Raw genomic sequence first — 72,089 nt, 5'->3', positions numbered from 1 at the left:
TTCCACCCACGACCATCGGATCAGCTCACGTCCGGCCACCACTTCTGTGAAATGTTTGTGCTGGTGCTGGTGCTGCAACTGCAGCCCATTCATCATTTGCTACCATCGAAACTGGATTTGGGCCCATTGGGTCCATGGGTAAGTCCAGCACACATAGGCAGCCGTTTGTACACATAGGCAGCCGTTTGTACACATAGGCAGCCGTTTGTAACGGAAATACACCGGTGGCCCAAACTGATAAAAAAAGAAAGGTCATGGCCCAATTTGCTCAAAAAAAAAGTTCGTGGCCCAAATTGATAAAACCACCAAAGTTCATGGTACTAAACGGTCATTTTTTCTAGATATTACGAAAGCAAAAAGAAACAAAAGATCAAATTTTTTATATTGAAGGAACGCACCTGAAGACGAAAAGACGAGAAGTTTTTAGTTTTCTCTTTTTTCCCTCTGTTTTTTCTTTCTTCACTTATGTTGATAGATTGAGAAATGAGAAGCCTTCCCACGCGAAAATCCTTCAGTTGCACAAATCTTGAATACTGACAAAACATTTTGCCTTCCCACAAAAAACAATCATAACCTCTCCCACAAACCGCAGCAATTTGGGCCCATGGATCAAGTCCAACAGTTCCCGCACATTTTCCAAAACCATTCAAATAAACAAGATGTATGACATGTGTTCGAAGCTTTATTTTATCTTTTCTTTTCACACAACAGCGGTCCAAAGAATAAATAAAATAAGGGGATGTGTAAGTACCCTAAATTCTACATTCATATCACTACAACATATATGTCCACACACCAGGTCGTACTTCACCAGATCATACCAAGCCATCAGGACGTAACAACGACCCAGACTCAGGTCATCCCAAATATCAATTACAGCCATATATGAAAGCAAATGATCCACCACGATCCTAGAGCTCAGTCAACGCACCAATCAAGGAGACATTTACTTTGTAACATCAAGAGTAATGACGAATCATCAAGATACCACAAAATATGGATCTACACTTGACAATGGCCTAGAGCAAATATGGAAGGTCAGCTCAAACATCTATAAGTAGAGATAGATGAACTACGTAAGGCTTGATTCAAGTTTACCCAAGAAACTTTATACATAGGCAACTCTTGATCCTAAGAAAGAGTGCAACCATTCCCTATCAAATACAACGCAGGTCGTAGACCCAAAATCTATACCTCTACACCCTTCGATAAATTTCAACTCCATCCATGGACAATCTCAACTCAATCATTGATCGAAGAACAAGGTGCAAATGATTTACCCTTTCTCAATCGCAAAATTGAAAACCCTAGTTAATGTGATTATTGATTTCAATCGCAATTGAAAACCCTAGGTTTTCATTCTGTATAACAGGAATGAAATAGGGTTTTGAGAGTCCTCTTATTCTTCATCAGAGAAAAAAAAATTGTACGCTGCTGCCTTCATCTTCTCTCTTCTTTCTTTCGTGGAAATCAATTTAACAAAAGGTTTTAACACCACTATCTTTTTAATTGAGGTTGCTATAATTATCAAGTGGAATATGTGTTGATTGTTGTTATTGAGATTAATAAACTAAATGTCATACTTGGATTAGATGTTGCGTTTGAAAATTTTATATAGCTTTGAGTAGTAGTGAATGTATATACCTGTTTAACACATTGAGACAGTGCTATGTATGTGTTAACTTGTTTGGTTTATGTAGTTTGATTATATGTAGAAATTTTGGAACAAAGATGTTTTACGTGTCATTTAATGCTATGGCTCAATTGCATGTGCTTGTCTGTCTAATTTATATTTTAATGTACTGTTTCCTTTTTTGTGTTTCATATGCCAATTTAAGAATTTGGTTTTAGTTGTTAAACTCGAAGATCGTCAGTTAATTTTTGCTCAGATTACTAGCATGTATGCATGATTTGATTGAAAATTGACTGGAAAATACTTATTGGTTGTATGCTATTATATTCATGAGGTTTTGATCGAACTTGTTTATTAAGGTATTTTTCATTTGATTTGATTCATTAATTGTTGTAGATCCGTGGTAGTTTAGTTTTAACTTGTTAAGAGTATTATTTAAGTTCATTGATTGCTTTTGAATATGAAGAACAGTGAGTATTTGTGAAAATATTTTTTTATGTGTTTTTCGATACTGTTGAAACTGTGTTTGTGAAAATGTAGGGTTTTAATGGAAATAAAAGTAATTTGTTTACTGTAGTAATTTGTTTTCGATTTATTTAGATGGGTTCAAGCAGTGTCCCTTTGGAATTGGAACCTTTTGAGGTAGCTAAAGAAGTTGAAGCCGAATGGAACTTAGAGAAAGAGGGCTACCTTATTGAGTTGTTGAAGGAAAATGTGATTACACCCGGTGTTAAAAGAGTTAATGGTAAGTTCATGAAGAATGAATGGCTCGACTTGGGAAAGAAGTATTATTTGAGATTTGGACTTAAATATTTACCAAAAGCATACAAGAACACCAAAACATGAAAGAAAGGTTTTGAGAATTCAAAGCGCTTGTTGAAAAGACTAGTGGGACAGGTTTAATAAAGTATTGGGTACTTTTATTGCGAGTGATTCATGGTGGGATGATTATATAAAGGTGATAAATGGTTATCATTTATTAGTATTCCTTTCCTTTTAACTATGTTTTTTGAATCTATGGTAATTGTTTTATTACAAAAAATAGACTCACAAAAATGCCAAGCATTTAAAGAGGTTGAGAGCTAGTTCAAGGTTGCCCCGAGTACAAAGACTTGCAAATAATCTTTGGAGACACAATAGCAACTGGATCTAACAAAGCATCTGTGAGCCATAACTTCGACTCAACAGATGAAGAGAATGGTGAGAAAGAAGCAACTACTGAATCCCCTATGCCTCCTCAAGTTCAAATTTTGGAGGGTGGCAATAATCGTGAAAATAATGACTATGGCACTCAAAGCACTCAAACCAAAAGTCAAAGCCATTCGCAGCATGGCCGAGAAAGAAGTGATCCTAAAAGGACCCGAAGCTTACGGGAAGCTGTCAAGATGCTAGCTGAAGCATCACAAGCTAGAGTCGAAAAAGAGGGCAAATTCAGTATAATGGAATGTGTTGACATCATTGAAGCTATGGGTATCGAAATTGGAAGGCAGACTTATGTTAAAGCCATATCCCTATTTCAGGACAAAGGATGGAAAGAAGCTTTTCTACACATGTCATATGCACGTAGAAGAGATGTGTTGTTAAGCATTGAAGAAGGAGATTTGTAGAAGATTTAGAAGTGCTACCGAAAGATTAAGAACATCCGCACTTGGTTTTTAATCTTGAGTTATAGGTTATGTTCTTTTGTTAGGGTTCTGGATTTAACCCCTTTTTTTTATGTTCAATGTGATAGTAAGTGGGGTTATATTATTGAATTCATGTTTTGTTGTTTACATTTCATAGGTTATAAAATTTTAATGGAGATGACTTAAGTATGGAATGGAATTGCTATGATTTTGTATGTAGGAAGTTTTATTATATTTTTGTTCTACTGGTTTTAGGATGTTTTATTGCTACTTGATATTGTGATGACTTGTGTGTGGTATAAATAATGCCTGAGTTGAGAACTGTAAAATTGGTGTGGCACCTGTAGTCTGTTTGAATGCCTTGAGCTTATCTGCAGAATCTCAAACTTCAATCATGTGTAGACGCAACAATCTCAAACTTCATTTATGTGTTTGAGAAGTTTAAATCAGAAGCAGTGAATAACAAAGTGAATCTCATCCTTTTCTTGGCTGATAAAGAACCTTCTACCTCTCTTAGTTGGTGCCCTGGTATTTCCTTTTCCTCTTTCTTCCAATTAACTTTTCTTATCATCATATATTTTCATTTATGTATTTGTTTATTTAAACTACTAGAATTGGGATATATGACAGTCGTTGACTTATTGAGGATTAATCATTTTAGGGTTATTTAGGCTTTAGTCCTACTTTTTATGGGGTATTTAGGCTTTTGTCATAAAATTATCGATTATTAGGTTTTAGTCCTACTTCCATCTCCGAGTTTCTCAAATGACTAGAATACCCTTAGAGCATGTTTATCACGCGATTTGAAATTGCAAAAAAGTAGAACCAAAACCTAATTTACCCAATTACAGGAGGGGTAAATCCTAAAAATGAGATTCGGACATACACTAAATTCTAACATTTTCTTAACTTACATTAAAAAAAAATGTATTTTGGGAAAAGTCATTGCATTGTTTTTTTGTGCATTCTCTCTCTCTATAAGTCTTAATTTTAAATTGTTCGACTACGCAACACAATATTGTGTTCATTGAGTCCTTTGAATTGGAGTGCTACATTCATAAGATAAAAATACAAATACAAATACAAATATAAATATTGACGAGTCGCGTGTTTAATACAAATATATAGTGAAGAATTTACCGCTCGAATTGAGGTTCTTCTCTAAAAAGAGTGCCATGTAGACAGAGAGACCTTCCAGCTCAGAAAAGCCCAAACCCATAAATGGTTTTAGTGAGCCCAAAATCTACTACACAGAGTTGGTTTTACAAGTATAGCCCCGCTATTAAAATGTTTATGATTAAAACTAAATGGACATTATTGTATAGCCTCGCTATCAATGATCGAATGGCAGATGTAATTTATGTAGGAAACTTATTATAAAATTATATTTATTGTTAAGTAAACAACAAAATCAAATTGATACAACAAATATGTCATGAACAAACCTTTAGTTCAACAAACTAACTTAATTTACCAATGATTAAATTTGATCCTAGTGATAATCACTATGTCCTTATTAAGACAAATTTGCTCCCTCTCGGTGCTCAAGGTTGATGAACAATTGTCTCCCAAGACAGAACGGATTTCAATCCCATGAATGTAGTACTCCAATTCAAAGGACTCAATGAATGCAACATTGTGTTACGTATTCGAACAATTTAAAATTAAGACTTAGAGAGAAAGAGAATGCACAAAAAAGTAATACAATGGCTTTTTCCAAAATACATTGTTTTTTTAATGTAAGTTAAGAAAATGTTAGAGTTTAGTGCATGTCCGAATCTCATTTTTAGGATTTACCCCTCCTATAATTGGGTAAATTAGGTTTTGGTCCAACTTTTATGCAATTTCAAGTCGCGTGATAAACATGCTATAAGGGTATTCTGGTCATTTGAGAAAATCGGAGATGGAAGTAGGACTAAAACCTAATAATCAATAATTTTAGGACAAAAGCCTAAATACCCCATAAAAAGTAGGACTAAAGCCTAAATAACCCATCATCATTTATTATGTATATAGAGTGTTTGAAAGAATAATGAATTGGTAAGGTACTTTCCAATCCAAAGGGTTGTCATGTCAGTGGTGAGGATACTTGATGAAATTAGCCATATCATAATCAGTAAACAGAAAAAGGACATGTTTTCCAATTTAGCTGAGCTTGATATGTCATGAGTATATCCCAAAGAGAGTATCTTGGAAAGGCTCTTATAGCTTGTAAGAGGCGATGGTTCCATATTAGTTAAGAATTTAGCCAAGGTGCTAAAAACCCTACACCGTGGAGGGCAAATGTCTAGTCTTAGTGAGATTGATGTACCATTAGTTATTGTACCTTTCAGGACCCATATACATGTAATTATTGTCCTTTTGATTTCCTTGTTCCATGAAAATGGATTTGAAGTACAAGAGTGCCTTTCAAACTACAAATCCGAATGGTAAGGCTTGCTGGAAAAGATTCTAACTCGACGATCGTGGAGGCGAAAAAAAAAATGAAACCATAATTTCCATCTCCATGCTGAGTTAGTGCGTGATACAGCATCTCATGTTCCTGTGTTGCTCTTTGGTGCAACTTCCTGGTATATATGGCATTACTTTGTGGGATGGGCTGGCTTGGCCTGGCTATGCTCAGGTTCTTTGTAGTCCCTCTTGACCATCCTTGAGAATGTGACTATTTGAATAAGCATCTGTGGAGTTTCATCTCCTTACTAGGGTAGGTGCAATCACACTTTGAAGGAGCTTCTATGATGTCCATGTCCAAGTGTCCAACAGACCATATTAGAATCCATATGTAGAATTTTTTGTTCTAAGGGTCTAGCCAGTGCTCTACCTTTTTCAATTCATTCATTTCTAGTTGGTTAATGTTATCATGTGATTGCAGTTGAGTGTTTTCTTTGGTCATGTGTATTATCTTTGTTACTTTCCATCATAAGTTTTTCTGCTATGCTAAAATTGGTGCATCATCAATTTATATGCAGTATCAACAAGAAGATAAAGTAGAGAATGCTTGTACTTACTTGTATTTACTTACCCCAAACAAATAGAGAAATTAACATTATATTTCTTTTTCAAATTCAACAGGATAAATATATGAGTTCAACAAGTTCTACCTCGATCGATACAAGTGACAAAGAATGGGAAGTTGCCGAATTGATTGCAACAAAGGCCATTATTCAGTATACTAACTATATCAATAAGCTAGCAACCATATCACAATGATCATTGTCAGGAAAACAGTATGTGATCAATTGTCTTGAAGGAAATGAAAATAGGTCCATAGATATATTTCGGATGAAAGCAAACGTCTTATATGACCTGTGTGATATTTTAAGAGTCAGGGGGTTACTTAGGGACACATTATATGTTATTGTGGAAGAACAAATGTGTATATTCTTGGACACTATTGGTCATAACCAATCCAATAGAACTGTTGCCGATCGGTTCCAAGTTCTGGAGAGACTGTATCTCGACACTTCAAAACAGTGTCAAAGGCTGTTTATAAGTTTTCAAAAGAAGTTATGCCCCCCCCCTCCCCCCCGGAGCAAAGACGATAAGTACTATCCGTGGTTCAAGGTAACAATTTTCACATGTTAGAGGCTTTGGTAATTTTATTTGTTTTATACTAGGTATTACCCGTGCCTTCGACACGGATGTCCTTATTGGGGCTACCCATTTAAATGATGGATTTCAAATATATAATCTCAGTATACCTTAATAGTTGCATAACTTCAATAGCAAAACAGTTGTAATAATTTAAATGTAACTAAAATCAATTGCAAACTGCAAAAACTTGCACTATCCAAAACCAAGACGACCTTCAGATGTTATATAAATTTAAAGCTTTTAATACAAATGTTAGACTATCAATGGCCCATTTGTTTCATTATTGTACCTTCTCATTCACTAAGGAACATAAAACCTTCCAATTTTGGAAAATGTATAGAAAATAACTTTGGTATTACATTAGTCCTCAAAACTTTTGCAATCTTTCGCCAAAACAAAGTCCACTTGGATGATGCTTGTGTGCCATAATTAACACCACCTCTGTAACGCCCGTATTTTTTAATACGTATTTTTCTATTTAATTAATTAATTTAAATTATTTATTTTCAAAATTCGTCGGACCGGACTCGGGATACGTGGGCCTGGTTTTTGGGCCCGAGTCGGTGTTGGGCTTGGGTTTCGGACCCAAGTATATAAACACATTTTTCTAGAAAATAGGGTTCCTGGAGAATAAAATATAATGAAAATGGAGGCAGAGATGAAAGCTGGATTTCTGGAGGGTGGAGCGCGACGGTTCGGACTACGGAGGATTCGTCGGGTTTTAATTCAAGTGAGTAGCTATTTTTGCTAGTTCACCGAAGTTATAGTTTTCCTATATCGGTATATAGAGTTCCGTTTTTTTTTCACTGCTCATTCTTTGGTTTTATTCTACGTCGTATTTGTCGTGTTAGTTAAAAACTTAAAACTCTAAAATTTGTTTTAAACTGTCGAATCTCTGTTGATTTGGGTAAACTCGTCGAAGCTTAAATGAGCATCAATGGCGTCCTGTCTATGGCTGTTTTGAACTCGTTTTTATGTTGTTGTGGGTTTGTATGGTTGGAGGTTAGTGGGGGATGGAATACTGTGGTCGAGATGGAGATTTGAGGTGCTGCCCAAGCTTGGTTGGAGGCGCTAATGGCGCCGGCGGTTGGGCTGTTTGCGGGTTGGGTTTTGTTTGGATTTTTCGTTGTTGTGAACTGATTTGTTTGTGTTATGGGTTGGTGGTTGTAGGATTGAGTAGTGCTGCGATGGTGGGCTGTCGAGTGAAGGTTGGGGAAGCCGTTAATGGCGTTACTGTGTTACTGGAAGATGCGATTTTTGCATCTATTTTTCATTATTTTGAACTATTTTTGGTTAGTGTTGTTTGGGGTTTGATGTATGGGTGTGAGGGCTGTTGAGTGAGGGCGGTGGGGAGCTTGAACCAAGCTTTAATGGAGATCGAAAATCTTAGATCTAGGTTGAGAAGAGTTTGGATTTACTAACATTGGGGGTTTTCGTTTTCATTAAAGAGGTGGGGTTTTTTCAAATTGAGTCAAACCGATTGGTTGAAATGGGGGGTTGTGTGGAGGTTTGTGGTGGCCGGGTTTTGGTGGTGGTGGAGGAGAAGTGAGGAAGAAGAAGCACTGTTGACGGCTTGGGCTTGGGCCTGGGTCGGTTTCAGTGTTGGGCCGGTCTAATTTCTCTTGAGGCTTGGGCCTTGGGCCTTAGCAAGGTTAAGTTGGTTTGGGCCAAATTCTATTAGTGGCTTGGCCAAAATTTCGATGGAGGAACTCGAAATTTCAGTTTTAATTTTGTGGGCGAAATCTAATTTAAGTGGTTGGGCCTTTTCTTTTTGTTTTGAAATTTTTGGACCGAACCACTTAACCGTTTTTGGGCCCGTTCTAATTTTGCATGGACCAGTCCATTGGACTTAAACTAGATCTACATGGGCCTTTCCTTTGTTTAGACTTAGGGTAATAAGGTTTGGGCTTGGCGGTTGGGTCGAATCATGACCTTAGCCATGAGCCCATGAGCCATGCACCTTTGCCCTTAGCCATGACCCATGGCTATGACCATGAACCTGTCGAACACGAAAACGACAGTTTGAGTTTGACTTTGACTTGGACAGTTTGACTTTGACCATCGACCGTTGACTTTGATGGTTGACTTTGACCTTTGACCATGGACGGTTGACTTTCACATTTGACTTTGACCAGGACAGTTTGACTTTGACCATGACATGTTGAGTTTGACCTTGACCATGAGGTGTTGACCTTTGACCGTTGACTTTGACTGTTGACCGTTGACTTTGACCGTTGACTGTGAATGTTGACTTTTCCAGTTTTTCATATGTTTGTTTATATGGATATATATAGTAATAAAATACTGTCGGATATTGTATAACTTGGTTGGTAAATTATCTAATTTAGATTTGACGTGAGTAGTGTGTAAAGCATATTGGGCTTTGATTGTGGACTGTGGACTGTTTAATTGTACTACGTTTTATGTGTATATTATATGGACACATATAGTAATAAAATGCTGTGGAAGCTAGTATATATTTGGTGGTCATTATCTAAGAAAGATTTGACCTTGATGTTGTGTATTTTTGACACGTGATGATATTGAGATGTTAGGAGACATTATATTCCTAATACGTTATAATAAAAATGTATGTGATACGTTGAAGCATTATGACATGATATCATATGTTGGGATATTTATATTAATGCAATATCTTGGAGAAATGTATATACACTCCATTATTTTATATGTGAGATGCTAATATAGCATTGGTGAATATTTGCCCACGGGAGTGTGGTGTAGTGCAATAAGATATTGGCACGTGAAAGTATGAAATATGGTTATGAGATATATTGAGATATTTCTAGAGATTGTGGCTTAGTGCAATAAGGTAATTGACCTGACGGTGATATAGTAGAAATGTTTATGAGTCATAGATGTATGACACCTGAATAAATTACGTAACGAAAATCCTAGAACCTGACTACCACAACTCATGTGATTTGCCCTTTCGGCGTTTGATTAAAATTTGAATGGCCTTCGGGGCCCCCTTCCGGCGCGTTCGGTTGTTTGAATGGCCTTCGGCGGCCCCGGCGCGAAATTCGAATAATAATAATTTTGATTATTCCGTTCGCAAAATAGAACGATGATGCGCAATATTTTCTGCCGAATAGTGGCGTTACTTATATAATTGCTTCCGTGTGAGGATTTACCTGGTGTGCGGCATCCCGCTCAGGGTGGTTACGCACGGAGTGGTTCATTATATAAGGGGAGGCATGTGGATGTACATGTTCGGCGTTGGGTTGCGATTGTGGTAGCCAGGGAAACTAGGTAAGACATAGATACGACGTGATTTTAGGGACACACAAAGAAAGTCTAAACTAATATAATTATGGTAATATGTTAGTAAATAATATATCTCTAGATAGATGATTGTATATGTTTGGCTGGTTAGTAGTTTAGTTGAACCTAAGGCGCCTCGATGGAGGAACTACATGCCTTATTTATTATGTGTATAGTTTGTTGTGTGGTTAGTGGGAAGTTAAGGCGCCTCAGTGGAGGAACTACCTGCCTTACTTATTGTAGTTAAGAATGTCATATTAGTTGTTGGAAGTTAAGGCGCCTCAGTGGAGGAACTACTTGCCTTAATTATTATTCTTAAGGATGTTATAATAGTCGTTGAAAGTTAAGGCGCCTCAGTGGAGGAACTAACTGCCTTATGGATTGTGTATATATATGTATATTATATGTTGTATTTTTAGGGCTACTCACACCAGCATTGTTTATAATGCTGACCCGATTTGCATGTTTGCTTATCGGGTGTGTTCATTCAATGAACCTAGTTGATAAGTTTTGACAGGTTTAGTGTTGAAGAAGGTTGGTTGCTGCTTGTGGTTTGCGTGAGCGTCGCATTTCAAGATAGGCCTTGTTTTCCTTTGAGGTGATATAGATTTTCAGTTGAGATAAGGTTATTTGCATTTTCATTTGTAAATTGTTTTATAATGAAGATGACTGTTGTTTAAGTTAAAAATTTTATTGGTTTTTAATTATCCGCATATTTTAAAACTGTTTATGGGTTTTTGGAAGTGGAGAGTGCGTCACACCTCGGAGATCGAAGAGTCGGGGACAAATAATGTTTTTCCGAATTCTGTCGAAATTCGGGGCGTGACAACCTCATCTAGCACTCTCATTCTCATTTGCAAAGAAAAGGATCACATTTTTTTGTATTCAACTGTTAGGCTATTATCGTATTCATCTTTGAGAAATCAATCGACTTTTCTTTTCAGGGACCAACTTCAGCATCAAGCTATTGACATGAAAAGTTCTCAAAAAAAAAGGCAAGACATATCATACGTGGTCAGAGTAATTTTTCATCATGTTATGCACAAGAGGACAAAGTAAGAAACTAAAGAAAAAATCAGATTGAAAGCACAAAGAAAATTATACAATGAAGCGCAAAAATTGCAATCAAGAAAACCTTGCAATATAAGGTTCATTCAATGTAAAGAGAATATAGCAACGGTCTTATATAGCGATACGAATCTCAAAAGAAAACAAAACTTGACTAAAAGCTCCATGCCAGAAAAAATGCATTACACATTGCACCCCTCGTATATAGTATCCACCTTCATCAAATTGAATGTATTTCCCATAATGTTTCTTCAGATACTTCTTTTATAACGAATAATCATTTGAAAGACCAATTGTAACATTCATAAATCAGTTTGGTTAGCCAGTAGTAATCAAACAGGGAAAGGTATTCCATGCTAGCTATAGTTTGAGGTTTAATGATGAAGCAAAATGTGACCAAGCAATTTATAACCAAGATCATAGCAACTATACATCAAGTACACAACAATAGATCAAGTCTTCAGTTATGAGTTTAAAAAACCCATTTGTGAAAATTCAAAGAATTAGCATTGAGTTATGAGTTAAGATTAGGAAGACTCAACTGTCCAAAGTTAGACTTTTCCTCTTAAGTTTCAACCAATAGGCAGCTATTTGTAAGACAAACTACATCTTTCTTTCACAACTGAAGAACAATGAATCTTGTTAGCTACGGAGAAAAGTCTATTTCCTATACCACCCACTATTTTACATTAGGTTGTTGCTTGTAGCATGACCATCACAGAATCAGGTCTATCATTTATCTATACAATAAGACACAACATTTGACATTATCATACATAATAAGAACATTTAAATGAAGTAAGAAAATAATCATCATAAACGAAAAGTAACTACACAGAATACCTGAAACCAACGCAGCAATGCAAATTTAAGCAAGAATGAGAAAGCATCTCTTTTCATCCCCAGTTCATCTACCTCAAATGTTGTTGTTGCAAACTGACCTTAGATACAACTTTATCACTCTGAAAGTACATCAATAAAGAACCAGTTTCAAGCTTATTGGTTAAATTATGTAAAACAAAAGAGCAGGCTTTCAATTCCAATTTGACATAAGTTTCAGTAAGTGCTAAATGCCATTATATTTTCACATTATTTTACTGAAGTATGTTAAGCAAAACAGACATTAGCAAACCAAAAATATATGATGATAGAATACTCACTTAAAAGTAGGAATTTAAGAACACACAACAGCACAAAACCAAAGAAACGGTTCAACTCCTAGTTCCATTATTACTGCAGTTTTATTAATAACTTGGGACTTAAACCTTCCTTTACTTTGGCCATTGTGAATAGTGATTCTTTCTCTTTGACCATAGTAGCTTCTTGCACATACTGCACTGGATGAGATAATTAAGTAGCATTAACACTACCACCGAAATACCACCCAACCTCAGTTCAAGCAATGAAGCAAAAATAATACCAACTCAGACCTTGTTACATACATTCAAACTATTTGCGCTAGTAGTTGTCCTTATTAGTGATCAAGGACTTTCATTCCATTTTCAAACTTACATGTTCGAGCTTAAAATTTCAGCAATGAAGCATATTCTGAACTTGGCCATTACTACTGAGCAGCACTCAAACTCCAACTCACCGTTCAAATAAGCATAGTAGTAACCAACGGAACAACAATTAGCCTAAATGTAACCACATCTGGAGTCTGGACCAGGCATTTGGCCATGTTCCTTCAACACGTCAATTTTCAATAGCGTCTAATTTGCGAACCCAAAATAAAATGGTAACAAAATCAGGAACAATAATCATTTGCAAATCATCAAGGTGAATGCAGGCATGGGAAGAAATGTGTCAATAAAATTAGCATGATTCTTAACTGACCAATGCCTGACTTGCATACATATATTCTTTTCACTTATTGATGTTAAGCCCAAATCAAATCCCTTCACACTGCTGTCAGCTAAGAACAAATCTCACCAATGTAGATATTCAAATAAACCATACGTTAATTGTGATTTCTAAAGCCAAATAGGGCATTGATATCTGCTGATTCATAGTTCCCAGAAAGTAGCCACAAATTTTCACCTATTCAATTCCTTACATAGTTTTATTCCCTACCATTCTCTAAACAATATTACTCTGTTTCCAAAAACATGATCTTGTAGTCCAGGGTCAATGCTCATTACAACAATGCATATAAATGGCGGTATAAAATTCGTTCAAAAAAAGACCTAAGAATCACATTGATTATAATGTTACCATGCTAGGCCAAGGACAACACCTGATTAATGTATGATCAGTTCTACTCTAACATCTTCATATGTTTCTTTGTTTAACCTCTTCTGTCTTGTGATAACTAAGAGAGCATACAGAAGATAAATACTAAATAAATCGAAGTACCGAAGCAATCATTAGACTGAATAATACTAAAAACATACGCTATACATACCATCCATAGTAGCAATGGATGATGGTTTAACTCGGATCATACTTTACTTACTGCAAATCAAATACCGCAAAGTTTAACTATAATCTTGTAACTCCACCTACACTATCTTCCCTAAATGCTAAAAGTGGATACACTAATGCTAAAAGTCAATAGCTTGGACCAATTCTCCTTTCGTTGCTGGACTTAATGGCTCTTTTGTATTCGTAGCACGTCACTATTATGTTGCACCACATCAAATGATATATTGTCGGTCCCTTACATAATAGGTCTAAGCCTTTATGTTATCAGAACAAACCTAGAACTACACTAACTTTTTGGCTATTCCTAGTCTTGTCTAAAATCCATTAGTATTTAGGGTTAGATAGACTTACCCCTCCCCCCCATTACTAGTTGCCAATTAGTGTTACCCCATTTTTCAAAAAATATTAGTGATACCCCCATTTGTAAGATCCAACGGCCGATTTCTTCTGAAAAAAAAAAAATTCATCTCGTAGCCGTTGGATCTTGCAAAATTGGGGTAAGTCTAACTAACCCTAGTATTTACTAATCTACTGTTGTTATCTGAGCAGGTCGTGGCTCCGAATACACTTTATAATCCTCTCCTAGCAACAAAAACCATTATGCCATGAAGGTTAGCCCGATTGGAGTTATTGTGGTTAATAGTCCAACACACATTTTACAACCTCGCTCCACAACGCTTATCATCATCTCACTCATCAATCGATCTACACTTTAAAGATTGATGGAATTGTTTGGTGTCTAAATCTTCTCGATTCTCTCTCGACCATCCAACCGATCGACAGATGAACACAACCATGGACATGCATACTGACATCCAAATGGAGCTTTCATTATGCATAACATACATCTCACTGGAACGGGTATACTTAACTTTATTAACCACCATTAACAGAAACATGGGAAGAACATCCAAGAAGATGATTCAAGAAGTAAAAAACAATCAACTATTATTGCATACAGTAGTGGAACTTAGTTTTAATACAGGATATACCATGTTGAACAAAAAAAAATACAAAACACCCAGACACCAATGCAAATGACAACAAATGGATATTTCATCTCTTTGCAAAGAGAAAGCAAATATCACAAATTCATGTAAATGGGAAAATCCCACATCCTATAAAAAATCTAAAGAGAGAGAGAAAGGGGATGTTGAAAATGGCATTGATATAATGTTCTTGTTGCTTAATCGAGCTAAAACAAGGGGTATTACGGTAATTGGCACACTCTTCTCCATTGAGTTATGCAATAAATAGCTCAAGAAATAAGATATAACAAATTTTTATTAGGATAGTAATACTTGAATTTATATATATCTAATTCACCTTGGGCATATGGTCGTTCCTCAACCTTAGCAAGCAAATCAGCTAACATAGCTAAGGGACTAAAATGCTTATCCCAAATCAACAAATATAAAGCTACAATAGCCTTATTAGGCACACCAATCACAATAAATGCAGTAGCAAAAACTGCCTACATTGCTACAAAACCAAAGAAACTAATAAGCAAGTGAACTATTGAGCTACAATACAAAACCCTAAGTGCTCACTTGGCTTCCACCAAGCGCTTTTATATTTCTTTCAATACCAAGGTAACCTATGTTACCCTTTGGAATATGCTGCTACGCTGCTTTGGAGCAAGTGGGTATCTTAATTTTAATATGCCTGCAAGTAACTTTAAAATGCTAAAAGGAGTGTTATATATCTTTCATCTAAAAAAACATAAAGATTAAAAGTAAATATTGGTTGTAAGAAATAATTTTTTTTAATGTAGAATAATTTTTTTTTAACGGCCTAAAACCTTGTTGTAGAGGCCCAAGCTCACAAAACCTTTAATAATCTTTCCATATGCTACTTTGTGATTTTGACCCTTTATCACAACCATTACATTTCACAAATTATATATATTATCGAAAAAAAAAACTAACATTTCACAAATTAAACTTAATAGTTATGAATTATTTTGTGGGCCTTTATTCCATTTTTAATTGGCATTTATACACATTAACGTGCTTTAAAAGTATACTAAAAAATGTTTCAAAACGATTCAGAGCGTACATCTATTCCGATCGAACACAAATCCCTGTGAAATCCCAACCACCATTTGTGGTTCAACTTTTATGGTCACCTTCCTTGCACTAAATCCCCATCCTTGGATATCCTTACAAAAATGAAACGTACTACAATGTCATGGGAAAAAAAATGGACAAATTAAGAACCAGAACATGAGAAGTAATGTTGGTATTTTACTACCATACCATGAGATGTAATGTTGGTATCTTACTATCAATAGAAGTCTGGATACATGTCCCTTCTCTGAGCTAGTAATGGAGTTAAATTCATTGAAACTTACTAACCTTGACAGATAGAGCTAAATCAATTAAATGCCAGAGAAGCAGACCTGATTCATCCTATGCAAAGCAAAACAATCAACATCAACAAACAAAAGAGAGCACCAAAATTGGAATTAAACATTTAACGAATAATTAAATAATTGCGAACCTTGAGAGAGCAATTTGGTAACCTGACTAACTTAATTGTAAATCGCTACTTGGATTGAACAAATGAAATGGAAATGGAAATGCAAGAAAAACCTTCATAGAATCGGATATTTGATTGAGACATGAGAGGTGATTAGTAGAGGAGACAAAACGGTTTATTGGTATTACAGACATTCTTGATTCTATTCTTAACGATACATTAATTCCTATGTAGAAAATAATGGTTGGAGTTTCTTTTTTCCGATAATATTATAATAATGCTAAGAGGTTTATCGAAGGCTTTATTAGTGATTAAAGAACAATGGTTTATTAATGATTTATGGTGGGCGTTATTTGGATGATTAAGAATAAAGTCAGCCATAAAAAAAAAGTGACTATAGTTGTTTGGGTGGGCAAACGTTTTAACTTTTAAGCGTAAAGTGAGAATACATAAGCAGGAAGAAGTGGCGTCAACAAAGAATAACAACCAATGGAATATTGGAGTTCGACAGTAAATTATGATCAGCGAATCAAAGCTAAATTATAATAATTTAGGCATGACACATAAAGAAAACAATTTGACATCAATATCCACTGTCAAACTCAACTGAAAACAAAACTACAAAATAAATGCATACACAAAGCAGAGATGAAACAAATAGGTGGTTCAGGACCTTCTCATCACAACTCGGTTGTGAGCTTAAATTACTTGTTGGTTTTCGATTCAAACCCAAAATCTTGAATCTTCATCGACAAAGTTAAAAATTTGGAACAAATTAAAACTGTTAGTAAAACGCGTCTGACTCAACCAAAACCAACGTCCATGCTCTAACATCAAACAATAATCCAACAAATCTATTTACTCTAAAATTAAGAAAAAAAACACGAAATTCGTACCTCCTGAAAAACCTTCCCGAAGATGATTAGAGATCAAGAACAAATTAGAAACACTAATGGCGAGAGAGAAGAGAGAGAGAGAGAGAGAGAGAGAGAGAGAGAGAGAGAGTGTGTGTGTGTGTGTGTGTGGAGGTAGTGTTTTATATTTGTTGGATAGCCTTAATAATATAGGAGAGTTAGTTAATGTTTAGTTGATAGAATACGTAGAGGTTGATCAAGACTTGATTGGTTTTCTGAAACTGAGGGCGAGGTTTGGGGATTAAGCATCACCGCTGAAGCAAAAATATTTATAACATCATGCAAAAATTCAATTGTATGAAAAGTTTGCAATCTTCAATCTTCTTATGCTACGCGTTTTTTTTTTTCATTTCTTTCCATAGTTATACCATGCCCAAAGTCCACGTGAAACTTGAGAATATCTTCACGCACAATTTTGAGATTAAATGAGAGAGTTAATTGCATTTACATGGCTCAAGATATTTAATACATATTGTATTATTGTATTTGGTTGTATTTGGTAACCGATCTTTGAAGTAATTAAAACCCATTTACTAAGAAATTAAGAAGTCAAAAGAGTTACTAATTCCCCTTACAAAAATTGGAAATGACCGTTTCAAATTTCTTAAATGGTGTAGAAATTCACATGTAGAAAGTTAATATAACTATTAATACAACCACTTTTTTGGGTAATTGATAACTATTTTTTGGTAACTAAAGTAATTGGTACTTTTATTACCAAATCAATCTTTTATTACAAAACATTTGATTCATTAAGTAACATTTTAAATGTCATTGAGGTTTCAAAACGTTCTAAGCCATACACGTGTCTATGCAAATCCCCATGCACATCTAACTTAGATCCCCACGTGATCCCGACCTCTCTTTGTCTTGCCATTGTGTTTTATTATAATAGATGGTGTAGGTTTTATATTAGTGATATCATATTAAAAGCTTAGTATGTTTTGTTTGTTAGAATTGTATTGGGGCAATTGATGGGACACACATTCCAATAGTTTTGCCATCCGGTAAAGTACAAATACCATATCGAGGGAGGAAGGGCATACCAACTCAAAATGTCATGTGTGTATGCAACTTTGAAATGTGTTTTACTTTTGTTCTTGCTAGCTGGGAAGGTTCAGCAAATGATTCAAGAATTCTACAAGAAACCATTGAAGATCCGCAACTGAATTTTCCCCGGCCTCCACATGGTAATTGCAGCTAAGCTAAGTTCATTACCATTTTTATTTTATTTTTCACTTTAACTAAGTTGCTTTTTAACAGGAAAATATTATGTGGTTGACTCCAGATATGCTAATGCCCCTGGGTTTCAAACACCGTACAGAGGACAAAGATACCATTTGAATGAGTATAGTGGACATGGAAGATCACCAAAAACCGCAAATGAGCAATTCAATTATGCTCATGCGTCAATCCGTAACATAATTGAGTGATGTTTTGGGGTGTTGAAATGCCGGTTTCAAGTGTTGGAATTAATGCCATCATATAATCTTCATAAGCAAAGAAATATAGTGATTGCTTCATGTGCTCTTCATAATTTTATAAGGAAGCATGCTCTTAAAGACGATTTTTTTGAGACATTTGAAAAAAAAGATGTTGTTGTGCAAGGTGTGGGTAGTAGTCATGAAGCGGGACAAAGTTCGACAAGTGCAAGTGAAGTACAAGGAGATATGGGGATAGCGAGAGATGGTATTTGTAGGGGGATGAGTATGTTTTATAGACTACCGTTGTAACTTTTTTGTGGGTATTGTAATATTTTCTAATTAGGAAGCATTTTTTTACTGTTTATGCCAAACAAACTTTTAACTTCTTGGCTTTTAAATTTCATCTTTTTGCTTTAGAAATTGTATTTTTAACAAAGATACTTATACTTTGCATTAAATGAAAAATAAGATAAGGACTTCTGAGCTTGGTAGCTTTTGGCTTTTTGTTAGTTGCCAAACACCGCCTTACAAAAATTCAATTAAAGAAAACGATAGAAGTTATGACAGCCATTAACATACTAATTACTCGACAACTACATTAGTAGGTGGGGCCCATTAACTATAGGTCAAGTGAGAACGTTATTAGGCCTAGAGGGAATAAGGGCCCAAAAGGAAATGTCTAAAATTAAAGCCCGCAATGCAGACCATATTAAGTTTAAGCCCGGCATCAACTATTATAATACGGGACCAGAAGATGGCGGAAAAATTAGTTCCAGAAAAGCGTCACAGTTTTATTCATGAAGGTAAGTTTTTTTATTGGACCTAAATTTCAATTCTTATTTTATGTCTAATATTTCAAAAATCACATAAAAATGTTTTCTTGTAGGTCAGAAAGTTTTCGAATGGGACCAAACACTTGACGAGGTGAACATGTACATTAATCTACCTTTTAATGTACCTAGAAAGCTTTTCACGTGCAAGATACAATCAAAACATGTTGAAGTTGGAATTAAAGGAAACCCTCCTTATCTTAATGTATGTATCTAAATAACATCGTATCATTTTTTAATTTTGCAATACATTGTTTTGATATTTTGTGGTGGTTGTTATTTATTCAACATGATTTGACTAGTCATGTTAAGATCAATTCACCATTTTGGACTATAGGTAAATGCATCTTTTTTTGCTTGTATTGTTTCTAAGAAGTGTTTATTTGATATGTGTGTTAATAGTATATTTGTTTTTGTAATTGTGAATTGGATGTTATTGGTAGAGGATGATATATTGCATATAACTTTGCAAAAGAGAGAAAAAGGGTAGACATGGGTTTCTCCTATATCTGGTCAAGGTCAGCTTGATCTTTATGCGTCTGATATCGAACAGAAGCGCCTTATGCTTTAGAGATTTCAAGAAGAAGTAAACTTTGTTTTTGTCCTGTTAAAGACTCAAATGTTGTTTGTCACTCGTAGTTAGATATTGTTTAATATTTTCGTATATGTTTGTGGATAGTGAAAAATAAACATATAAAAGATTTCCTTGGGCTAATTTTGTTATAGTATAATTTGATGAGGAAGTTGAATTAAGATGTTACGTAGGTATTAAGCCAACTGGGAATCTGGATCCCTAAATTACTAAGTTTGAGGATGTGCATGCTGGTAGCACTGTCGAGCTTTGACATTAGAGTGGAGTTGTAAACGGGGATTTGTTCTCGTCCTCTCAATCCCCAAAAGCAAGTTGTTAATTGCTTCACAAGCGAAGTCTTTTAGTGTTTCACCCAACCATAGATTGTGACCAATGTCCTTGTTAGTAATTGATGGCCTCTTGAGTGCTAACAGTTGAGGTAAACTTGGAAAGGACAATGGTTACAATCTGTGTTTCACACAACCATAGATTGTGATCAATGCCCTATCAAGTTTGGGATAATATGTTTATAACAGTTCCAATGTGAAAGAAAGGTTTTTATTTGAAATCCATTGTGAGAATTCAGGCTCTCTAGTGAAGGATAATGTTTTTTTTCATAAGGTTTGTAGTTATGGTATGCATCAATTTTTACGATTTCCCTAAGCCTTTAGAGTATAGAGTAGTAATGGGAAGCAATGTTTCCTCTTTTACAACCTTGCAAGAGAGCTCTCCATTCTAGTAGACCGCCTATTGTTCTAACAACTATGTAATATGAACATTGTAGATTTTGTTCAAAAGAAAAATGTGTTGGAGAATGGAAGATGCAAACACTATATGTTAGTATTATTATTGTGGTTTTTATTAAGAGAGGCAAGAAGAGATCTCCTATTTCTTGCTTTTGTAAAAAGAGAGAAGATGAACTTTAAAGGAGAGATATTGTTTTCTTCTTTTAAGTTATGAGTTACAATTGGGTTTAAGTAAGGTCAAGGTAATTTAAAATAAGGAACTAAGCTAGTCTTGACACAATAACAAAACATAATATGAACTCAATATTATGTTACTAGCAAAGTGATTTACTTGTGAGTGGTAGATTCAGCAGATCCTATGCTCAAAACATTTAATGTCTATTGCCACATGTTTCCCCCAGTCGATGTTATTTTAAGATGCCTGTGGCTTTTCATTGTGCTGAAGCATATCTGTTTTACAAGTGTGGAATACAACGCCTATTGTAGACACAAAGTTGTTCAGTCTAAGTCACTACGCTCCCACTTTCGAATTGTTAAAAAGTGGCCATATATATCATATGCAATTATGAAACTAGAATACGAAATTCATGGACACCATCTTCGAACAAATACCACCAGATTTGTAACTGCTAGATTCTGTAGGACTAGAAATTGTATACAATGTTTAGAAAAATGCATTTAGGCTTTGCTTCAGAGCCTCGCATCCAAAATCCCACGGAGGCTATAGGCTTATAGGTAGTGCAAGAGCCTTAAGTTTTTTCAAATGTTGTTAATTCTTTTATCCATTCACATGTCTTATCTTATATTTTAATTTCCAAGTTTGTTTTTCTTTCATTTATTTATAATAACAATATTGTATTCCAAGTCTATTTTTTTTTCTTTATGTTTTTTTGGATTTTTACAGAGATATTATTTTCTTCATTTAAGTTATGGGGTTACAATTGGGTTTGAGTAATGTCGGGCTACTTTAAGATGAATAGTTATAGGAACTAAGCTAGTCTTGACACAATAACAAAACATAGTATGAACTCAATGTTGGTTACTAGCAAAGTGATTTACTTGCGAGTGGTAGGTTCGGCAGATCCTATGCTCAGAAACATATAAAGTATGTTGCCACATGTTTCCCCCTATCGATGTGATTTCAAGATGCTACATCGACGCTTTTATACCGTGGACAGATGCGGCCGCCAACACGGTATCAATGTCACTTTTAGTTTAAGCCACGAGGCTTTTCATCGAAGTTGAAGCATATATGTTTGACAAGTGTGGAATACAACGCCTATCATACACACAAAGTTTTTCAGTCTAAGTCACTATGCTTTCACTTTCAAATTATTAAAAAGCTATATATATACATATATATGATTATAAAACTTAAATAGTAAATTCATTGACACCATCTTCAAACAAATATTTGATCCTTCTTTGATATTTCTGAGTTTTTGTCCCCAAAAGTAAAGCCTAGTTTTGTTGTCGAATCTGTAAAGGAGTTTTCTAATGATTACTTAGTAATGGCTTCGTTTTTTGACTTGCAATTATTACCAATTGAAGACCAGTTTACGGTATTTGCGCCAAAGGATGTTGAGATAAAGCTTCATTTAAAGAATTTCGGTAATCATAACTCGATATTTCGTTTTTCTAAACAATGTATACAGTTTCTAGCAATTATGGATCTGGTGGTATTTGTTTGAAGATGGTGTCCATGAATTTAGTATTCCGGTTTTATAATAATATATATGTATATATATAGCTTTTAATAATTTGAAAGTGAAAGCGCAGTTGACTTAGATCAAGAACTTTTGTGTATGATAGGCCGTATTCCACACTTGTCAAACATATATGCTTCAACTCAATGAAAAGCCTCAGGCTTAAACTAAGTGACATTGATACCGTGTTGGCCGGTATCTGTCACAGGTATAAAGCGCCCGCCGTGGCATCTTGAAATAACATCGACAGGGGGAAACATGTGGCAACAGACTTTATATGTTTATGAGCATAGGATCTGCCGAACCTACCACTCACAAGTAAATCACTTTGCTAGTAACCAACATTGAGTTCATACTATATTTTGTTATTATGTCAAAACTAGCTTAGTTCCTATAACTATTCATTTTAAAGTAGCCCAACATTACTCAGACCCAATTGTAACCCCATAACTTAAATGAAGAAAACAATATCTCTATAAAAATCCAAAAAATACATAAAGAAAAAAAAAGAGACTTGGAATACAATATTGTTATTATAAATAAACGAAAGAAAAATAAACTTGGAAATTAAAATATAAGACAAGACATGTGAATGGATAAAAGAATTAACAACATTTGAAAAAACTTAAGGCTCTTGCACTACCTATAAGCCTATAGCCTCCGTGGGATTTTGGATGCGAGGCTCTGAAGCAAGCCTCAATGCGTTTTTCTAAACATTGTATACAGTTTCTAGTCCTAGAATCTAGCATTTACAGATCTGGTGGTATTTGTTTGAAGATGGGGTTCATGAATTTCCTATTCTAGTTTCATAATTGCATAGATATATATGGTCACTTTTTAACAATTCGAAAGTGAGAGCGCAGTGACTTATACTGAACAACTTTGTGTGTACAATAGACGTTGTATTCCACACTTGTCAAATAGATATGCTTCAGCTCAATGAAAAGCCACATGCATCTTAAAATCACATTGACAGGGGGAAACATGTGGCAACAGACAATAAATGTTCTGAGCATATGATCTGCTGAATCTACCACTCCCAAGTAAATCACTTTGTTAGTAACATAATATTGAGTTCATACTATATTTTGTTATTGTGTCAAGACTAGCTTAGTTCCTCATTTTAAATTACCCTGACCTTACTCAAACCCTATGTTGCACGGATACTGACGCGGCAACTCAGTTATATCTCAAAAAAGTAGGACGCGAACGCGGCAAAGGATGCGGAAATTAATTAATATTTATAATTTTATTTTATATAAATTAAATATTAAAAACTAAATTAAATGTATCAACATTCATAAATTCAAAACTATTAAAGATAAGGGTAGATAAATAGCCATAAAATTAAGTTTCATATTTCCTAATTAAACTTTAAAAACATGTCATAAGTCTTAACAAAACAAAAACAATGAAAAAATTGAGTTTTTTAATATTATTTTGATTTATTTTTTATTTTTTTAGGTCACAATCCGCGTCCTGACCATGTTGACCGCGTCCTGACTGTGTCTTGACCCGCGTCCGATTTAGTTGACTGCATCTTGACAATGTTGCCTGCGTCCGACGCGGACACAGCCTATTAGGAGGTGCGTCCGTGCTTTAGAGCTCAAACCCAATTGTAACTCATAACTTAAAAGAAGAAAACAATATCTCTCCTTTATAGTTCATCTTCTCCCTTTTTACAAAAGCAAGAATTATGATCTCTCTTCTTGCCTCTCTCAACAAATACCACAATAATAATACCAACATACAGTGTTTGCATCTTCCATTCTCCAACACATTTTTCTTTTGAACAAAATCTACAGTGTTCATATTATATAGTTGTCAGAACAATAGGCGGTCTACTAGAATGGAGAGCTCTCTTGCACAAGGTTGTAAAAGAGGAAACCTTGCATCCCTTTACTACTATATACTCTAAAGGCTTAGAGAAATCGTAAAAGTTTATGCTTACCACAACTACAAACCTTATGAAAAAAAAACACTCTCCTTCACTAGAGAGCCAGAATTCTCACAGTGGATTTCAAATAAAAACCTTTCTTTCACATTGGAACTGTTAGAAACATATTATCCCAAACTTGATAGGGCATTGGTCACAATCCATGGTTGTGTGAAACACAGATTGTGACCAATGTCCTTTCCAAGTTTACCTCAACTGTTAGCACTCGAGAGGCCATCAATTACTAACAAGGACATTGGTCACAATCCATGGTTAGGTGAAACACTAAAAGACTTCGCTTGTGAAGCAATTAACAACTTGTTTTTGGGGATTGAGAGGACGAGTACAAATCCCCGTTTACAACTCCACTCTAATGTCAAAGCTTGACAGTGCTACTAACACGCAGATCCTCAAACTTAGTAATTTAGGGATCCAGACTCCCAGTTGGCCTAATACCTACCTAATACCTATGTAACATCTTAATTCAACTTCCTCATCAAATTATATTATCACAAAATTAGCCCAGGGAAATCTTCTATATGTTTATTTTTCACTATCCACAAACATACACTACACCATAACAACTTTTTTGTGACATTGGGTTTTTCTCGTTTGTGATGCCAAACTGGTGTCAGGATGTTTGTGACGGCATATTGGCGTCACAAAAACACTCAAGCCGTCACCAATAATTTGATAATTATATCATTTAAATTTTGAGGAGTTTTACTAAATAAAGTGACGGCAAAAGAGCGTCAAGGATCTCAAAGACTAAAAAATTACAACTAAGGGACCGTGTTTTCTCCAATAAGTAATAACCCAACTTTCTCATCTCCTTGCAGCGAAAAAAAAAACTTTCTCGTCTCCTCCGCCACTCTTCCTCTCAACCTAGAAATGAATGAAGGTTGTCCTGACTCTAGAAACGATTGAAGTATTAAGATCTAGCCTTGAAATTTCTTTCTACTAATACTGAAGACAAAGATGTTGAAGAAGAAGAAGATGTAGCGATTTTAACTAATGGAGAAAGCTTTCAACTTGTTGAATTATTTCAAAAATGGGTTTTTGTAGATCTGTTGTTGATTCAAATTTGGAGAAGTCAGCCACCACCGCCAGCAAGTAAGTCTCTCTATTCGCTTCTTATTTTCTCTATCTAACACACTACTTCTTCCTTTTGTTCTCTCTCAATATTGTACTTAGTTTTAGCGCCGCTCCATTTGCGAGGGGTCACTTTCACAACAACATATTCGGTGAGTTATCTCTCGCTCTGTCACTTTCATTTCAAATTTTTTGAAGCCTTAAGCAATTTCATTATTACAACACTTATACTTTATTTCAAAACCCCTAATTTCTTTGAAAAATCAAAATCATCCATTCATTTTTATATTGAACTGTTAAGGTTTCCACTGGATATTTCTACAAAAGCAAAGCTTTTATTTTTACTTTTGATATATTGAACTGTTGGATGTTTAATTTTTTTAAATATTGAGATGTCTCTATGTGAAACTCTTATAATTCTTGAGAGCTATTTAAGAGATATGTTGCTATTAAGGGACCAAGCTCATTCATTTTTCAGCTTTTTCATTTGTTTTATACATAGTGGTAGATGCTTTAAGTTTCCTTAATTTGTTGTATTATTGTCCTCCCTTGTTGTTGATTTAAAATGAATATGTGATGATGTAAAACAAAGATGTCCACTGCACTAGTAGTTTTTCCATTGGAATTCTTGGTTACAAGCTCCAGTTAGAACTGAAATATAGAACGAAGGCTTTAGCAACTGCACCATGTCCTTCCTTCAGGTTCATGAAGCACCATGTCTAGTTTCTGTTACTAATATTTCTTTATCTCATATGATTTGGTGGCCCGTTCCTATTCTGCCTCTAGTTGCCTATCATAATGATAACTTTCCTTGCCACAACTACATGTGCCACATACAATAGTTTGTCTATTATTTGACTATTGTAACTGATACTGTAGTTTTTGACTTGTGGTTGGTTAGTTCTCCTTGAGCTCTACTATTTTTTTTTTGTTGATATGAGAGTGAGTGTGGCTTTTATGTAACTCATAGTTTTATTTGATTTACAGGTTTGTTGGTTGTCTCTTCAAAGGATAATGAGCCAATCAATAAGTTTGTTGACCTTTTTAACACCAATCAGTTTCCCTCTCTCCTTAATACTGGTGCAATGGATCCAAAGATCTTGAAGCAATACTTGCTAGTTCATGATATCCAAGATGGCACTTCAGAAAAGTATGTTATACTCTTTTAGCGTCATTTTCTCCACTATGTAGGAGTGAAGAAGCATTGGCTGTTAATGACAAGAGATGCTTTTGTTAAAGCTATAACGGTGATGTCTTATATGGTTATTATATATTGTTTTTTTTTTCCGATAATATGTTATTATATATTGTTAGTACTATTATTGTAGCTTTTGTAAATGTTTGGTAGTGCTTTTGTAAATGTTTGGTAGCCAAATAGACTTGTGTGAATGGAACTTATGACAGTAGATGTATTTTCATAACGTATTAGTAGTATATATAGTTATATATGCATGTATGTATTGGAAAAATGTAAAGTAGTAGTAGTCTCTCTGGTGGTGTGTATTGTGTGGACTCGTAGTGTGCAGTAATTGGTGGTGGATTGGTGGTGCAATGTGTGAACTGGTGGTGTGCAGTGTGGTAGTGGACTAGGGATGTGCATTGTGTACACTAGTGGTGTAATGAGTGAACGGGTGGTGTGGGGACTGTTGGTGCAGTGGTGACTGGTAGTGCAGTGGACTGGTGATGCGGGTACTTGCTACTAGCTAGTGTGTCAATGTGTGAGTGTGTAGGTGGTGGTGTGAGTATGTTGCTAGCTAGTGTGAGTGTGTGCATGTGGTAATGTGAGTGTGCTGTTAGCTAGTGTGTGTGTGTGTCGTAACATTTCAATACTATTTTTAGACTAATTCGTTTTGCTTATGACTATTTTTAGATTAATTAATTCATTTCAGTATTAAGTTTTTAACATATCTTATATATGTCTTGTCCTTGGTTAGCAGTTGTCATATTCAATATACTTGGGTGAGGTTTATACTTTCTCGTCTTTTATTAGTTGATTAATAAAGTTTTCTTCTTTTTTTTGTGAAGGGTAAGTTTATAGTTGACAAGTTCTTTTCACTTGGCGGGAGCTTTGAAGGTGTTTCATTTCTGCTAAACCTTGGATACTTGCGAAGAAAATATACCTTGTAGTTGTATTTTGTTGTACTTTAAAATTGATAAGTGTAAAAGTTATTTGATAATAATTTTGAAAGGTATAATGTAAATCGTGAGTGTTCATCCTTGTGTACTTTTTAGACTATTTTTTAAATGTTAAATGGATTATTTGGCAAGTTTGAGTCAGTGAAATTTTCAATGTTGAAGATATACTAGTGTGTTTTGTAGATTAATTACAGTGTTTTTTAAATAATTTTTTTCTTTTGGACAATTCTACAGGGTACAAGACTGTAAAATGATTGCTCATATAGCAAAATAATAATAATTATTTTTTTAAAACTAAAACACATTTAGTGACGCCATATAGGCGTTACTTTTTTAAATGCCATCACAAATTTGTGACGTCAAATTGCCGTCACAAAAAAAATAACGCCACAATGCCGTCACAAATGAGAAAATGCCGTCACATATTAGTGACGCCAAAATGCCGTCACAAAAATTAGTGACGCCAAAATGCCGTCACAAAAATTAGTGACGCAAATTGAGACGCCAAATTTTTGACGCCAAATTGGTGTCACAAAAATTATTTGTGACGCCTAGCTGTTATGGTGTAGTGATATACGAAAATATTAAACAATATCTAACTACTAGTGACAAAAAACATTTGAGTCATTAACAAGACAAAAACAAAGTTTACATCTTCTTGAAATCTCTGAAGCATAAGGCGCTTCTGTTCGAGATCAGACGCATAAGGATCAAGCTGACCTTGACCAGATATAAGAGAAACCCATGTCTGCCCTTTTTCTCTCTTTTGCAAAGTTATATGCAATATATCATCCTCTACCAACATCCAATTCACAACAAAAACAAATATACTATTAACACACATATCAAATAAACACTTCTTAGAAATAATACAAACAAAAAAAGACGTGTTTACTTATAGTCCAAAATGACGAATCGGTCTTAACATGACTAGTCAAATCATGCTGAATAAATAACAACCACCACAAAATATCGAAACAATGTATTGCAAAATTAAAAAATTATACGATGTTATTTAGATGCATATAGGGGTGTAATACGGGGCGGGCCGGGTCAACCACGGGTCAAATAGTGATGGGTCGGGGCGGAGCGGGTCTAGGGAATACAAATCCAGTGGTCCCCGACCGGGGGTCGGGTTGAAGTGTTATGCCTTAGTACCATCACCCGACCTGTTGGGTCAGCTTACGGGGCGGGTTTTGGGCGGGTCATCCGGGTCGGGTGGAAATTATCATTTTAACCCAATTTCACCCAAAAAAAACTTTTTAATTCTGCAAGTAATATATTTCCAATTCACAACATAGAGAAAAAAAATGGAATCAATCAATAAAAAATAAACAAAAATAAAAAAAACTTGAACTTGAACCCAAAACCATATCTGTAAATTTGAATTTTTTTTCTCGTGATTTACCATTTGTAAATTGATTATTTTCCATAGCATGATAAAATGAAGATGGGAGCGAGGATCTATGGTACAAAACAATAAAATATAAACTAAAAGAATTCGAAATTAATACAAAGATGAATGATTCATCTTCTCCGAAATTTGAAAGTTGAATTTGAACTTTTGATATTTGCCCAATGTTCAAACTTGAATATGTGAAATTGATGTTGAACTCATAAGTTTGTATTCATATCTCTCAAATTCCTACAAAAGTGAAAAGAAAATATAAACAAAATACAAAAATATTAGAGTTAGAGTTTTGAAATTGTGCGGGTCAACAGCTTTTGACACGGTGCGGGTCGGGAGGCTTGACGGGTCAGGTTTGAGCATAGAACCTACACCCATATCCCGACCACGTAAAAACGATGGCGGGGCGGGGCGGGTCTTTTTTCGGGTCGGTACGGGTTTGGGTGGCGAGTGAAAACTGGGTACCCTACTGGATGATGGGTCAACGGTTTTTTTTTACACTCCTAGATGCATACATTAAGATAAGGATGGTTTCCTTTAATTCCAACTTCAACATGTTTCGATTGTGTTTTGCACGTGAAAAGCTTTCTAGGTTTATTAGAAGGTAGATTAATGTACATGTTCACCTCGTCAAGTGTTTGGTCCCATTCAAAAACTTTCTGACCTACAAGAAAACATTTTTATGTGATTCTTGAAATATTAGACATAAAATAAGAATTGAAATTTAGGTCCAATAAAAAAACTTGCCTTTGTGAATAAAACTGTGACTCTTTTCTAGAGCTAATTTTTCCGTCATCTTCTGGTCCCGCGAAATAATAGTCGAATTTTAGAGAAGATGAATCATTCATCATTGTATTCATTTTGAATTTTTTTAGTTTATATTTTATTGTTTTGTATTATAGATCTTCCCGTCTTCATTTTATACTATAGAAGATAATCAATTTACAAATGGTAAATCACGATAAAAAAATTTTAAATTTTCAGATATATATGGTGTTGGGTTCAAGTTATAGTTTTTCATTTTTATTTATTTTTCATTGATTGATTCCATTAATTTTCTCTATGTTGTGAATTGGAAAGATATTACTTGCAAAAATTTTTTTTTTTGTAAAATTGGGTTAAAATGACAATTTCCACCTGACCCGAATGACCCGCCCCCCGTAAGCTGACCCAACAAGCCAGGTGGTAGTACTAAGACATAACACTTCAACCCGCCTCTTCCCGGAACCCTTTGGATTTGTATCCCTAGACCGCCCATGATTGACCCTAACCCGCCCGTATTACACCCCTATAGAAACCAATCTGCCAAAAAATTGGTTCGATTCGGATATTCTGGAACTATGCAATTGACCCAATGTGTCTCTTCAAGTCATCTTACGAGTATAATTTTTCATGCAATATTCTATAAACCATTCTAGCATTATACTGGTATATCACTGAACTGCAACATCTCATCGGTTTCTATTGTCTCGATATATCAAACTTTAAACAATGGGGTCCGGGAAAGAGTCATAGCACTAAGGGAAAAAATTTAACAGGTTGAGAATTACGAATTACAGGAAGGGGAAACGATCAAGCTAATTCCACAAATAAATACAAGCACAGAAACACAGCTATGTAAATTTATTAAATATTGTAAGCTTTCGTCAACTATCTCGATTTCTCTTTCAACATAGTAGGATCTACAACTTTTAGAGAACAAAATAAAACATAAAATAAGAAAAGGGACAAAACTATAGCATGACAAAGTGGATTAAAAAACCAAATCACAAACACTGATGAACTCGAAGAAGAAAGAGCATTCAACCATTTAAAGCAGACTTATAGTGGTTCTCGTCGATTGTTGTGTAAATCACGCCTTCATTTTCCAGTAATCCGATAGATTCCCTACACATACCAAAGGGGGCAAACATTTGCTTAAATGCCTGTCTTGGATAGTATCGATGAAGATGTTGAATTTTGACGGTGAAGGACTAAAAGCATAAAAGGTGTGTGTGTGTTGGGGGGAGGAGGAGGAGATACCGATTTTCTGTAATGGAACTTTAAGATCTTTGGGCAAGTTCATTTATATGTACCCCGCAGATCGCCAAAGATGAAATTAAGGCAAAGAAATGCAAACAGACCAAAATTCATTAGTTAGGTACTTGGGAGAAATCTAGAAAAGCACTACATATACAATCTGCACTATCAAGGACCATTCACACCAGGTGATTAGAAAGGAACCAGACACATCTAATGCACAACGATCATTATAATTGTCCGCAGGAAAAGAAAAATAAAAGGGGTTAGTTTTGTCGCCTAACTTACAGGTTTGCAGGGAGCTGCAAATAATCAAGCACCATCTTAGATGTCCCACTGATTCCGTCGCAGCTATATTGTTGCTCAGAAACCTACAAATTGGAAAACATTCCATTAAATACATTTGAAAAAGAAAAGGAAATTGGAAGGAAATGTAAGACCCAATTCGTGTCTTGCTTGATTTGGAACAACTCCTTGATATCCTGTTGACCCAGCTCCTTGATATCCCGTTGATGAGGTTCACACTGCGTGGCGAATTGGTCGCATGGGGTTGAGTGCGTGCACTACCTTTCATCTGGTTTAAACGGAAACACACCACATTAATAAAAAAAAATGTAGATGTGAGGCGTCAAAAGCATACAAAATTATGTTAAAGATAGACATATTCATTGAGATAAGTGACAATTACCTGTAATTTAGAGTTGTAGAGGTGCACATATATGCACTCAATGAAGTGGTAAAGCGATTTCAATGAAGTTTGTGACAGGCCCGAAAAAGAATGTTCAGTCTCTAGATTTTCCTTTAAACAAACTAGCAGCATATCGATAGTAAGTCCCTCCCCTAATAGGATGCATCCTCCCTCGCATACAACACTGGAGTTCCCAAGTTGCGACTTAAGAGTGAGTGAATATATTTCAGATTTCCCTTAAAGCCCGTTGTAAAGATATAATCTTCCCACAACCTAAGTTTAGGCAAAATTGGAAAGAGGTTCTAAACATAGTTATAAAATACATCAAACTTAACTATAATTAACATCTTGATGTACTTTAGATGCGACAGTGGATCATCAATGGGACTGGGTGTGATATTACATAAGCTGCGCTTATAATCCTGTACACCTCTCTTTTTTGCCGCTTTTAGCAAAAACAAAAGATAAGAGACTCTTCTCTATCTCCTCAACTCTCTATTCATAGCTATTTCGGGTAAAATCCTACACTGAACAACAGTGTTAGTTCCAGAAAATTCTTCTCTCCTTGCCTTTTGGGTCAAATCCTTCACTGCTTACAGTGAAAGTTCTAAAAAGGCTAGTTTCTATTCTCTTTATGGTAAAATCCTCTACTGTGAATAGTACCGAGTTCCGAAAAGAAACAGGACAAACATGGATATCTATGAGTTCGAAAGCTCCTTTAATGAGAAAAGAAGCATACAAAAGGAGATGAGAAACACTCAGGGCATCGACATTGGTAAGGAACCAAATCAGCAAAGTCAGAATATGGTACAGGAAACAGCGCCAAAAATCTCTTATGCTGAGGCAGCAAAGAAAGCCACACAACAAGAAGCAGAACTTCAAGAGCTTCCAAACCCTGAGAAGATGGGGGACTACCCAGCCATCACCATTCCAGAAAAGGCATATGAAAAGGGGTTGCTCTATTGTAAAGTTCGTTTAGTGGGTAGAATTGATTTCTGAGAAAGTACCAATCGAAAAAAGTCGTGAAATAGCAAGGAAAATCTGGCAGCCCTCAGGTGAGTGGATTATTACTCCCATTGGTAAAGGATATCTATTTCTGCGATTTTCAAATGCTGAGGATCTGAATAGGGTGTGGGCGAAAGGAGTCTGGGACTTTGATAAAAGTCCAATGAGAATAAGTCAGTGGACACCGAACTTTTGTCCGGATAGTCGAGGCGATCCACGCTTTAGTATGGTTTCGGGTTTCAGGACTTGGTCAAGAATGCGGGAACCGAAATCCTTATGTCCATTGCAAAGAGGGTGGGTTATCCGATGCAGATTGATGAGAAGACTGGCCGAGACGGACGGATATTATGCGAAAATTCTGGTAGATGTGGACCTTTCAGAACCCATACCTGACCAGATTTATGTGCAAACAAAGTCGGTGAAGTTTTGGCAGACAGTGGAGATAGGGAAGTTACCAAAGATGTGTACCCACTGCAAAATTGTCGCATCTGGTTACTGAATGTAGGAAACTAAAAGGTGATATGCAAACTTCTCGAGGGAAAGAAAATAAAGGCAAAGATGTTGTGATTGACCTTACCCCTGATGCCGATTTCGAGGAGGGAAGACGAGAAGGAAAGCGAAGTCGAAAAAAACAGACATATAAACCGAACCTAGTAAACAAAGAGAGACAATTTGGAGACCAAAATCTAATGAGCAACCGGTGGAAACATTGGACTTAATAGGTTTGAAAATCTTGAGATTGAGGAAATACAAACCATAGAGGTGCAGGAGCTATTTGCCGAACAAGGACAAGAAGTAAATGGGGGGACATGCAAAGATAAGAGAATCATTTCAGGAAGCAGACCAAGAGCAGAGTACCATACTCCACAACAAAAAAAAATGCAGAGTCAGTCAGGGAGGAGGAAGTAATTTCTTTGGAGAGAAACAAGGAGACCGATGATCTTTGGAAGCGAGGGACCGAGCATGAGCATAATAATCCCAACTCGGCGGTGGCATCATCACATCACCGAATCCATGAAGTTTACGCTGAAAAAACTTTGGTCGAGACTGAAGCGGAGAAAGTTCTTCAAATGATGGTACGGAAACAACATTCTAGAGTGGATGATAAAAAAACCTCCTGACCCAGAAACCCCTACTTCCAGATGGGGAGACATGGCGGAGGATGATGAACAAGAGGAACAAGATCCTACTGTGGGCTTGATGGGCTTGATGGTGAATGACACTCAAGAATCTGATATAATCTTCAGGAGTCGAAACAGACCTCAGTGGCAGATGCAACAAACATATCCCGGTTACGTGTCCGGATCGCGATCTCGGACTGGGCAAAAGGGATAATTAAAGGTGGTTTACACCTTCACTCACAATAAAAAAACCTCGATCTCGAAAATGCCCGTCTTTTCATATTTGAAACTTAGTGCAAATACATCAGTGCATTGATATAGGGTAATTAAATACGACTTGAAGAATCAGTTTTATATGTAAATTAGTTTCACTTTGTTCGTCTAGTAATTTGTGACGTGCAGAAATTCAGTGTCCATTCATCTGTCTTTTCATTTTATATCGGCGTAACACTTGCGGAAAAGTTGAATATGATTTATGACGAGGCTGAAAGATGGATAGTGAATCTTGTGCGAAATTCAAAGCTTGACGCAAAGATTGATTCCAAGTCGGGAACTGTTGTCATGGAACCCAATCATGTGAATGTGTAAGTGTTCAACTGGTGTTCCTCCTACTAAGCATTCATTTGCGTCTTTGTCGGCTAGCCCTTTCCAACTCACTCCCTTTCTTCTCTGATCTGACTTGCAGGTACGAATAGATTATTGAAAACACCAAGGCACTCTCTTTGCGTACTTACAAATATGCTAATCTCGTTCTAGAATCTGCTCAAGTACAAACTGCTGTATAAGGAGTCGTGTTTGCGAAAATTTCTTGAAAGCTCCAAAGAATTGTTGTGAATGATTTTGTTTGTTTTTGTTTACTTTGTTTAGCTATTTAACCTTAAAGAATTGTTGCAAATAGTATGATCATACCCGTAGATACACACTAGTAGTGGTCAGTAATCTTGACAAAGATATAGCTTTTTGGACTCCATGAGCTTCTTTAGTAATAATCAATAGAAACTGTTCTCTTGCTCTTCCCATGGATTTAATAGAGTCCGTAGGGTTGTATATGAGATGAGAGAACACCTCCTGCGTCAAATATTTTTCGGAAGGCACAAAACGATTGTCAAAAGTAGGATCTTTGAAGACCGCTCAAGTGGAACAGGTTTATTGGAGTTTGAATTGCTCATATTGTTAGGAGTATGAGACCACTGTTGCCACATTTTTGTCGCGTTTGGTTGTTGGACCCGGTGAAAATAAATCTTGAACTTTTCGATCTCTTGGAAGGGACAAAACATCGCATTACTTAAGAATTATGCTACCATACTCTTTTTCTGAATTCCGTAGTTTGAGTATAAGGAGCTACTACTTAAGAATAGGATATAAGTATATATCTATATATACATATTTGTTTTCTATTGCTCGACTCCTTTTTATTTATTTCTATTGGTGTATAGGATGAAAGGGACTTTTCTGATGATACCATCCCAAAGTCATCCCCTGATGCTTACAACTACTGAAGGTGCTAGTTTTGTACAAATGATATGAGAGCTTGAGTTTAAGGACAAGTCCCATTGATTTGGAAAATAGTGTGTATTTCATTCGTGGCAAGTCCTATTTATGAAAGACGTTTTGGTGATGTTATTTTAATAAAAGATTATGTGATTGGATGTACTTGTAAGATTTCTTGTTTATATTATGGGCGATTATAAAATACCCAATAAGTGGGGGCATCTTTATGCAGGTTAAGTAGTCTCCCAAAAAGGGAGGGGGGTGGTTTTGGGGGGGATTTTTTTTTTACATATGAAATAGTTTTGTAACAGTTCTTCACCGTTACTAAGCTTTGCAATAAGTAACACAAAAAAGCGTTACTAATTTTATAAAAGCGTTACTAATGTTAGAAAAGAGTAACACAAAAAAGCGTTACTAACTTTATAAAACCGTTACTAATGTTAGAAAAGAGTAACACAAAAAAGCGTTACTATTTTTATAAAACCGTTATCGATGTTAAAAAGAGTAACACAAAAAGCGTTACTAATGTTATAAAACCGTTACTGATGTTAAAAAAGAGTAACACCAAAAAGCGTTACTAATTTTATAAAACCATTGCTAAAGAGTAATACAATTGAGCAAAGAAAACCGTTAGTAAATATTTTAGTAACGGTTAGAAACCGTTACAATAAATAATTATGTAACGGTTATAAACCGTTACGAATATTAATAACGAATTAGCAACGCCCAAACTGTGACGCATAAAAGCCGTTACAAATATTTTTAGTAACGGTTTCTGACTGTTAGGGATGTCCTGTTTTGGTATAGTGTAGGCTTTCGAAGCTCATCAATAAATGGGATCCTGACATAGTAGGTATTGCCGAACCTATGATCAGCCCTGATGATTTCTCCAAGTCTTATCTCCAATCACTGGGAATGAGTTCTTGCTTCTTCTACAACACTAGTCCAAATAGAGTTCCTAACATTTGGCTTTTCTGGAAGACAACAGTTGCTACTCCGAATCAGATACATTGCTCCAATCAACAGTTAACAGTGGAGATAGATGGAGTGCTTTTGTCTATTATTCATGCTCATTGCATCTATGTGAATCGGAGGCAACTATGGATGGATCTTCATCAGCTAAGCCTCATGAACCTTCCATGGTTAATTCTTGGTGATTTTAATGCTTATCTGAGTTACTCAGACAAACAGGGAGGCCATCGACCATCTACAGCAGCGATGTCTGATTTCAGAGATTTTGTTGGTTCCAATCACTTAATGGAAGCTCCTTGCAATGGGTTTCACTTCTCTTGGTGGAACAAGCAAGTCGGGCGACTTAAAATTCTGGGTAAACTGGATAGGATGTTCTTCAATATTCTATGGAGCTCCAAATACCCGGGATGGAACTATAAGGTATGCAACAGGCTATGCTCGGATCACTCTCCTATAGTGGGTCGAAGCGTAGATATTCCTCGACAAAAAAAATATTCCCTTCAAATTTTTCAACATGTGGTGTTCACACTCAACTTTTAGAGATACGGTTCAAGCAAATTGGGATGTTCCTGTGTCAGGACATTCAATCTATATTCTGACACAAAAACTTAAGCGACTGAAAAGTGCTTTGAAAGTTTGGAACAGGGAGATATTCGGTAACATCAAATTTCAAGTTGAAGAAGAATCCAAGAGTCTAGAGCAGATGCAAAAACATTTTGAACAAGGGAACATGAATGAGGAGTTCACTATGCAAATGGTGAATCAAGAGAACAAGGTTGAGCAATTGCTAGAACAAGAACAGATGTTCTGGAGACAGAAAGCAGGAGCCAGCTGGGATAATGATAATGATAATGATCGAAGCACCAAGTTCTTTCACGCAATGGCGAATAGCAATAGAAGCAAATCTATGATATTGGAACTGAAAAACAATGAGGGGAACACACTCAGCACTCAGGAGGATATTGGAGAGTTCTTGGTCAAGCACTATGAGGATAAATTCAAAAAATCGGAGCATGAGATTGATTGGAGTCTAATTCAAAATATGCCTCAGGCAATTTCAGATGAAGACAATGAAAAGATATCTTCCATCCCATCAGCACAAGAAGTGAGGGCAGCGGTTTTTCACCTTAAAGCGGACAGCTCCCCAGGCCCTGATGGTTTTACGAGCTTTTTTCTTTCAACAATCTTTGGGACATTGTGGAATATGATTTGGTCAGAGCTATAAGATATTTCTTCATCAAATCTCGGCTGCCTATGGGAGTTAACTCGAACTTCATTGTGTTAATCCCTAAAGAAAAGAATGCCAACCAGGTTAACAAATTCAGGCCTATTTGTCTTTCTAATTTTGTGTTCAAGATCATCACCAAGATTCTCGCCATAAGATTGAGCCCAATTGCAGAAAGGATCATTAGCAAGGAGCAATATGGTTTCATCCCAAATAGAAACTCTCAGCAAGCCATTAGATTCGCCTCCGAGTTAATCAATGAGCTGCAAACACCTCGGCATGGGGGAAGTTTAGCAATCAAGATCGACATTTCTCAAGCTTTTGATACAATGGATTGGGAATTTCTATGGGCAGTCCTACGGCATGTGGGATTCTGTGATATATGGATTCAATGGCTACAAGGAGCTTTCTCTAGCAACTCAATGTCTATAATGCTCAATGGTGGACCAAAAGGTCATTTTTCTGCTGAGAGAGGGCTGAAACAGGGTGATCCACTATCTCCAATGCTTTTTGTGATAGCAGAGGACTGTTTAAGCGAAACATCGCGACAAAGCTTGTCCACGAGAAGAAGATTCGGCATATGGTGGTTAATGGTAAATACTGCAGTCCATCACACCTAATGTTTGCCGATGACATTTTCTTGTTCAGTAATGCTAACATGAGATGCACCAGACAGATTGTCAAGATTCTTAATAGATATCAAGACTCGTTTGGACAAATCATTAACAAGAACAAATGCAAGATTTTTCTCAGCCCAATGACAAACAAACGGAAACAGCTAATACAGGAGACTTTGAATATCAAGGAAGGAAAACTACCTGAAAAGTACCTAGGGGTACCTCTAGTCATGGGGAGAGTAACGAAAGTAGCACTTGCTCTTTTGGTGGATAAGATCAGAAGAAAAGCTTCGGGATGGGCCGGCAAATTACTATCTTTCCAAAGAAGGGTAGTCCTTGCACGACATGTTCTAAACAGCATCCCAGTGTATAATATGGCTATATACAAGTGGCCGAAATCAGTGATAAAGGAATGTGAAGCTATTATCAGAAATTTCATTTGGAGCGGAAACCCGGCAGAACGGAAATCTATCACGGTATCATGGAGAAAGCATGTAAGCCTACAGAGGAAGGGGGACTAGGGTTAAGGAGACTGCAAGATATAAATCTCTCAATGCTTATGAAACAAGCGTGGAGTCTTCTAACAGAGGATTGTGATTGGGTGTCCTTCATGAAAAGTAAATATACCAATCGAACAGGGGGATGGTCAAATTACAAAACCTCTACTGTTTGGAATGGTATCAAATAGGCACTAAGTGAGATGAAACATCTTCTTGGATGGACGGTGGGCAATGGCACCTCTATCAATTTCTAGAGAGAGAACTGGATGTTGAATAAACCGCTCTGCGACTGCTTTCAGGAAAAGCGAAAAGAGATTGTCAAGTTTCAGTTAAAGCTCAGTGAGTGTATTCAGGGAGATAACTGGAATTTTTCGGTAAACATGACTCAACTGTTGCAGCAAATGGGCATAGAACTGGGGCTCTCCTTGACCAAATAGTGCAAGAGAGGATACAAGGGTATGGGTAGGTTCTTCTACTAGGAACTTCACAGTTTCGGAAGCTCATGACGCCATTAGAAAGAAATCAGCCAAACCAGCATGGTGTAAATTCATATGGGGCTCAAAAACTCTACCGAAAACACAAGGGATTGCATGGAAGGCGGGCACGGCGCAAAACCGAACGGATGATCGACTCCAAAGGCGAAAAATGCAGCTGGCTTCTAGATGTTGCATCTGCCTCAATCAGTAAGAAACTCTGGAGCATATTCTCTTTCAATGTACTCTGGCCAAAACAGTATGGAACTATGCTCGAGACATTTTCAGCACTTGCAAGAACCCAAAATCATTTCAGGATGTGCAGCAGCAAGGTAAACACTACAGCTCCCTCATACTTGATATGTGGAAAGCTTGTTCTATTACTATGATGGTGAGTCTTTGGAAGAACCGAAACAAAGTGCTTTACGACAATAAAGCCTCAAGCTTATCGCACATTTGCTTTTTAGCAAGACGAGCAATCATTCGAGCTCACCACAGATCTACAGGGCATATGGAGAACTCGGTTCATGATTTAAAGATTCTTAGAGTCTTCAACCTTCAACACAAGCTGGTGAGAAGAGCACGAAAATCATTGAATGTTTCGGACTCTTCCTCCACTGGAATATTAAAGGTAAATCCGATGGGTGCTCGAGAAGGAATCACGGGAGATCAGGTTGGGGAATGGTTATGCTGAAACTATAAGGGTGAATTCTTAGGTGCAGTGCGGGGGAGGTCGGGGGTCAATACTAACTACATGGTTGAAACATTCGCTATTGTGGAAGCCGTACATAAAGTATTTGGACTGGGATGGAAATATATATGGGTGGAAAGTGACTCGAAATCAGTAGTCCAAGCTTTTCAGGAGAATAAAATACATTGGAGAGTCCAAGAAAGGTGGCAAACTATGATGGAGCAGGCAGCATGGATCAATGTCACAGCCACTTGGAGAGAGACTAACCTTGGAGCCGATAGCTGCTCTAAACATGGGGCTAACTTGGCTCAAGGTGAAAGAAAATGGTGGGATAGTAGACCACTCTTTATGAAAAATCTAGAGAATCACTACACCACTTATTTTCGTTTTGTCCACTAGATCATTGATGTTTTAGGAAAGGCACACATATGATGTAACCTTCATTAAGCAGTTCTTAATATGTAACTTCCACTTTTGTAACCCTTATTCTTTATTAATCAATTACCTTTAGCAAAAAAAAAATTATATCCCATAAAATCCCATCCCCAAATAAACTCTATAAAAACTATTAAGAGTAAGACCTATATGTTCACATACAATAGGAGTGCTTAACATGTAGTTCCAATTGAGAATGCGATAAAATTGGGGAACAATTATTTATTTTTGTGAAGTGGTGGGCTAAACAAATTCTGAGCTTCAATAGGCATAACAGGGGTAGTACTCTTTTCTTCAGCAGACAGCCTTGCTATGGCCAGAGTTAGTGTACATGTGAATCCTCCCGTCAATGTCCAAAATCCAAATTATTCACTTCAAGTATATGAATGTCTTCTTCGTTGATTGATTAATATCTTGCTTATTAAGCTCTTTAAAGAAAGATATTAAACAATCAAGGAATGAATAGTGCATGGATGTAGTGAAACTGTAAAATGATAGGCCAAGAACACTTGCCTCAAGTCCATTTTACAAACTCGAGAACGAATAGTTACCAAGTGAATATTTGCATTCAAAGAGCTTAATAAGTTCATGAATTGCATACCTGATGGAAAATGTGTTCAACTGGATTTTACCCTGAAATACTTTCAATGCTCCATGAACTCTAACGTACATTCCATCTCTAAAGATCAACATACAAACAAAAGAAAAGGCTATTAAGTAATTAAATTATTACTCTAAAAGTAAACTGATAAGGAACCCACTTACTGTATTTGTTCCATTTCCTTCGAATCAATGCTCTCATTCAACCTAAATACAAATAGAAAAAAAAAATTACAACTATAAACAATTATTGCTTTCATTTCTTACAATGGGATGCTTTGTTGACTAAAGGCATGACTTATATCTACTTAAGAAAAACTCACCATCTGTGGCAAACGAGACGCCCAGTGCCATCATCAATAGAGAAAGAAACATCAGTAGCCCTTTCAACTCTATCAGAAACCATCCCAACCAACTTAATCTAATAACAAAAACAAAAAATAATGTATATATATATATATATATATATATATATATATATATATATATATATATATATATATATATTAGTAAAAAAAAAATAAAGGGTGATAACAATAAATAGGTTTGAGAAATTTACATTATTGACATCAACACCGTCAACGACTATATTAGATTTCTCATCATTTGGGTTAGACGCAGCGTCTTTGATTTGCTTCAATCATTAACGGTAGTAAGACTTGTGAGTCACGATTCTGTAATAAACAAAAAACAATATTAGTTAAAAACCCTAAGAGAGAGAGAGAAAAAAAAATGTTACCTTGGATGATGAAGAGTAACCAGGGTCGGTGGATTGAAATGATTGGGAAGGCATGAATCCACCGCCTGAGAAAGCTGCGTTTCCATCGAATTGGGAGAACATTTTTTTTTTTTGAAACCCTAAGAGAGAGAAATGAAAGAGAGAGAGTGTGTTTGAAATTGAAGTGAAGAGTTTGGAAGTTTTTTTTTTTTTTTTTTTCCTTTTACAGAAGGTGAAACGGTTCCCGCCAATTGTCAGTTACTTCCCGCATTTTTGTCTGTCTAATAAGGCCCAACTGTACTTTTAAACTCGGCCCACGTTATGGACGTTAATGCTGAAATAGGCCAGGCGTTAGCCGGTTTTATTTAATTAATTAAATATTTAAATATATATAATAGTGTAAATGGGTATGTATATATGAAGAATGAAGAAATAAAACTTTATATCATTCTTAAATTGATTTTGTGCATTTTTGACCCATGAACTTGTCATATTGGGTCAATTGCACCATTGAACTTTCCAACCAAGTGATCCGGTTCCAATTACTGAATATTATTTGACTACTTATATGCTTATCTGTGAGGCTATTAGTTTCAATAACTAACTATGCATGAAACAATAATATCTTTTCTTTCGTTTTTTTTTTTTTTGCATTTTGCATAAGAAAATTTGAATTATGTCGTTTTTAGTTAGTTGGGTTTCATCTGATACGTGTCTGCTGCTAAGCCTACTCTGCTATATGTGGATATATGTTTGAATTACATTCATCTCTATCACATTGGAGTGTACTATAAGGGTGGCAATAGGTCCTGTTGGGTTGGGTTTGTGTTATGTCATATTCGGGTTACGTGTTAGGAGAGCAAACCTAAATCCGACCCAATTACTTATCGTGTCGAGTTTGTCAAGTCCAAACCCAACCTGCCTATATAACGAGTTACCCAACGGATGACCCACTAAGCCAACGGGTCAATTTCAAATCAGTTTCGGATCGGATTCACATACAACATGTATGCAAAATATTTAGTATTTCATAATTTTATTTAACAAAAAAATAATATATATATATATATATATATATATATATATATATATATATATATATATATAATTCTCAAAAACCATCCATAATTTAATTACACTTGTCATGCAAGGGTTTCCAGGTACTCGACCGAGGAATCAGGCACTTCAATCTCAATTTCAAGTTCCATCTCCCACACATCCACCAAGGTTTTTGAATCCCGTTTCACCAACAACTTTAGGCCTGCATATGGGACCACAAAGCCTTACACAAACACCACAAAGACCCAATTTTCCTGCACCATTTCCTCCTAAAATGATGAATTCATTGCAATTGCAGCAAAATCAATCAAATTCAATAATACGATCAGGTAGTTTCTTGGTGCCAAACCAACATAACCTCACTTTCTCATCTGGTAAGCCAACTCTGTCTCCTAGTGGAAACCAAGTATATTATCCATTCTCCCCCACTTCGGCATCTTCTGCTCCTCAACAGCCAGAAAACCATGTCAAAGTCGAGAAACAGGTCCATACTCTTCCGATCAAATGGACACAATTTGTAAGTTACTTTTAATATTTATTATGTAGCTGAGAATCAAAGTAATATAGTATGTATGTAGTATCAGTAAAGACTTGCCATTTACATAAGGAGCTTTCACAAAAATAAAGTTGAAGCGTTGTTCATACAATTAAGATATATGCTTTCCAGGTCACAGTTCAATCGGTGAAATGTTTTGCAGGTCATGCCTCTCCTTTTCCTCCAAATTTATGGAGTTGTACATTAGCAGCTTGAACAAATAAAATTAAATTCTACAGGTTAGCTAGATTATATATATGCTCATATGATGCTAATACTATACACAAAGTTTCCTTCTATTTTTTCTTACATGGCCACTTTTCATTAACTTTTAATTTTTTTAAAAGGGGCTGACCTTGTTTACGTAAAGCAAGAAGAAATGTACCAAGCAAGCCAAGTAGTTCATTGTTCATAAGCACAAAAGATTGCAAAATAACCTTATCGAACGGAAGCAAGTGCAAGTCTCTGAAAAGCACGAAAAACCTAGTCTTCTAAAATGCAGCCTTTAGTATCGCTTTCTAATTTTATGGTTTTGAATATTTTCTTACAAACTTCTCGGCAAGTTAACCTGTCAATCTCTTCCAGATCGCCGAGATTGTGGTTGAGAGAGATGTAGCTACATGTTGTTGTCCAAGCAGTATTGTATCACCTGTTGCTTCCTTAAGACATCAGCCTCATAATACATAATAGCATCTCCATACAAAACTTACACAGCATGGGCTTATCTAACCTTTGCTGAGCAGCCCCTCATAGATCTTTTGTATTCATTTTTTGGGCTGAACGAAGCTGCAATGATTCACACTATACAACTTCATTCAAATTTCATATGCATGTGTTTACTCAGTGCACATAATATCTCAAATGCACACAAAAAGTACAACTATGATTTATAGGTAGTAAAGCGAGCAAACATACCCAATAATTTGCTAAGATAGGTTTATTGAAAGATTAAAAACCCAACTTTGCAATTTAGAATGAAATACCTGTAGTTATTGATGATTAAGTAATTAAGTATTGGAGAGAACACCTTTAAAAGTAACCGATCAACATCCATCTTGTTTTCAGTTTTTGCTAGAAGTAGAAAAGAAGAAGCCCAATCATACCTTCAAGCCAATCAGAGGAGTATCTATATAATTGAAGAAGAGAAGAAAAAGAGAGAGACGACTGGTTTCCTTGCATTTAATTTCGGTATAAATGGTAATAAATTGGCAATTAATGTGAAGGAGAAGTGGCGAACAATTGAATAGTGGCGTGTAGTTGATTTTTGACTTGAATTTACACATATGTCCTTAAAGTATTATGTAATATTAAGGGTATAAATGGTAGTAAAATTTGAAATGACGAAGTAGTCCTTCTTAAAAGCATTGAATAATTTGTTTGAATATTTTATTAAGGGTATTTAGTAGTAGAAAAAAGGCTGGTCCAATTTAAATGTCCATGTTAATTATGGTATACTCTACTAATTGAGATATTAATGAAAATTGAATAATTAAACATATCTTTATCGAATGAATCAATATGACAACTAATCATTCTCCTTTTAGTCGTTTATTTTAGGTAGTTGGGATGATAGATGAGATTTTAGATCAGTTTCAGATCGGATTCACCTAGAGTTAAACTGTATGCAAAATATTTAATTACATATTTTTGTGAAGTAAACAGAGATGAGGAATATAGTCTCATTGTACTAACTTCATTTGTGCAGTTGATCTGGTTGAAGTATGCCACCCAAACAACTACAACATTGGATTGCTTACTTATTCTCCATTGGGTGGTGAATCTCTTATGGGAAAGCATTTCGATATTAATTCAAAAGATGCAAAGAAAGGAAGATTCAACCTATTTCCTGGTTACATGGAAAGATACAACAAAACCATCAGCAAGGTATGTTTACCTCTGACTACTTCCAATTACTGTTTGATTTTTGTAGATTCATGCGTTCAAAGTTTCAAAGATCTCCATGATCATTTGGAGATGTATAACCTGAGTCATAATTGTATCATGAAAAAGTTGTTGGTAATGATTTTTGCCCCTGTATTTCAGGAAGCAACGGAGAAATACATCGAGTTGGCCAAAGCACATGGTCTTAGTCCTGTTCAACTTGCATTGGGATTTGCACGGGACCGTCCATTCATGACCAGTTCAATCATAGGGGCAACTTCAGTCGACCAACTAACAGTTGATATTGGTGCATTTATGACAATGGAACGCCCTCTTCCAGCTGAAGTCATGGCTGTAATTGAAGACATATTCAAGAGATACAATGATCCAGCAATTAATTGAGTGAAAAAAAAAAAAAAAAAAATTGGCTAGGAGAGGATTTTTTTTTTGTTATGTTATGCTTGTGAGTGCACTATCCAACTGTAGAGTTATGTACTTATTATTCTGAAGACTGCCATTGCATTGTAATGGGCATACAGGAACGTAAAAATCCAATACTTAATAATAATAATTAGAATTATTTTGTTGTTGAAATAACTAGGGGTTCGGACACCCCAACATTGTATTTATATCAAGTTCTCAGATACATCTTTCCTTCCTTATCGCTTTTGATCAATACAGTTTTTTTTTTTTTTTTTTTTTTCCATATGGGCAATAAAATACAAAATACCATTACAACTTTCTCTGCTCATTTTTGATAAATAATCAGCTACTTGATTACCTTCCTATAAGACATGAACAAAAGATATTTGCTCAAACTTCAAACTCTCAACTTGTATTTGGGCAACTAGGTTCCTACAGTAGTGCCACGGTGGCTTCCCCGTTTTGGTTAAGATCTGGATCCCCTGCAAAGAATCTAATTGCACTTGAATATGTTTGATATTCAGCTGTGCCGCACCCTCAAGCCCCTTATGCACAGCAAGGAGTTCCTAAAAAATCACTGACAACCGCTTGGAGCTACTACTATAAGCCATTAACACATCCCCATTACTGTCCCTCAAAGCTATACCATAACTTGCCACCCCATTTTGTACCGACCTATCATAATTTAGTGCAACTATACTCACCTCTAGCTTTCTCCATTTAATCCAATGTTCCTCTCTATTTTTGAATCTTACCCCAATTCCCAAGTTCGCCAGCAGCAGTTTAGTCCCCACATCTTCCTTGACTAATTCCAGAGTTTTCCCCAAGTATACCTTCACAATGTTTAGAACCTTTTGACTTACATACCTCATCAGATGTTCTAAATTTGTGCTTATTTAATCTCCATTTTTGCTCAGTCCAAATGGCTTGAATTGCTGCACAAATAAGAGCTCTTATCATTTCTGATACCATTGTGTTTGATCTGCATAAGCGCATTAAGTAGTACCATTCATCATGGGATGCTCTGATGTTAACTGGTACTCCCATAGTCCTCTCGAATTCTTCCTAGACCAGCTTTGAATATATAGGAACAATCGAAACACAGATGGGAAGAAGAACTTTCATCATGGTTGCTACACAAACAACATTTTGTTGTCCTTATAACCTTATTCGTTATCAGTCGATTCTATGTTGGAAGAGCTCCCGAAAACAATTGCCAAACTGTGAATGAGTGCTTTGGAACCGAAGTACTTCCCCATACTATCTTGAACCATTTGACTTTACCCCTCACATTCTTTAGGACAGAATAAGCTGAATAAGTAGAGAATGCGCTTGAGCTGCTTGGTGTCCATGTAACCTGGTCTTTTGTGGTATTGATACGCGCTCTTTTTGTGTGTATGAGATGGTATATGGAATGTGTAGATGGATGATAGATGATGGTCGTTGAACAAAACAGAAATATATCAAAACCTAATTATCCCTCAATGACTAAAAGATGAGTAAGATATCGTTCTACTTTTAAGTGTGTGTCATATGAAGGACCAGAGTGGAAAGGGGTGTCGAGGGATAAAAAACTATTTTATAGAGATTATGGATTACTAACTAACTAAACTTATACTAAAGATAAGAATTGGAAATAGGGAGAGAATATGAGATAGATAGATTCAAGAGATTCAAATCCATCAATGCTTTTGATTCAATGACCTTTTGTTTCATGTTGTTATCCAAATAGACTACAATCGGGCAATCAAGCAAGTGTTGATGCCTTTTTGGGTAAAACATCGTTAAACAATTATTTATACTTATATGTTATTCCTATGTATGCGCTATTAATATCTTATTTCATTTTATGTGAGCTTGGACAGCTATTCAATGAATCACCATATAAGGCAAACACAAGAAATACTTCTCTCACTCTAAAACATTACGCAACTAGAAGAAAAGTAGAGAATAATAGTATAATATTCAATTACAATAAATAAAATCCTATTCTAGCATTATATTCAATTGTAATAAATAAAAGCATATCACTAGCAAATATTCAATTGCAATAAACTAGCAAGATATTCGATTGCAATAAATAAAAACCTTAATATATACTTTCATCCCCTGATTTGGGCAATGGAATTAATAATTATTAAACAGACATAAAGAACTCACCTGATTGGAGAACACCATAAACCAAAAGAATCACCAAACCTTAAGCACTGGCTTCATCTCCTCCCTTGAAGGAGAAGATTAGCCTTTCATGAAGAAGGAAGAACACGAATAATGAGAAGAAGAAAAGTCGAAAAACATAAGACTAAAAAGACTAATTTATTAAGACTCGACTAGTGAAAATCGAATATTTTATTATTAATCTCTCTACCTCAAGTTATGGGGACAAGAATGTAAGTGAATTGGCCCGTTTCATGAGGCACTTAGGTCCTATATTTATAGGGGTTACAATGAGTTCTAGAAACATCTCAAACCGTGGCTTGTTTCTTATTACAAATCAACTTCTTTCAGAGTCCAACTTCATTTCCAAAACTGTAAAAGAGGTGGGCTACAGTGTCGGTTCATGAGTCTAGACGCACGGGCCTTGCGTCCCAAATGCAAGAGTCTGTTTTTCCTCTTTTGCTTCATCATTCTTTCCTCTTTTGCGGGTTTTGGTCAAAGCAACGAATCTTTTTGCCTTGGGCTTCCAAATAGGTTTTAAAATAGGTCTAAATCGCATCTTTCATAGCTTCAATTCTTTGTCCTTCTCCATGATTGTCCACGGGCTTCCCATGTGATCCTCAATGCTCCGAATTGCTCAGTTTTTACCCCTTTTTCTCTAATATTCTATAAAACTATCTTTTTCACTTGTAGAATCATAAAACATGACTTATAAGCACTATTAGTCCACTAAGATGGCTAAACAAGAGGTATATTTTGGGTCGGATATGGCTATATCCGAATCCGAATAATTTCATAGTATCCGAACCCGATTATATCCGAAATTTAATATCCGAACCTGACCCGAACCCGACTAATCCGATCGGATAACACTAAAAATTCAAAAAAAGCCCAAAAATTATATCCGAATCCGACATAACCGAATTTGAATCCGACCCGAATATATAAACGGATATGAAAATCGACCCGAACCGATATATTCGGTAATCGGGTCGGGTCGGATTCGGGTCTACCCGACCCGATTACCTGCCCCTACTTGTAGAGTGTAGACAGTCTCGATAGAGAGAAGCAGATTTGAATCCTTACTTTTTTCGACTCCTTACTTTTTTTATAACCTTAAAAGAATAAGAATGGCGTTGACAATTTCGAACGTGTTACAATGCCCTAAACCGCACTTGTCTCAAATAAATTGTTTCAAAGGAAAGTCTGCTTCAAATGTTAGCTCCTCACGTGTCAGGTAAAAACACTCTCTTCAGAATTTTAATAATTTTTTAGCTCACTTTAAATTACCATCTCAACACTTATATGTGTATGGACATTTGTTTTTTCACTAAAGTTTAATACAATCGTAAAAATTTGAGTGATAAAAAAGTTACAAATTAATTTTTTTATGTTTCAGCGTGTTGGACATTGTATACATTGATTGATGATAAATGTTTTATTATGTATGTTGGTACTCAGAAATAAGTATTATTTATGCTTTGTTTATGACAGGGAGTTTTGAGTGATTGACTATTAGCAGGGTTTTGGACTTTACAGGTTTCCTAGAAGACATGTGCAAAAGCTTAAGGTGATTTGTACTGCTGCGTCTCCTTCGGGAAGTTCTAGTCCAGATGGTGATTCTAACCCGTATGAGGTGAATTTGATAAAAAAAAAACAAAAAAACAAAAAGATATTTACTTGGCATTTGCCTTTTCTTGCTGATACATTTTTATTTTTATAATTTTTTTTAAGGTTCTTGGGGTGAGTCCCGTAGAAGGATTTGATACGATTAAGACAGCGTATTCAAGAAAACGCAAGGAAGCAGAGAGAAGAGGTGATGAAGCAACTGCAAATCGTGTAAGTTAGGTTGGGTTTAATGCTTCAGTGTAGTCTATCGATTTGCATTTTGTAAGTACAAATGTTGATTTGATTTTAAGATTTTTAGGTACATTTGTCTTTTCCAGATAGAAAGAGCATATGATAAAGTTATGATGGCACAACTAACAAATCGAAAGAAGGGGCTTACCTTTGGATCTTTTAAGGTGTTTTCTGACACAAACCTCTGTCATTATTATTATTATTATTATTATTATTTGTTATTTATTATTATTTTTAAATTTGAACTTTTCTAAATAGATGTTTTTGGAGAAGGTTAATGCAAAGCTGAACTTTTCATCAGACTTTCGGGTACCCTTCGGATTAAAAAGTTTGACCTAAAACCGAAAATACAGGGCCTAATTGACAAAAACAGGGTTTCACATTATATATAAGATAAGTGTGGGATTGGTCGAATAGTGAGTACTTCATTTCATCAAATAAAGTACTTCAGTTTATGTAACTCCGTTAAAATCTTGCTTGGCATTTGAGATACTGATGTCATATTGTTTTGTATTGATATTCCTTTCCTCTGGTGCAGACCTTGTTCTCTGCTACATGCTTTTATGACTAGCAACAATCCATTTGTTTTTCTCATGCCAAGTGCGTCTGCGCACTTCTTTTATTTTATTTTCCATTTGTCTATTAGGTCTTTGTTTTTGGAATTGGTTTGTGTTGTAGATCAAATCTTCTATTTCTTTGGTGAAGTCGTTATGTACATCAGTACATGTGAGATGTTTTTTTCTTTTAATATTTTGAATTGTTTTATGGGGTATGATATTCTATTTAATGGAATCTGCTCTAGGATCGCTGGTGCCTCCCAGCCTTCTTAAGCAACTCCAAAGAGAAAGGCTGTATTGGTGCTACTAATCATTTTTTTAAAGAACTCCAGTCTTCTTGAGTACTTGCTATTGTTATTTCCTAAGTTACATTGACACGGACACGTGTGTCCGTATCTGACACGGCGAAATATCAAAAACTAAGTTATAACACACACAATATGTGTCTGTGTGTGTCCGATGTAACACAGGTTATTTTGTACTTTGTTTAATTTGAAGTTCCAAACCTTATGGTTGCTGGGTTTGAAGACTATATATTGGGATTTTCGATAGTATGGTTTATTCATCATTTCTTGTTAAACTTGGACGTAGGAATCATCTAAATCGCTGGTCGTGGTTGGGTAAGAATTTCAGGGGTATTTGATAATGCTGTTCTTTATCTTCTTTTCTGGTTTTGTTATTTGTCCTGAAGATTTAGCCCCCCATATGTAGTAACTTATCTCTTCTAGGAATCATATCAGGTGCTATTATTACAATAATTTTTATGATATATCCTAGCTTTTGATTTTGGTTGATATAATATTTGGATGATTGTGATACAGGTCTCAAAAGACATCAAGTATGCTGACAAGCAGCCAATTGTACCCTGGGGACCAAGGTATGTGTTGAACCCCGTGTCTTATATGCATGTGTGTGTATCAGTTGGCGACTTGATTTCAACAATTGTATGAGAAATTAACATTATTTACCATAGGATGAAAGTCTAAATTTTACACTGAAACTCAACTTTCTATGTGGCATTGGGTGTGAATAGAACCAAAACATAATTTAAAAAGTTTCTGACTGATTGATTAAGATGGAGGTCAAGAACACAATGCAGAACTGCAGACGCACTATGTTCATTGGATCGAAGAGGAACAAATGGGCCCCTTGGATATTTTATAGAAACAGTTTAACAATGAGTCAATGATGTGTGTCAGCTTTGAAAAAGGGTGTCCATTGCCTTCATACTGACCAAAATAACCAGATAATCTGGTACACAATCCGACCAAAGAGTGTTTCCATGTATTTAAACACAGGTATAATTGAGGTTTTCAACTCGGAGGGTTCCTAAAAAATGGGTGTCCTTGTTCTATACAAAAGAAGGGTCTACCTACTTAATGTTCCTACACATCCTCGCTATTCACATCAGCATGGTGATACTTTTGTTTTATAGTTTTACTTTTTGGTTGCAGGTTTACCAAGTCCAATGAACAAGACATGCGCATTAACTTGGGAATCTCTGCTCTATTTGTAAGCAATCAACATCACTTTGAAAATTTAAGTTATTATTTAGTTAGTTACCACAAATCATGGTTAGACTACAAATATCATCCACTTGACTTCAAAGATGTCTATCATTCTTTTCCATATAATCATGTCTTACTTTTTCATTTTATCTATGTTATTTATTTTCCTGACTGTGCACAAGTATGTTTGGTTTGTCAACACTAGCTAGGTCGAAGAATAAATTTGGCCATAGGACTTGTCGAAACTAAATATCGTAAGTATCATAATTGAGAGTTAAAATCTAATCAGGAAGAGGGGGTAGTAGACATGCCTTTCACCTCTAGCTAAACTACCTTAGCAAGGCACTAATGTGAGCTCTACAATCCAAGAGCTAGCATCACTCTCCATAAGCCTAATCACAGTACAGTGGTGTGCCTTAAATAGTCATCCAGTCGGTCCCTTTCCTCTCAAATATCCTCTTAGTCAATTCCTTCCATAATGCCCATATAATTTCTGTTGAGAATTGCAAATGACAACAAATTACCAATAGAAAAGCATGGAATAAGGTTGGATTTCAAAGATTGTCACTAAGTAAGTTTAGACACTTACAATGTCAAAATCGATGTGTGGTAGAAGACTTAATATGGAAAAACCATTTCCACTGGTAACATTCACAACAATCTTTTTTCCTTTCATATCTTGCTATACAGAGAACTTCGTTTTCCAGGAGATTTGAGTCCAAAACCAGTGCTTATGATCTTTTTCTTTCGGGAAATTAGTGACTTTAATTTGTAGTTGTGTTTTTTTGTTTGATTGCACTACTTGGTTTTATAAATCAGCGTGCTTCCTGATTGGGGAATTTCTATCACCAAAAAGAATCTTTATAGAACGTTTTTTTTACAAGAGCTTCTAGCTCAATTGGTTGTGTACCCCTCTCCTCATGGTAGAGGTTGCAAGTTTGAATTCCGTTGGTTGGGGTTTCTTTCTTGTGTAATTATGTGATGGGCCTTTGGGCCGGCCAGGTGAGCCTTCGGGCTAGTGACAGGGTGCTGCTACGATAGGTGGACCACGGAGCGAAAGCAAGCCTTCATAGACAAGGTGGAGACGGTTGGGTCTACACAAAATGGAGCATCGGCAAGAGCCTTCGGGCTAGGTTCCCTTCGGGGTTGATGAGTCTTCGGGCAATGTAAGCCTTTGGGGTTGATGAGCCTACGGGCTAGGGTCCTTCAATCTTTATAGAATGTAGCTATGTGCAAACCTGATTTTCTTCTCTGGGTCTGTTCTTGTGAATAACCATCAGCAAGATAGGGTCAACCAGTTCTAAGAATTTCGATACATGTAGGGGATAAATATCTACTATTTCATCTGGTACTATAGGTGAAACGCCCATATTAGGTTTGGCCTCATTTCGTGTCACATAGGTTCGAGAATATGCATTAATTCCATGAACTCACCTTGAAGACATCATGATTGAAGTTACATTGAGCTCGCGGATGGTGTCAATTTCATCTAATCACATCTAAGGTACGTATGGCTTAGATGACCTTAGGTTTTTGGAGAAGTATTTATTTTCCTTGAACCTAAAGATTTTTTATTCTAAATAAAATATGTCCTGCTGTGTTGGTTCTAAAGTTACATGGGTTTAAAAGTAATTTCATAGTAAAATAGTAGTGGGCTTTGGAAACGTGTTTTTTTTTTGGAAAAACAGAACGTGGGTTAAATTGAGAAAACCAACTTGGTTTTCAGGAAGTTTTTAAGGAGAACGTGAACAGTGGTTTTACTGACGGTTTTTTTTTCCTGAAAAAATTGTTCTCCGAATCTCTTGATATTTGATGAGATATTTGCATTACTGATTTTGATTGATTTTCATATCTCTTCAAATTGTGTTTTGAATCAAGTTTGTTTGATAAAAGAAATACTTCTCCACTTCTTACAAATCGACTTCTTGTTGCGAGAACTCGTGGTCTATTTGTTGTGAAGAATTCTTCCCAATACTTTAAATTCAATTTGTGATTCCTGTGAGAGGAGGATTGTTCTTTCACCTGCGAGAGGGGAAAGACTTGGGGACTTCGAGCATTACGTTGAGGAAAGAAGATGGTGAGTTCATGATTGAGATAATGCATTTCTCATTGTGAGTATCTTCGATTCTATACATGTAAAACTTGAAGTTTTGTTCTAGTGTTTTTTCCATTACCTGAGATAGGTAGTGGCGTGGGTTTTTCCTTGTGAGGGGGTTTTTTGCCACGTAAAATATCATTTCATTGTGTTCTATCCTTTTTAGTTATTGCAATTTTAGTTTAATTTTTATTGCAATTAGTTGATCAAATTAATTAAAATCTACTGCAAGTCTACCGAGGGAATTTCAATTGGTATTGGAGCCAAACCACTTGTGAGGGTTTTACGACCTAAGTGGTGATCCTAATTCCCCGGGAGAATTTTCAATGGATTCCGATAAGTTTGGTACTGCCAATAAGCCTCCCTTGTTTGATGGGACGAACTTTCCTTATTGGATAGCTCGTATGGAAGCTTTTCTTCAAGCCCTAGGAGTAGATGTTTGGTTAGCAGTTGAAGAAGGTTGGAATCCTCCAACTGAACCTGTAGGTTCAGGTGCCGCTGCTGTGATTTCTCCTAAACCTAGAAACAATTGGAATGATACTGAGAAACAATTGTCTGTTTATAACAGTAAGGGTCTTAGTGCTATTTTCATGGCCTTGAATCCCAATGAGTTTAGGTGTGTCTCAGCTTGCAAAACCTCGAAAGAGGCATGGGATAAGCTTATGATTGCTCATGAAGGCGATGGTCATGTTAAAGAGAGTAAGCTTGAGTTGCTTACCACCAAATTTGAGACCATGAAAATGGATGGCAATGAGTCGTTTGATGATTTTTTTATTCGTTTACAAGATATCATAAATTCTAGCCAGGCTTTGGGTTTAGTGTATAATGATGTTCAAGTAGTTTGCAAAATCTTGAGGTCATTGCCTAAGAGTTTCAGGTCTCGCAAAGATGTTATTCAAGAGGCACATGACATCAAGTCCATGTCTATGGAAACCCTTGCAGGTAAGTTGCGAACTTTTGAACTTGAGCTTGAGTTGGAAAATCCTCAAAAGAATAAAAATTTAGCGTTCAAGTGCTCAAATTGTGATTCTTGTTCTTTTAAGGATGTTGCTAATGTAGAATTGACTCATGACACTGACTCTTTTGATACTAGGGTATGCCCGTGCCGTACGGCACTGATATAGAGTCGCTTGCCACACTAACTCTGTAGAAGCAGTCTAAACTTGAAACCACCCCCCCCCCAGTTTGATTGTATTATATTGGCTATTGTTCCATTCAAGGTCAAGAATGATTATTAGGCTGAGAAACTCGACATGACACTAACTTGAACCACCTCAGGGGTAATTTGGACAGAACCTCCCCATTATTTGACGACTTTCCAATGTTTTGGATCCTGTTAAAAGGCTGCACAGACAGTTCTCATTCAATAAATCCGGTAGTGATTTGCACAGAACCTCTAAACTCATTCATCTAAATGGACTTAAACATAGAAGAGCACCAATTAAAGCAAATGAAATAATAACAATATGTCAGACTTCCACCAGTGGTTTGAATGAGGACATCAAAACAGTACCAAAAAGAGCACCCACAAAAGTATGCAAGTACAAAAAAAAAGTAGTGAAAATACAAATAACATTGTTGACAATCATAACTCTTCCATAAACCCCATCCTCATTCGCCAATGTCAAGGTCATTATCGTAAATCCCGAGCCTTGAGGAAACTTCATCAAAGAAGTATGTAATTGTCTGTTTTAAATTCATTAAATAGAGAGTAGGAAAGACTATATATACTGAAGGGAAGAAGAAATTGATAATTTAGAAGTGAAACAATAAACGATTGTATTCACTTCTAGACTCTCCTCGTTGAAATCTTATTCTCGTGGGTCCAAATGTGCAAAGCAATGTCTTCTGATAGAGGCGAACGAAGACATAGAAGATGTGAAGTGAAAAAGGTTCATTGCACTCCTGCAAGATGTAGCGCAAAAGTTTTAACGAAGTGGCAACCAAATGTTTTGTGGACTGAGTCCAAGATGATAACTATGGTCATTTCTACAAATACTTAATTTTTCTCAACTTAACCTTTATTAGCAAACTCATATCCTAACTTCTTTTAAGTGTAATATTGGACAAATAACCACCAAATACAATACAAAATGAGGATAAAACTGAGGATATACAATTGATATAGATGGTGAAAATACCTTATTGCCAAAATAGGCCATTGGGGTAGTTCCATAAACGCAACTTTCTGTAACAACACTAATAAATCAAAGAACAAACAATAGCCACTGAAATGCTACCTGCACTAAGATACCTGTAAAAGTACCATAACCAAATCAAAACTCAAATCAATCAAAATTAATATTTTTCAAAAAACCCAAAACCAAAAAATAGAACCCTTAATAAATAAGCAAATAAATACCTGTAACAACACCAGAAGAAGCCCAGACTAAACCTTTACATAGAAGAAAACAAATAATTCATCTTTGGCTAAACGATTTTAAAAGGAACTGAATCTTTACATGGAAAATCAAAGAGACTGAGTTATAAGAGAAGAGATGTTACCTGTTTCACTTTACCTGAGAATCAACAGAGATTACTAAGTTATAGTGATTGGCCAAGGTCCCATCGCCACGGTCATGGATGAAACAAATAAAAACAAATTAAACAACACAATCAGTGGAGAAAGGGCAGGGAAGGAAAAATGAAAAAAAGGAAAATGAGCATACTTGAGAATCAACAAAGATAACTAAGTTTTGAAGATATGAGAATTGAAGTTTCTTTGTTCAGCTAAAGACCATATAAACAGACGTCACCATTTAGTAGGAATTGAAATAGATTTGTACATAACTATAAAATAACTAACCAAGGTGTGCAAACAGTTCTTCAACGCAATACTGACAAAATGTAAATACACTCCCAACTCACAAAACCTACATAATTTGAACGAAGCAATGTGCATAAAAACCTTTGCAGACTATATTTTTCGCAACAGCAGTTGTATGCAAGTTGTGTTGCATTGGTACGGGTACGAGTGTCCGATTTAGACATCGGTACATAGATTCGGACACGGCATGGTCTAAAAAATCAGATTCATGGACACAGCTAAAATTCAATCTAACTTTAAATTTTCTTATTAAAGAAATTATATGACAAGAAGATAAGTAAAGTTTTGTATTTACAGGATTTCAATTCTAGTATTTTATCTATCTTATTTAAGGTACATTATCATCCCTGTCTTCATCTAGAAGTATCGGTGTTGTATCTGAGTCGTGTGTCCGTGTCAGCCATGCCAAAACAGGACTCGGCACAAAGGAAAAAAAATAAACAAGCAGACTATAATTTTCAGTTCAGACAAGAGAGGTGCAATCACTGCAGTAACATTTGATTGAATGAAACTCATTTGTTGATAATCTCTACACCTCAGTTATAACTTAGTCATATTGGTCGCATTTCACTTCTTCTCTATCCCCCTATTCATCGTCTACATGATAGGTCATATGCAAAGGAATTGGTTTATTAATGCAAGTATGAGGAGGTCCACAAGAGAGTGTACCCTCGCAGAAAGTCACAATGTGTAGTTTCTAGAACCAATATACATACTTGAATTTGTATTGATTCCTCAGGCGTCAGGAGCATTGGTTTTCCATCGACAGGTGACTAAAATTCAAAAAGAAATATTAGTAATATAAGTATCAATGAGACAATTAAATCAAGTAACATATAAAAATCATACAAATTACAAGAAAGACAGCCAACACGTGACAGCCTCTATAGGAGAAGTAGAACACAAAGTGAAAAGGGGTCGTGCTAACTCTCTTATGTGAGACGTGGTATATTAAATTTACTAACACGTAAATTACATTATGTAAAATATAAGCAAATATAAGCAAGCCTATATGGAGGATATAGTTTGATACCTCTTCAACGTACTAATTTGGGAGAATTTTCAAATTAAAAAGCAGATACACATCAAGTACGTAATAGCAACAATAAAACAGAGTGAACAGACATATAAATGGCAAACAAAAAGGTTTACCTGAAACGTTACACCCTGTTCAGTAATGTCCGCTAAATGCAACAAAGAGACCTAGAAAAGTACAAAGAAGCATTTGTTTAACAAGTGGGGAGTATACTTAACATAATGCCAAATTGCCAATATGGTAAAAATAAGAGTAATGGGTGAGATGATTCTGATATTGACGATTCCCAAGATTTTGTTTCTGCTAATTATGTTGCTTTTATGACTAGTCTTGGTAGTCACTTTGAGGATGTTGATAGAGTTAGTATGTCTAGTAGCCATGATGATGTTGAAGATGACTCTATTGTTGCTACAAAGGATTGGGCTGAGTTGTATTCCATGGCTGCATCTAAGTGTGTCAAACTTGACAAAGCTAACAAGAGTTTGCTAGTCCAAATTGATACACTTAATGCACAAATTTTGCATGCTGCTGAAGAGTTTTCTACTCAATCTGAATTGTTTGAAAAGGAAAAACAACAACTTCAATCTAAAATTGATTTCCTCCAGGTTGAGCATAATGTTGTTGAGGAGAGATATAAATCAGCTTTGACTTCTCTTGAGAAATCCAAAGCTGACTTAGTCTCTACTCAACACAAGCTCGAGGTTTTCAGTAATGGTTCAAAACAGCTTGACCAGATGCTTGGTGTAGGCAAACCAAATGCTGATAAAAGGGGTTTGGGATATATTGAGAAAACTAGTACATCGTCTAATCCCTCTTCTATCACCACTTTTGTGAAAGCAAAAAATCCAATAGTTTTGCCCTCACCAAACACTAAGAATAAGAATAATGTTGTTGAAATTCCTTCACAAAAGCCTTTTGTTAAGCTAAAATTTTCTTCTGGTAAAAGGATTTTTACTTGTTATGCTTGTGGTAGGAAGGGGCATCTTACTTCATACTGTTGGGGCAATTTTTATAATTATCAAGATCCATATTCTTATGAAAATGGTTATTGGTCTCCGTTTGTGCCTTTTCAACAGCATGTATATCCTTATTATTGGTCTCCTTCACATGCTAAGACTAAGTCGATTTGGAATAAGAATAAGAGGACGACCAAAAAGAGGAGTGTGAATCAAGCATCACCTCTCATGCAACCTGCCCCACCACGTGTTAAGAATCGTGTTTCTGCACAATCTTATAAGGCAGTTTGGGTGAGGAGAGATGATATTGGTCCACAATTAAAGGGCAATGTTGCTGATACTGTTCTTCATGCTTCTAGGAAGTCCACTCGGTGGTATTTAGATAGTGGATGCTCACATCATATGACTGGTGATTCTACAAAGTTTCACAACTTAATTCCATTCAAAGGAGGTAATGTCACTTTTGGCGACGGTAGTCACTCACAAGTCATAGGCAAAGGCACCATTAATGGCCTTGGGATTACTACAGATCAACAAGTTCTTCTTGTTAAAGGTTTGAAAGCTAATCTCATTAGTATTAGCCAACTTTGTGACAATGGTCATATTGTCAGTTTTCAAAAAGATAAATGCATTATTTCAAACTCTAGTGGACAGTGTGTGATCACAGGAACAAGAACTGCTGATAATTGTTATGCAATTTATCACGAGCCCTTGTCAAATAGGTGCAATGTAGCTAAACTAGATGAGGTTCAGTTGTGGCATCAACGTTTGGGACACATCAATTTCAAGGATCTGGATAAGATCACTAGAAATGAGTTGGTTAGAGGAGTCCCAAGCTTGGTAGGCTGAGAGATGTTGTTTGTGGACCTTGCCAGATAGGTAAACAAATTAGAAACCCACACAAGAAAGTCACGCATGCTACCACCACTCTGCCCTTGGAATCATGGGTCCAATGCACACTGCTAGTTTAGGGGGTAAGCGGTATATTCTGGTTATGATAGATGACTTTACTTGTTTCACATGGGTTGCTTTTCTTAGAGAAAAGTCTGACACCTTTCTTGAGTTTCAAGGTATTTGTTTGAGAATTCAGAATGAAAAGGACACTCAAATCACACACATACGTAGTGATTGTGGTGGTGAGTTCAAAGAAACTGGTGTGATTGAGTATTGCATTGCAAATGGCACTTGGCAAGAGTTTTCTGCACCCAGTATGCCTCAACAGAATGGGGTGGCTGAGAGGAAGAACCGAGTTCTTCAAGACATGGTCTGAGTTATGCTACCTAACAAAGGTCTTGCTAAAGATTTTTGGGCGGAGGCTGTCCACACTGCTTGTTACATTATTAACAGAGTTTACCTTCGCCCTGGCACTTTGAACACAACTTATGAGCTTTGGTATGGAAAGAAACCTAATGTTCAATACTTTCGTATCTTTGGTAGTCCTTGCTATGTGTGTAGAGATCACGAAAATCTCTCGAAATTTGACACCCGAGGTGATAAAGGTATTTTACTTGGGTATTCTTCTAATAGTCGTGCTTTTAGAGTTTACAATGAGCGCACTTACACTATTATGGAGTTGTATAATGTTGTTGTTGATGATACTCTTGTGCTTGCTCCGTGTAATGATGCTATTGTAGATGATGGTGTCTTTGATATGAGTCCGTCTACATCTGTCTTTGTACCTCCGTCTAGTGCGCCTGCTGCTGCCACATCTAGTAGTAGTACACCTAGTCATGATTCTCAGACTCACATGAACTCTAGTATTTTGGATTCTCCTCCCAGTAGTGTGCTCACTAGTCCCAAGTCACTAGTTCTACACATGCTACACCTGTTGGGGTTGCTGCCCCTTTGGTTTCTTTTGACCATGCCTCAACCAGGGTCCAACAACACCATTCAGTTGGTGATGTCCTTGGTGATTTGAATGCTGATTTGCAGACTAGGAGCAAAATAAAAAATACTGTTCATTATGTTTGCTATGTTTCTTTAATAGAACCCAAAAATGTTACTGAAGCTCTTAATGACGAAGATTGGATTCTTGCAATGCAGGAAGAACTAGGTCAGTTTGTCCGTAGCGATGTTTGGTACTTGGTTCCTAGGCCTTTGGATGTTAATGTTATTGGTACTAAGTGAATTTTCAAAAATAAAACTGACGAGTTTGGTACCATAGTCAGAAATAAGGCCAGGTTGGTTGCTCAGGGGTACACCCATGTTGAGGGTATTGATTTTGATGAGACCTTTGCTCCTGTTACTAGGCTAGAGTAGAAGCATAATTGGCAGCTTACTGTATCTGACGGCGAGTCGTCCTGACATTGCTTTCAGTGTTGGTGCTTGTGCTCGATATCAGGCTAAACCTAAAGAGTCACACTTAGTTGCTGTAAAACGCATTATTCGTTATGTGTTTGGGAATTTGGATTATGGTCTTTGGTACCTTACTGAGACTAATTCTGAGATAGCTGGGTACTCTGATGCAGATTGGGTGGGAAATGTTGATGAGAGAAAAAGCACATCAGGTGGGTATTTTTATGTTGGGAATAGTCTTGTTGTGTGGCAAAGTAAAAAACAGAATTCCATTTCCCTGTCCACAGCCGAAGCTGAGTATATAGCAGCTGGAAGTCGTTGTGCTCAACTTCTTTGGATGAAACAGATGCTTCATGACTATGGGATTCAGCAAGAAACCATGACAATTTTCGGTGATAACACTAGTGCCATAAACATAACAAAGAACCCTGTTCAACACTCTAGGACTAAGCATATAGACATTCGTCATCATTTCATTCATGAGTTAGTTGAACAAAAGGAGATTAGTGTGGAGTATGTCAAAACTGAAAAACAGCTAGCCGATCTGTTTACCAAGCCTTTAGATTCCCTTAGGTTTGAATCCCTTAGGACGTCTATTGGTCTTTGTGTCATTGATTGAAACTCCTTCACAGAATCGTACCTAGTTGCCTATAGTTCTTTTTGTCTCCATGGTTCCAACTCTGAACTAGTTTATGTTCCTTACATTGTTTGTCAGTCTTCTGTTCATTCTTGGTCACAGCATGTTCAACACTTGTTTTGTTAGGCATCTTTTGTGTACCAGATCTATAGTTAATATTTTTGTTCATTTGACACACTGGTTAATTGATCATGCCTAGCCATTGCACCAACATAAAAAAGAAAAATGTATATATATATATATATATATATATATATATATATATATATATATATATATATATATATATATATATATATATATATATTTGCTTGGTGTACCCATGACGTGATGGTATTTTTGTGCTTAGGTTATTTTTCAATGCTTTATATTGATGATTTTATGCCATCTGCTTTGTATAAGCGGGATTCATTTTTAAATTAAAAATCATCCGATACATTGATTTTTGGAGTCTGCTGAGGGTATCTTGCGTAGTTCTATCATAGTTAGGATCCATGTTTCACGCCCAACACACTCGTCCACATTTTTTGATGCTTGGTCTAAACTAAGTATTGTGTTTTGTCTATCATCTTCTGCTTAGCATATAGCATGGTTCACGATGATAATGATAAGTTTGAGCCGGAAAAGAAAAAAAAAAAAGTGTACAACTAAGGAAACCGGTTGTAGTACATGTTGCAAAACAGTGCAAAAAGATGCAGTCAAAGCCATGCCACCTCAAAAACAGAAGTAGGTCAAACGCACAAAAAGAAAAATGGCTCAAGTGTTAAGACCTTGTATCCATGACATTTTCTAAACTTTAGTTGGTATGCTAAACACTTCTTAGCTAACACCAATCATCACTTTGTGTGGATCGAGGATTTCCTGTGCACCTACATGATTCTCACTACGTGTGAACTTATGCGTGATTTGTTTATGAGTAATGGAGACTTCAATGTCTTTTATGATTCCATTTTACATTGAATCTCGCCTATATGATGTGATTTGTATAGTCTTTTCAATACTTAGTATTGAACTTTCAACTTTGTCGATCATATCTCCTGGTTGGGTTAACTGGCTTTGACACTTATGCATAATTCTTTGATTTTATCTTTTATTTAAGGCTTGCATGATCATTCCCCAATATGTTATATGACCATTACTATTTTCATAGCTCTCTCTCAAATATGATGCATCTATAGACTGAACTTGCATTGAATCACTTTTCATTTTTTTGTTTCAATGCATTCACTTTGTCTGAACACATTACTACTTGGTTTAGTAATGAAGAATACAAATCTCGATTTTATTGGGCATTGAGTACGGTTTGTGCTGTGTTTTTTTTTGTGTGGTATTGAGTGTACATGTCCGCACAGTTTTCTGCCCCCAGACACCCCCACACTTGTTGATAACATGGTTTTCTGCTACCGAATGTGTGGTTTCCTGCAGCATGCTTATTCCATAATTTTTGCTGTGTAAATGTTTTATGTGGTCATGGACTAGTTTGTAGAATTCTTCACCTGCAGCTACATGTTTTGTTTGTTCATGGTTCTATTAGTGAGGGGGAGTTCTGATTCTTGTGAGCTGAACATGCATCCCTACTTGTGTCTTTTACGGGGAGTTCATTTTTCGTTGGCTCAGTCTGATAATGCTTCCGCTACTTATCTTTCACGTTGCATTTGATTGTTTTGTGGTACTTACCTTCACCTTTTGTCCTTTCGTGACAAAAAGGGGGAGATGTATGTGTTTGAGTGTTTATTTTATGTGCAGGTCACTGATCTTATTGTTTCCGGAATTCGGTTCTGTCAAGTATTGATGAAATTGTACTGAAGAACTTGTATGTTTTTTTAAGTCCATGTAATCAAATTTGTCTTTAGGTTGGGAAGTCTGGAGATACTATTTGCTTGCATGCTTTGTGAGGTTTTGTCACGAAATGAGCCAAAAGGGGGAGATTGAAACGCCCATATTAGGTTTGGCCTCATTTCGTGTCACATAGGTTCGAGAATATGCATTAATTTTATGAACTCACCTTGAAGACATCATGATTGAAGTTACATTGAGCTCGCTGATGGTGTCAATTTCATCGAATCACATCTAAGGTATGTATGGCTTAGATGACCTTAGGTTTTTGGAGAAGTATTTATTTTCCTTGAACCTAAAGATTTTTTATTCTAAATAAAATTTGTCCTGCTGTATTGGTTCTAAAGTTGCATGGGTTTAAAAGTAATTTCACAGTAAAATAGTAGTGGGCTTTGGAAACGTGTTTTTTTTTTGGAAAAACAGGACGTGGGTTAAGTTGAGAAAACCAACTTGGTTTTCAGGAAGTTTTTAAGGAGAACGTGAACAGTGGTTTTACTGACAGTTTTTTTTTCTGGAAAAATTGTTCTCCGAATCTCTTGATATTTGATGAGATCTTTGCATTACTGATTTTGATTGATTTTCATATCTCTTCGAATTGTGTTTTGAATCAAGTTTGTTTGATAAAAGAAATACTTCTCCACTTCCTACAAATCGACTTCTTGTTGCGAGAACTCGGGGTCTATTTGTTGTGAAGAATTCTTCCCAATACTTTAAATTCAATTTGTGATTCCTGCGAGAGGAGGATTGTTCTTTCACCTGCGAGAGGGGAAAGACTTGGGGACTTCGAGCATTACGTTGAGGAAAGAAGATGGTGAGTTCATGATTGGGATAATGCATTTCTCATTGTGAGTATCTTCGATTCTATACATGTAAAACTTGAAGTTTTGTTCTAGTGTTTTTTCCATTACCTGAGATAGGTGGTGCGTGGGTTTTTCCCTATGAGGGGGTTTTTTTCCACGTAAAATATCATTTCACTGTGTACTGTCCTTTTTAGTTATTGCAGTTGAAGTTTAATTTTTATTGCAATTAGTTGATCAAATTAATTGAAATCTACTGCAAGTCTACCCAGGGAATTTCAATAGGTATGCCAGTCACTTTTGTTTGGCATTGCAACATGACTAGCATCTTATTCACCTTTGTCTTGTTATTTTTTTGAACTACATTCTAGGTTTTCTCCTTCCTGTAAATGATGAAAATGGGTTAGATTCTATTTTTGAAATCAAGTGCTTCATTTGTATCAAGACTACAGAATTTTTTATACTGTGTTCTATTAGGAAAAATATGAATGTCTCAAATATGACCGAGTGGGGGCACTCAGTCCGGATCTCTTAATAATGTCATAGATTTCCGAGAGAGCAAGTATATTAGCAATCCCTATCTAGACCATTTCCAACAGCAATTATTATTAGTTTTTTAACTTTTTCTCTGTACAATTTACTGGTAAAATAATTTTTCCTTGATTTATGTAGACGGTGTGGATAGTGATCAAACGGAGTGCTGAATGGAAGCCTTTGCAGTTTTTGGCTTTTATATTTGTCTACCGAATATTTGAGAAGTTGAAAGCTTCTGAACCGCAAGTCTCACCCACTTATACTGTGAGTTAGGCTGAGCGCCTGATGCTTTAACATTCACAATCTGTTCCAATGAGTTTAGTTGATTCCCTAATCCTTCTACATAATTACTTTGGTCATTCAGTTCATTTGCAATTTTTATTGGCTACAGGAAGAAGGCGAGGATGACGGCAGAGGATTGCGTATGGGAAAACGCTTACTTCGTTCCCTGGCTCTTGTTTTTGGCTCCATTGCTATTTCATCCGTGGTATGTGCTGTTGCTTTCTGTTTCTCTTTGGTGCTAGAATACCTCCCACACAATGATAGTTTGGTTAGTCTAATGCAGAAGGTTTCCCGCCCCTTTGGTATATTTTTATTGTTGAAACACGACTCGTTCACTGTAGGTCATATGCTCAGACTCATTCAATGTAAGGTCATAGGGTCAGATGATTATCCCGATTGCTTCCAGCATCAAAATTTCATCAAAACTTTTACGTTAACTCTATATCTAATGCTGGCAAGAATGTAGTACATTTTAGTATTGCTTGAATAGTTATTTTTTGGAGCGTCCAACTCAAAACCAATTGGCGATGAATGGAAATGCCCGGGAACTTCTATGCTATACCACAAGGCTTTGAACATCCCATGTGGGACTATACTAAACATCTCAACAGCTATGACAGTTCAGTTATACATTTTCCTCTTTACTAGTGGTCTAATTGTTAGCTAATGTGTTCATTGGTGTCTTTGCCATTTGTATGACCCTCACTAAGCTAAGGGTTATCTCCATTGGAATTTGCAACTTTGAAGCCGTAAAATTATACAAATTCAAGTAAATGAATTATAGACCAGGATTTTCACTGAATTCTAACCCATGGTTAACCCCTAGTTCTCGGTGTTACTTAGACCTTTACTTGTATTGTTACTCTTTCAACAACCATACTTTTTATTCAATTACATAGCTCTTGTCATGAGCCGATTTTTATTCATTGTTATTTCTTTTTTGCTTGCTTATGTTCTACTCTTGTTCTAATACTTGTACCCTTGTTTCTTTTCTACGAATTAAAACAACAGGGTTTTACTTTTATTCTCAACTTGATCGAGTACTTTGGCCAGTACATACCTGTCTTTCTCTACAATAATCAGGTAGCGGTTCATATAAAATTAATGTTGAATATTACAAGCACATCATACACTATTACTGTTCACATGTGTACTAGCCAAGCTTGCATCCTTGTGGATTCTACTTCGTAGTTCTGGATCTGACGAAAAGTTTGTGTGGTACAGGAAATGTTTGTCACTGCTTCAACTGCTGTCATGCTGTACATTATGGCATCGTTTTACAGATGAGCACTGTCTGCGGGCAAACAACTCGGCATATATTTATCGGGAATAGGTTTTCTCTGTTTATATCTGCTCTCAAATTTTGCCAAAATAGAACTCTCCAAATAGAAAACAATGCTTCGTATTTGTTTGTTACTTCGTTATATATGAAATTTTGCAAGTCATTTTCACCATGTGGTGCAATTGGAAGCAGAAATGATGTGCATTTGTCTAATGGGAACCTTTGGATTACTGAACCGTGGTAACTGTGCAAACTTTTAAACTATTTTCAACTAAAATGTTCAATATAACAAAATGACTTTGATTGGATTACTATGGCTTGAATGGGAGCATGAACCTGCTTTAGGAAAGTAAACAGGGCTGCTGATTACATGGCAAAAACTTGTAATAGAACTAATGAGGGTGTGGAATATAGAATAGGGCCTTTGGAAGAAAGGTTAAGTGTAATAGTCCAGCAAGATGCTCAAGGGTATGTATATACAAGAGTTTAAATCAATACAGGTTTGGGTCAGCCTAACCCATTAAAATTTCAAAAAAAAAAAACCCTGCTGTAACTGTATTCACAAAAGCACTATTTCAACTTGCACAGTCAAAAACCCTTTGTGGTGCAATGCTGCAGTAACTAGCCACCGAGATTGGAAATTAAGTTAGTACCTTTAATCAGTGGAGCGAAGATCTTTCATTGTCTTGTCGACTACAACACTGTACACTCCTTAATGAAGTAAAAAAGGAGTCCTGGTCTACAAAATCTTGCAGCAGCAATTGCTCCTTTCGGCCATTGCAGATTTTAGCAGTAACCAGCATAATTGGGAAAGTGGGAAAAATCATTGGCCACCTTCCTCTAGGGTCTAGGCCACATCTACCTCCAGACTCCAGTGGCTGGGTGCTGGTGCTACAGTGCTACTAGTCTACTAGATTGCAAAATAAGTAACCGAGCTTTCAGGATTTTATTAAGCTTACCAAGTGCAACCTCTGCCTTGCATTTTATTATGTCGAGGAAAAGATTAATCATCCCTCCAAAACTCACAAAAATAAGCAGGAAACTCATAATTATCACTAGCATTAATTGAAGGAATACACTTAATTTCATTATTACGATTATTATTATTTTGGCTAATAGTCGAATATCATATACCACTGTACACGAACCAGAGTAATACATATGGCAACTACATAAACAGTGGCATTTACTTTTGCTACTTATTCACTTTTTCTGGAGTTGATACAGTCCGCAATCAGCTCTCACAAAGCATGCATTTTCTTTTAAGTGATTTTTTTATTAGTGAAATGAGAATTGTAGAAATGGGGGTGGTGAAGTAGGTATTTTTTACCACAAATTTGCTAGAAATTTCTAATTTGTTCTTGGGTAAATGGTCCTATATTGTAGGAAGTTCTTCAGCTCGCTTCATTACACTCGATAGTTCAATTGATTGAGCGACAACGAGGAAGAAGAAGTGGCAGACTGGTGGGTTGACGTGGAAGATGAGGGCATAATCTTTAATATATAGAAAAATGAGGGGTCGAGTGAATAGTGAAGGTGTGTGGACGTAGAGATATTTTGGTCATTTCATATTTTTTTAATTATTTTTAAAATTTTTAAAGAGTAAAATAGTAATTTAACATTTATAAACTTAAAAAAAAAAGTCTGTGAATCCCACGTGCACAGTAGCTAGTAGCAATAAAAAGAGAAATAATTGGGGACAGTACCGATCTTTTAACTATTTTTGATTTTGCTGGATGGACACGTGTCATGTTTTTATTGGGCTGGAAACAAACTAAACATTACCAAAATTGCAGCAAAAATGAACTCCTCACGTGCACATGGATTAATACATCTATACTACATCTATACTACTGCATATTTAAGTGATCCACTCTAAAATGCATGCGTATTAAGTACTACTACACTCTCGGTTAGACCACTTTACAACATATTAGATGCTTTTATTTATTTTCTTATTGACCCTTTAATTCTATTTTTTGTCTTCTGAAAGTTTATATGATCTGGGGTGGTGTTTGGTTCGTCTCCTCTACTCTTTCTCAGCAGGCCTATGCTTCTTGTTTTCACAATCGGCTCTTTTGAGTGTTATAAGAGTCTATTGACAGATCGTTATAACTTTCAAGTCATTAAAGTGCATTTTCTGGTGCAAGAGCCCGTGTCAAAAGCGCGTCGTGAACTAGCTGGAATTCGATTTTGATTCTTATCGAGACCCTTTGGTGAATCTCGGAACTTGACTGGGAAACTTATCCGAGTTTATTTATAACTTAAAATAAATCAGGTTTTGTAACGTGACGCATATAGGGATACCATTTATACTTTGATAGTATACCATTGCATTCAATTCAAGTGACATTATTTTCGAACTTCATTTTCCCGGTAGAGGGATTTGGTTTGGGTCCTGTATTGGGAAACCACAGAATTCGATTGGGCAGTTTCAAGCCCAAGCCCAATAAGAAGTCCAATAGCCATAGCCCAATACACCCCCCACACGCATACCGGTTACCAATTTTTCGACCGTTCTAGCTGGTATCATCTCTCGCGAGTTTGAATCCAAAAAAGCAAAAAAATAAATAAAAATGCATCTTCTCGTTTTGAAACAAATTATATTACAAATTGCATTTGCCCGACAATTTTATTACAAATTACAAATTGTATTGGCAACCACCGAATTCGATTTGGAACAAATTTCATCTTCTCGTTTTGAAATTTATAGCATTGACAAATCTACTAATGTAGCATGCGACAATCCCGACATGAAAGTGGAATTTGTGTTTGGAATTGATCAGGGATATGAAAGTGACCAAAAAACAAAATGAATTTATCAATTTTTTTAGTCCAAGCGACTCGGCTATGTCGCCTAAGAGAGTCCCGAAACGACTTAGCCATGTCGACTTGGAGACTACCCAAACGACCCCGTCATATCGTCTAGCTAAAAACCCAAGAGTTTTGTTTCAAATGACACACGAAGACCATTTGAGTGTACACTGAAACGACATGGCGAGACTGTTTGAGTGTACACTCAAACGACATGGCAAGACCGTTATAGTGTACACTCAAACGATATGGCGAAACCGTTTTGAGTGTATACTCAAACAACATGGCGAAACCGTTTGAGTGTACACTCAAACGACCCGGTGGTTTCAACATGGTGAGACCGGTTGGATTGGTTGTTGGGCTTGGGCCCAATACAAAACATTTTTTAAAAAAAATGACAAACTTGTAATATATATATATATATATATATATATATATATATATATATATATATATATTTTTTTCGGGTTGTACAATGCAATTTCACGAGTGCCCAATTAAATCACCAGGTTTTTGTAAGTTACATTCTTGGCCAATTTTTAGTGGTGAGAACACAAGCAACTAGGATGAAAAAGGAGCTTGTACTGTTGTACAAACTGCTATTCATCACCGAGCTGAGCTCCAATTCTCATTATTTTGTGGATGTAGCTGGAAAGTGTTGTACAGGTAGTTGTATTATTGAATATATGTTTTTTTTTTCTTTTTGTGTCGTGTGTGTGGATTGATAGTTCATCTTTGCCGATTTTTTTGTTTGTTTGTTTTTGGGCATAATGTAGTGACCGGGTAAAGAGAAGTGGGTTAAGACAGCTGGGCTCAGAAGGGGGAGCAACATATCCAAGGAATTCGGGGCGCATAGGATCCTGACCGCGAAACCCTAGATCGCGATGTGGCATATGTATGGCGGATGGGTGACCACGAGATGAAGAGATAGGTGGACGACCCAGATGGGGAGGAAAGAGATATAAGAAGAAGAAGAGAGACGAAAAGGAGGGGGGCTGCATTGTGAGAGAAAGGAGAGGAGAGTGAGAAGTCTAAGAGAGAAAAGAAAAGAGAGAGAGGAAGCTAGAGAAATTGAGCGAGATCAGGTTCATACATTTGGCGCCGTCTGTGGGGAAGACAAAAGCGAGTAAATAGTGGCACCAAAGAGAAAAGTAGGCAGACCCAGGAGGGTGGCGGTGCTGAATCCATCACCAGATCTGGCCCCGGAGGGTGTGATTGATGAAGAGGGAGACCGAAGAGAGGAGCAAGAGGCAGAGGAAACACGACTGATGCGGGAAGAGATTGAGAGACTAAGAGAAGAGAACGACGAGTTGAGAAGAGAGAACGAAAGGGTGGAGGAAGAGAATGGGAAAGAAGAGAACAAGGGATCTGAAGGCGACGGATCTAAAGAAGAGGAGGCTCAGCGAAATCTTGTTGAAAACCCATTAGCTGGCTTGACAATGGAGCAAGTCCAAGAAATAATAGACAATGACAAGGAGGCGAACAGGCAGCAAGCAAAGGGCTATGGAGGAGCGACTAGGCAGGTGGTGGCTGGGTTGAACCGCAACCCACTGGCAGATGACATTTGGACTTCGGAGGCCCCAAAGCGGTTCACTCAGCCTAGGTTCGAGAGATACGATGGCAAGGGAGATCCAGCGGACCACATCCATCATTTCCGGCAACAGATGCCTTTGTGGCAGGAGGCACGGCATGACAACCTGCGATGTATGATGTTCTCGGCTAGTCTGGAAGGAGGGGTGTCGGACTGGTATTACAGATTGCCAGCGGGGAGCATAAAGAATTTCCAAGAGTTGGAGCAGGCGTTCATAGATCATTTCATACATCAGAAGAGGTGGGTGGTAGATATTGCGGCTTTATTCAATGTGCGACAGAGATCCGTGGAGTCTGTTAGGGAATTTCTGTGTCGGTTTAAGGCGGAGATGCTGAAAGTTGAAAATCTGGATGAGAGGATGGCGGTAATATCATTCGAGAGGGGCTTATGCCCGGGAACAGGAGTGCACCAGTCCGTGGCAAGGAATAAGATCGTGAACTTACACGAGCTATATCCGCGGGTGGAAAAATACATAAGGTATGAAGATACCATGCACAAGGAGTTTAGGAGACCAGGGAAGGCAGTGTTGTCTTTGGAGAGGGAAAGGGAACACCGGAAGACCAAGACATCTGAAAAAGAGAGCAGGGGATATCGCAGATATCGCGGTCAGGCAGAAGGGAGCCGGGAGGGCGCCCAAAGGGAACACAGGGAAAGGAAACCATACCGTGAGACGGAACAGACACCACTGAATAAACTAGTGAGCGAGATCTTGCCCCAAATTAAGAACCTTTCGAGGTATGAGGGACCGCGGAGCACACCAATAGAGCTACCAGAAAAACCTGTCTGTGCGTATCATCAGGTACAGAATCATGATACTAATGACTGCTATGCACTGAAATGGTTGATTCAGAGGATGGTGGAGAAAGGGATGTTGAGGGAGTTTGTGGGAGGCTCCCAGAATGAGGAGTGTGTGCCGCCTCAGGGAAGGATATTGGGAACCATTAATGTGATCTACAGCGGGGAGGTTTTGAGCCACAACGCTCACAGAGACAAGATAAGGTGGACCGCGAGTATCCAACAAATCAATGAGAGAACAAGTAGACCGCGGCAAAATATGGTGTCGGCGATAGAAAAAGACAGAATCATATTTAGTAGTGCGGACCTCCGTGCAGTGGATTCGCCACATGATGAGGCCCTGGTCATTACCATAGCAATGGGAAATTATATGGTGAAAAGGGTATTGATTGATTGTGGTAGTGTAGTGGATTTGCTATTCAGAGGTGCTTTGGAAGAAATGGGGGTCGACCCCAAACAGCTGAGACCTTCGCGAACCAATTTGTATGGATTCAATGGAAGTATGACCGAGCCCATAGGGGAGTTCTTATTGCCTGTGACAACAGGTCCGGTGACGGTTTTCACTCGATTCATAGTGATCGATTCAGCTTCGTAGTACAACACACTTTTAGGAAGGCGGAGATGAAAGCGGTCCCATTGATGTACTACCAGGTGATACGATTTCCCACACCTACTGGCATGTATGAGGTATACGGTGATCAGGTAACTGCCAAGAACAGCCATCGGGGAACAGTGAAGAGGATGATCAGCGGACCGGAAGGGGAGACTGCCAACTCCAGAAAGAGGCAGACATAGCAATTACAGTGTTCCTCGGTAGAAGAGAAGTCGAACTCCTCGGCGGGGCCGAAGACTCTCGATGAGGTGGAAGTGGTAAATATTGGAAAGGGGGAAGAAGAGAAGTTCA

At 36.5% G+C, this 72,089-nt stretch overlaps 5 protein-coding genes across 5 annotated transcripts; 3 read left to right on the top strand and 2 right to left on the bottom strand.

The window, feature by feature from the left end:
* Window positions 1–19,202: 19,202 nt before the first annotated feature.
* Window positions 19,203–26,566, top strand: LOC147514304 (uncharacterized). Its single transcript, XM_086588588.1, has 5 exons — window positions 19,203–19,251; window positions 19,335–19,483; window positions 26,209–26,221; window positions 26,317–26,479; window positions 26,521–26,566. The coding sequence occupies exons 1-5, from the start codon at window positions 19,203–19,205 to the stop codon at window positions 26,564–26,566; spliced, it is 420 nt and encodes a 139-aa protein (XP_086444714.1).
* Window positions 26,567–28,060: 1,494 nt separating this feature from the next.
* Window positions 28,061–29,669, bottom strand: LOC147514303 (uncharacterized). The gene is made up of 4 exons (XM_086588574.1): window positions 29,621–29,669; window positions 29,389–29,537; window positions 28,361–28,409; window positions 28,061–28,260 (listed from the first exon to the last, which is right to left on the bottom strand). Exons 1-4 carry the CDS (start codon window positions 29,667–29,669, stop codon window positions 28,061–28,063), a joined length of 447 nt encoding a protein of 148 aa, XP_086444700.1.
* A 4,068-nt stretch (window positions 29,670–33,737) lies between these two features.
* Window positions 33,738–37,394, top strand: LOC147514302 (uncharacterized). The gene is made up of 4 exons (XM_086588536.1): window positions 33,738–33,797; window positions 34,109–34,290; window positions 36,010–36,589; window positions 36,783–37,394. Exons 1-4 carry the CDS (start codon window positions 33,738–33,740, stop codon window positions 37,392–37,394), a joined length of 1,434 nt encoding a protein of 477 aa, XP_086444662.1.
* Window positions 37,395–40,209: 2,815 nt separating this feature from the next.
* Window positions 40,210–41,342, bottom strand: LOC147514301 (replication protein A 32 kDa subunit A-like). The gene is made up of 4 exons (XM_086594363.1): window positions 41,270–41,342; window positions 41,034–41,131; window positions 40,876–40,917; window positions 40,210–40,789 (listed from the first exon to the last, which is right to left on the bottom strand). The coding sequence occupies exons 2-4, from the start codon at window positions 41,114–41,116 to the stop codon at window positions 40,636–40,638; spliced, it is 279 nt and encodes a 92-aa protein (XP_086450489.1). The 5' UTR covers window positions 41,117–41,131; window positions 41,270–41,342; the 3' UTR covers window positions 40,210–40,635.
* A 7,199-nt stretch (window positions 41,343–48,541) lies between these two features.
* Window positions 48,542–66,220, top strand: CJD1 (Chloroplast J-like domain 1). The gene is made up of 10 exons (XM_086582426.1): window positions 48,542–48,720; window positions 49,023–49,119; window positions 49,218–49,322; window positions 49,430–49,507; window positions 50,722–50,777; window positions 51,355–51,412; window positions 64,560–64,685; window positions 64,813–64,908; window positions 65,715–65,786; window positions 65,928–66,220. The coding sequence occupies exons 1-10, from the start codon at window positions 48,614–48,616 to the stop codon at window positions 65,988–65,990; spliced, it is 858 nt and encodes a 285-aa protein (XP_086438552.1). The 5' UTR covers window positions 48,542–48,613; the 3' UTR covers window positions 65,991–66,220.
* The last annotated feature ends 5,869 nt before the right edge of the window (window positions 66,221–72,089 follow it).

The sequence above is a fragment of the Coptis chinensis genome, chromosome 2 (genome assembly GCF_015680905.1).
Source record: "Coptis chinensis isolate HL-2020 chromosome 2, ASM1568090v1, whole genome shotgun sequence".
Lineage (NCBI taxonomy): Eukaryota > Viridiplantae > Streptophyta > Magnoliopsida > Ranunculales > Ranunculaceae > Coptis > Coptis chinensis.
This window is presented reverse-complemented; position numbering and strand designations above follow the sequence as displayed.

Coding starts and splice junctions, on each gene's coding strand:
- LOC147514304 (XM_086588588.1), top strand. CDS start 19,203: ATGGCGGAAAAATTAGTTCCAGAAAAGCGTCACAGTTTTATTCATGAA. Junction 19,252..19,334: donor TCACAGTTTTATTCATGAAG/GTAAGTTTTTTT, acceptor GTTTTCTTGTAG/GTCAGAAAGTTTTCGAATGG. Junction 26,480..26,520: donor CAAGATGGCACTTCAGAAAA/GTATGTTATACT, acceptor TCCACTATGTAG/GAGTGAAGAAGCATTGGCTG.
- LOC147514303 (XM_086588574.1), bottom strand. CDS start 29,669: ATGACGGAAAAATTAGCTCTAGAAAAGAGTCACAGTTTTATTCACAAA. Junction 29,538..29,620: donor TCACAGTTTTATTCACAAAG/GCAAGTTTTTTT, acceptor GTTTTCTTGTAG/GTCAGAAAGTTTTTGAATGG. Junction 28,261..28,360: donor TTCGTCATTTTGGACTATAA/GTAAACACGTCT, acceptor GGATGTTGGTAG/AGGATGATATATTGCATATA.
- LOC147514302 (XM_086588536.1), top strand. CDS start 33,738: ATGGCGGAGGATGATGAACAAGAGGAACAAGATCCTACTGTGGGCTTG. Junction 34,291..36,009: donor GAACCCAATCATGTGAATGT/GTAAGTGTTCAA, acceptor GGTATAGTGTAG/GCTTTCGAAGCTCATCAATA. Junction 36,590..36,782: donor ACCCGGGATGGAACTATAAG/GTATGCAACAGG, acceptor CAAAAACTTAAG/CGACTGAAAAGTGCTTTGAA.
- LOC147514301 (XM_086594363.1), bottom strand. CDS start 41,116: ATGGTTTCTGATAGAGTTGAAAGGGCTACTGATGTTTCTTTCTCTATT. Junction 40,918..41,033: donor CGTCTCGTTTGCCACAGATG/GTGAGTTTTTCT, acceptor ATTTGTATTTAG/GTTGAATGAGAGCATTGATT. Junction 40,790..40,875: donor AAGGAAATGGAACAAATACA/GTAAGTGGGTTC, acceptor GTTGATCTTTAG/AGATGGAATGTACGTTAGAG.
- CJD1 (XM_086582426.1), top strand. CDS start 48,614: ATGGCGTTGACAATTTCGAACGTGTTACAATGCCCTAAACCGCACTTG. Junction 49,508..50,721: donor TTACCTTTGGATCTTTTAAG/GTGTTTTCTGAC, acceptor ATTGTGATACAG/GTCTCAAAAGACATCAAGTA. Junction 51,413..64,559: donor TGGGAATCTCTGCTCTATTT/GTAAGCAATCAA, acceptor TGATTTATGTAG/ACGGTGTGGATAGTGATCAA.